The 72089-nt window shown below is 37.8% G+C and overlaps 4 long non-coding RNA genes across 6 annotated transcripts; all 4 read left to right on the top strand.

Moving 5' to 3' along the window:
* The first annotated feature begins 18934 nt into the window (after window positions 1-18934).
* LOC137484963 (uncharacterized) lies at window positions 18935-26816 on the top strand. Its single transcript, XR_011005120.1, has 3 exons — window positions 18935-19391; window positions 22374-22520; window positions 26639-26816. It is a non-coding gene; the product is annotated as an uncharacterized lncRNA (long non-coding RNA).
* Window positions 26817-37538: 10722 nt separating this feature from the next.
* LOC137484955 (uncharacterized) lies at window positions 37539-44062 on the top strand. 3 transcript variants are annotated; one of them, XR_011005119.1, is made up of 4 exons: window positions 37539-37582; window positions 39530-42603; window positions 42862-42954; window positions 43971-44062. It is a non-coding gene; the product is annotated as an uncharacterized lncRNA (long non-coding RNA). The 3 variants fall into 3 exon arrangements; XR_011005115.1 differs by having other exon boundaries at window positions 37546-37582; window positions 39526-42603; XR_011005113.1 differs by lacking the exon at window positions 37539-37582 and having other exon boundaries at window positions 37747-42603.
* Window positions 44063-48772: 4710 nt separating this feature from the next.
* Window positions 48773-63730, top strand: LOC137484951 (uncharacterized). The gene is made up of 4 exons (XR_011005110.1): window positions 48773-51263; window positions 53173-53358; window positions 57528-57655; window positions 60319-63730. It is a non-coding gene; the product is annotated as an uncharacterized lncRNA (long non-coding RNA).
* Window positions 63731-66345: 2615 nt separating this feature from the next.
* Window positions 66346-71566, top strand: LOC137484941 (uncharacterized). The gene is made up of 3 exons (XR_011005107.1): window positions 66346-66928; window positions 68789-68966; window positions 70097-71566. It is a non-coding gene; the product is annotated as an uncharacterized lncRNA (long non-coding RNA).
* Window positions 71567-72089: the final 523 nt, after the last annotated feature.

Raw genomic sequence — 72089 nt, 5'->3', positions numbered from 1 at the left:
CAAGTCGTAATGGCCCACCTAAGTGTGCTGGTGAGTGGAGAGTAGGCATTTGTTTTAACTATATTTTGCGTGTTCAGCTGGCTGGAGAACTTACTGATTTTAGAGACATTCTGGTTCATGTTCAAGAATATATAGATTCAAGCACAATGTCTGCTGGATATCTACTAAGGATAACTAATGTCTTTGCAGAATATATCACTTAGTCCTCCTTAAGACATCCTATTTTGATGCCAGATGACAACATTACAAAAGAAAATATTATTTTATCTTTAGGGTATTTTGTTTGCTACACCCAAGTGCTTACAGCAACCAAATGATATTTATTATCTCTGGTCATGAGTCAGCACATGTCTATGGGGATAAACTAGTGGAAAGCAAAGACTGTAATTTCTGTTATAAAATGGTGATGGATACTACAGACAAGTATTTTGAGGTATGTTGGTAGCTGGAAAGTATTTTGCCTTGTGCCAGCAAGTTAAAAACTGAATGGTGACAGGTCTTATTTATTGGAAGTCTATGTAGCAGTGGGGAGCTACTTGAGGAGTTCCTAGGGAGCTACAATGACAGGCCTTCTGTGAGCCCAGCCTTTTCTGAGGGTGCCATGCAATGGGTGTAACTGGAATATCTCTAAAGGGAACATGTAATCCATCATGATGCTGTGCTTGCATGAAGTCATTGCTTTTTGCTGTTCAGGGCTTGTTGCAGTGCAAACTTGTAACGCTCTTAATGGAAGGTTTATGCAGGGCACCATGGACCAACAGAGCTGATAAATGGACTTTGTTGGTGCCCTTATGGAAGAGCAGATTGTGGCTCAGTGTTAAAAATAACCTCCATTTTGTTTGTTTGAACAGAGATTCACCGGGGTCTTTTGCACTCCACAAGAATTAACACCACTTATTTTCTGAGGCTGGAGAGATAATCTGTAATGATGCAGATAGTTTGCCTTATCTTTTAATTAGTTAATGATGTAGCAGGCCTTTATAAGAAAAGCAATATTTGTCTTTCATTTCTGAGAAAGGGAAAATGCTTTTAAAATTGGATTAGCTTGAAGCAAAGACAATACCTTAATCATACAATAAATAATGGCACTGCATGGCAGACCTGGAGTTGCTTTGCTGCCCAGCCTTTTACAATTTAAATCTAAACAAGCCAACACTTCTAAGTGTCATCATAGATTTACTTTATTTATCCATACCTTTTTTTTTCATATGTATGCTTACTTTACCTCAGTTTAGTGTAATTTGTTTTTTTCACGTCAGGCAATATCTTAGTGCCCATCATGGCTCCAAATCTCGGCTTCTGTTTCTAAAATCTGATTTACTACATTTGCTTTGTTATCCTGCCCAGAAGAAAACCAGCCAGTTTTCAGAAGATGAAGATTTTGCTGACTAAGTGAGGTACAGACTTCATTGTTGTTCCTTGTCATTATTTGTAATCTTTCTTTAACCGATACCATCACTCCGGTCATGTGTAATATCAGTGATTTCCAGAAAGAGACAGAGGCCCCTGCTGGCAGAGATTAGCTTTGTTGAAGCAGTTTGTATTATTTGCAGTGTCAAATGGTTTAACACACAAACTTTTCTTCTCAGTGAGTTCTACTAGGATTTCAGTGTCATCGGTTTTCACTTTGCACATAATCAGACAAGAGCTATATAAGAGAAGGCACTCTTGACAAAGCAATCTATTGTAGGAGTTGCACTCCAAGAGGATTAAAGATATGCTTAAATTTCAAAGATAATCCTGGGGACCTTTCATAGGGACTGTAGGGTTTTTTTTTTAGGCTGATTTAGAGGTTGATGTGATAATCATCGGACCTGCAGACAGATGCCTTCTCAGGTATCGCTAGTTTTGCTTGAAAATGTTGGTAAGCTATTATCTTCTCTCTAAAGTCTAGTGACTGAGAGTGGTATCTCAGTTTGGCAAACAAAGTGGCAGAGTGTCTTAGGTTTACAGTTTGGCAGTCCTGGAAAAGTGGTTATGAAATTAAATCCTGTAAGTTTTTTCTTACCCCAAAACCTTTTATTTTTTTTTTTATGGATCCATTGTGAAATCATGAATAAGGCTGACAAAGTTTTACAGTGAAGTCAAAGAGAATTGGCTTCCAGTAATGTTTTGGTTGTACAGGTTTTTAGCACTTTATTAGATGCAACTAGATTAGACACATTATACCCTTATTTAAGAAGGTTCCCATCAATTTTTTTCAGGGCTTTTTTCAATAATTTTTTTTCAGTGGTATGAGACATAAAAAGAATGAAGGGGATATCTCATTGATACATGTAGGAAAAAATTAAGCAAAAGGTCCAACCTGCGGTCTCCAAGCTCTGGTCTTTCATCCCTTAGAATCTGCATCTGATTTTAAAAAATGAAATTTTGCAAATAATTTTAGATGTTTATATAAATTATTAGAATATAAACTACAAGAGATTTCTATCAATGTCTCAAACATAGTTTTCTGTGGGAGGAATTTCCTCAATACACACATTTCAAAATTTTAACAATTAGATCTCATCTAATTTTGGGGCGAGTCCTCATCTGGCCTCATTCCTCCTATGGTATTCTATGATCAGCTAATAACAGCATGCTTTAATTAGTCTGGGACAAATATTCCAAGAGTTAATTAAAGTTTGATGCAGATTTGTCATTAAGTGATTCATTGTCCTTTGGCCTTTCTGGTGCAAACAGTTGTGAAATTCTCATGTGCTCCTACAGCCCAGTGAACCTCCCTTCAAGTTCACTGGGTCTCTGTTCTGAGTTCAGTCAGAGCCCATCAGATTCCTGGTGGGATGCTTTGAAGCAACTCAATGTAAAGAATGTGTAACCAGACAGCTCTGGCAGACCTTCAGTATTTGGTAAAGGAAAAGAACGTTTCTTTCCACTTGCTCAAATACTGCAAGCAATAGCAAATGCTGAGGTGAAGATAATGTACCTTTAGGTGTCAGGAGAACATTATCTTAAAAACAGACAAAAAAAATGAAAGAGGGGAGGGATAGAAGGCTTGGTGCAATTAAAAGGAATTGAGGAACTTTGCTGAGAAGGTTGTTGAAGTTACTTTATGTTACTGTTACTTTATTGATATTTTGTCATCAGGTGCTGAATCAGTCCTATCCTGTAAGCTTCTAGGGGTTACGAACTTCTGATTGGAGTAGGTAGTAAACAGAGCTTGTCTGGGCTGGCAGGATACATCTGCTCCCTGGAGGTTTTCCAAATTACACAGAAGAAACCAGGGCCTTAGGGTAAACTAATGATATTATTTTAGTCTGTTGAGTTCACCACTTCAAGAATGTGTTTTGTTGTTCACAAGCTTGATAAAATCACAGGCAAAACAGTGGAATTTACACTAACAACTCCTATGGTTCCTGTGGTTTCCAGCTGTACCTCTTTTCTTTATTTTTGAAAACTGGGTGGTCAAAATATATTTTAGTGTCTTTTCCCTTATATGCTTCACAGAATTTTAGTAGTTTCTCCACTTTTTCCAAGGCAGCTGCTTCACATGTTACAAGGTTGTGGTTGGAGTTCTGGTGTTTATAGTTAGTGATTTAGTATAAATTTTTGTGTGTCATTGAACATGTATTGGTTTAGGGGTGTAAAGTTGAAGTGGGTGAACACAGGAAAAAATTTTGTTCTTGTTGCGTGTGAGTCCTTTAGTCACCTAAACTGTCCATATGCAAAGATTAGAAATGTAATTGAGTGAAATGCTTTTTCAGGTTTACAGACCTTGCAAGGCTGAGCCCTGTGTGAGCAAACAGCAAAGGAGGGAACATTTTCAGTTTCACTCTGTGTGGACAAGCAATATTTCTGAATCTCAGATGTGCTGAATAAGGATCTGATTGTAGCCAAATTTGGTGGATGCCAGCCCCCAAAAAGCCCTTCTGTTACCTTGGCCCAGGGCCAAACTACCATGGCATGTGTAGCTCAAGGCTTTCTCAGTCTCTGCTTTTCAGGGGAAGGTAGATGCTGTTCTGCTTTGAAAAAGGCAGTGTGCTCTTCAGTGTGTTCATGGTGTCTAACTTCTTGCGCTGTCCTTCCCTGGTCAAATGAGGTGCAGTGTAAGATGTAGACTTAAGTGGTCATTTCCTCCCTGCTGTTTCCAAGAAGGAAAATTTCTAAGCCTGTATTACAAGCCTGAAGATTTGCTTTGCTAGCTTTTGTGACAGCTTGATCATAACAGCCAGCATTGATCTTATTCTGTATTTCAAATGTGGTCACACTCAAATGCAACTGATGTGAGTTGGTTTCTTTCTGGAAACCCAAGCCAAAAAGCATTCCACGTGGTCCCACACCACGTCTCCCTCAGGGCAACAGTGCACACCTCAGTTTTGTTGGGGTTTTTTGCAGATAAGAAAGCATTCCTAAATAAATTCACTAACAACAACAACAACAATAAAATGTCTTTCAGAAAAAACAGAATTTTAAATGGATCTGATTCTTCAATGGAAGAATTTAAAATGGATCTGATTCTTCAATCTGATTCTTCCCACACGTTTTTTGGTATGGTAATGACTGTTCTTGATGGGAGCTTTCATGGCTGCAATATCCCTTTTTAGTACATTCATGGGGAGATTTCTTCAATCTTTACCACTAGATGATGTCAAAACTTCAGTGTCTGATATAGGGGAAAAAACTGCAAACTGCATTTCATTTTGGATGTTATACAGCAAATTAGTGATATGTAAATAAACTGAAAAAAGTAAGGAGAAGTCAGCAATGTGTTGCCACCACAAACATGCATTTCGCACTTTTTATGTATCAACATTTTAACAGAATATGAGTGATTGCCTCCTTTCCTTACAGGTAGATCTTGCCAGTTTGTACATCAAGATGGGTGCCAAGAACATGCCCACAGTATTTTTGCTGACAGATGCTCAAGTTCCAGATGAATGCTTTCTTGTGCTGATTAATGGCTTGTTCGCATCAGGTGATTAAACCAACAAATTTCTTGAAAGATCTTTTCCAATGACAAATGATCTGTGTTTTCATTGAACTTCAAAGAGATTATTTCTCTTTCAGGTATTTGTAGGGAGAGATTTTAGAGAGGCCATGTCAAGTCATCCAACCTGAGCATTGAGTCAAACTTGGTTAAGAAAGCATGGCCTGTTGAGGAGACAAATTGCTAAGGCTTATCATGCAAAAGTGCATTGATTTAGGGGGAAATGAGAATGTCCCTTTGACTTAATATTATTTTTGCTTTGGTGTGATTTCACTAATTTCAAGCACTGTCACCATGACTGCACAAGTGTAGCATGTAGCAATGAAGCTTCACCCATGTTTTGAAGATTAGAAAATCTGGACTCTGAATGTGGGGGGTGTGGGGATAAGATGGAAGAAAAAAAATGCACCTCTGGACAGCTGGAGTGCATCTTGAAAGATTTTTTGTAAAGTTGTATTTACTTTTGCAACCAGACTAGTAAACAATTTAAACAGCCTGTGAAAAAAAGAACCAGCATTCTGAGGGGAACATAATTTAGAAGTGAACTTCCTATCAGGGAAAATTCAAAACAAAGTTGTTTCCTACCCCTTAAAAAAATAAAAAAGAAAAAAAAGAATTGTCCTTTTAGGCAAAAAGACGTAGGAAGCAGGATGAGACTGTTTTGTTACTAGACATATGTAGCATCATACTGTAGCTCTGGTTACGTACTTAAACCTCGTTGGGCTAAATACCATGTAGAAGATTATTTGTCACATGCTACCTACCCCTTTGTCTTTTCACAGGAGAGGTTCCAGATCTGTTCAGTGATGAAGACATGAAGGTCATAATTGCAGGAGTTAGAAAAGAAGTCTAAGCCCTGGGCTTGATGGACATCAGTGAACACTCCTGGAGGTAATTCCTGAGGCTGTGGCTGCAGTAGAATGTACGGCATATTTCAGGGGCAAGAAACAGTGACGAGCTGATCAAAATAGCAACATATTTCAGTTATCTCATAACCCAGCATATGCTGGCATACTTTTTTTGAAAGCTTACTCATTGAAGTGTGGCACCGAATTTGCCTCTCCTGTGTTACCCCATAATAAACCTGCCTGTGTGGAGGTTGGTGTACACCAAGTTTTGCTCCTAGATCTGGCTGTTGACTTCCTGCCTGTTCATAGGAAAGTCACACAGCAGCTCTTTGTCTTAGTTTCATGTCTTGAACATAATGAGGCACTTCAGAGAGAAGGTGCTCATGAGGAGTCTGTGGTGCTGTTAATGCAATTGTAAATACCCTTCCTGCTTATACATGTAGTAATTCTGTATTTGTACTCAACTCTTAAACTTCTGCACAAATGATTTCACAGAATATGCTAATTCTTTCTACTTTTCCTATGCCATATAAAACTGGAAAAACAAAGTATACGTGTAGGTGTTTTCAGATTTAAAACTGTATAGCAATACACATAACATGATACCATAATTGCAACAAGTGTCTCTCCTAAACTCTGTTTTAGAGACACTGCTTTGGAGGGAAACTGTAGTTCTCTTCTGAGAGCTGGAAAGCAGTAGCTGGGAAAACTGGTTTTGCAGTGGCACCTTTAGGAACTTTCAGGTTAGGTAGGCTTCAATTCACTCATCATCTGAAATATCTGTGTAGCTGATAAGAAAATGAGAAGTCTGAAAACCATTAACCCTTAAGAATGAGAATGCTTTGAAAGGGATATATGCCTCATACTTACTGTATTAAAATTATCTGCTTGATTGGGGATTGGAAGCGCCTTCCTATACCAGATTATTCTATGGTGATCTCCTGTGCGGGCTCTGTTTCTCAATTTTCTGAGGTGTTTAACCACCACTGTTCTAAAGAGCATTCTGATTTGAGTATGAGTTTTTAGTGAGTTCTTATATTTTTAACATACCACTTTCTCTTCCCACCCCCTTCTTCTCTTTTTCCAATCCTACTTAAGTTTTGCTGAAGTTCCCTCCCAACACTAATTTTACTGCCATTATTTCTTCATTCCAAAAATTAATTTTGCAGCTTAAAGGCCAATGGAGACTTGTATACAACATAGTGTGACATATTCTGTATAGTTTTCCATTTTACAGACTTCAGTAACATGGTCAATAGTGGGCTTACCTTCTGCATTTTTTTTCTGACTGTGCTATTTGTCTCTGTTTCATTACTATTGCATGTGTATATTTTTTTAAGAAAGGATGGGGAAAAATTATTTCTAATATCTCTCTTCATTTTCTCCTTTCACATTTTTACCCTTTATGTTTTCCTTATTCCCAAAGTAATTTCTTCTTTTCTTTTCTTTCTTTTCCTCTTTTTTTTTCTTCTTTTCTTTTTACGGGCTTCTTGAAAGCCAGCTTTCAAACTCCTTTTACCTTGTAACAATTTCAACAGTCCCCTACTGTGCAAATTAGCACTTCTGGAGGCAAGAACAGGAGATACCTATTCATGTTGCTGGGAAGCAAAGTAGTGACATTATAGTACTGAAGGAGACATAAATTTCATGAGTTAACACACTGCTAGATATCTATAAGAAATTTTAGTTAGTGCAGGGTGACCCTATCACCTCCTCATTTCCCTAGATTTGAAGAATAAAAGACTAATATAATGTGAAAGAGAACAAAAGGGTGAATTCAGACAGTTTCATAATCTTAAAGCTCAGTGAAGTGATACAGTCTCATTTTTCCATTTCATTTCAGAAAAATCAACATCCTACATTAAGCCACATTTTCCCTTGAGCTCTCTTATAATCTTACATCCTGCAGTTATGTTTATGCTGAGGAATCAGTAGCTCAGGAACCAAAACTACACAGTGCTATTCTTTGAATCTCTTTGGTTTTGTGTTGGTTTTGTTTTGCTTGTTTTCAATCTGGACGCTGCAATCAATTCTGCTGTCAATGTACTGAGAACACACCATGGTGAAAATTTAAGTTGAAAATATGTCAGGTGAAGACAATGGGTTGTACCATTATAAAATATGGGTCCACAACTGAAGAGTATCTGAGAGGCACCTGAGAATTTCAAAAACTTCCATAGCAAATTATGAAATAAATTATAGAGGAAGAATGATGCTCAAGCAAACAAAATTGATGAACACTGTAGATGTTAATGTGCTGATGGCTCTAAGGCACACACAAGATGAGGCATTTCTGAAGCTCAGTGATTTACTTGGGTTCCAGAATTTTTTCAATATCCCAAATCTCTATGCAGTAATCACTCTTAAATACTCTGCACATCACTAAAATTTCTTGGAAAAGTAAAGGCCAGAAGAAGCCATTATTTCTCAAAAGCATAAATATTATGAGATCAGTCAGTCTTGCTGTCTCTGGAGCTCCATCGAATTTTACTTTGCTTTACTTTACTTTATTGATCATGGTAACCTTCAGCTTTTCCCCAAAGATGTGAACACCATGCCTAAATGCCTGGCAGCCCTCATGCCTGACACAAGCATAGCCTCAAATGAACTCTTTACAGTAAGTATACTCTTTGCAACATTTCATCTTTGCATGTTTTCCAGGTTCTCACTTCAGTCTCCTCAATGCTCTTAAACATTACTATATATTCCAAAGTGAGACATGTTAAATGATTTTTCTTTTGAACTGAATCTCTGTTATTCAGTCCATGTGCAGCCAGTTTTCTTCATGAGCTGCTGTTGGATACTTTAAATACTTGCTCCTCCATCCCTGAGCAAGTTTCTTCATATTGTGTTTTCCTCATGTAAAGTTTGCAGACCCTCAGTGGTTGTTGTGAAGTCCCAGAACTTAGAAGTAAATTTTCTAGTTTTCGGGGAATACCATTTCTCCAATTTTCTTCCAACTAGGCATGACTACTTCAGTCATCACATCCTTATAGTGGTCTCCTCCTCTATAGTCCTGTCAGGATTTAGCTGTCTCCCATTTTCTATGGAATTTAGTAGTACAGTAATTTCATGCTTCAACCAGAATTAAAGTCAAACATAAGCAGAGTGGGTGTCCTGCATTGCCACAGGCAATCTTCTCCATATTTTTATGATTACTTTTCTTTTAAATTACTGTCTTTCATTTCCAAATCCTCTTTCATTAGGACACATTAGCCTTTTCCTTGTGGTTTGTCTTGCTACTGACAGAACATCTATTTTTATCTGTGAATCTGAGAGGAACTTGTGAAGCCCCATCAGAGCTCAGTTTTGGCCAGCTGTCATAGTTTTTCCTTTGAGGGCATAAATACACATCTATCTGCTTGAGAGCTTAAATCACAGCCAACAAGAACTGTTTTTTAGGGTTTATGGTTCTATGTTAAACTAATACTGACCCCAGATTTGTTTTGGATTTAGGTTTTGGTTTATTATTTGTTGTTTGTTTTGTTTGATTCAGTGGGGAGCAGCTATCAAGGATTTCTAAGTTCTGTAGCACAGAAAACATCTGTTTCTTCTATTGGCAGGCTCTTACAGAGTTCCTGTTTCTGTATGAACAGCTCCAGGCTTTTCTGATTTGGATGTCAGCCATCTCTTCTTGAGCACTCAGAGAGCTGACTTTTAAGGATACATCTGTATTAGTAAAATTATGAAGGGCATTTTGTGGTCCTGAGGACTAGTAGGATGAAAAGGCTGGTATCCATATGGCTTAGCTTCTCCCATGCTCTGCTCACAAAATGACGGTGGTGGCATAGAGCTGGTCAGGACTAATTCCTGGTCTGTGCAGCTCTTGATTCCTGTCACAGCACTGCTTAGTTTCATATGGGAAAACCACGAGAGTGCACTAACAGTTAAATAGGATGGGCCCCATCAGACCAGTGGCCAAATATGTGCCAAGGTGCTGTTTACTTTTTTGTCTTGCTCTGTTCAAAGCACTTAGTGAACCCAGAGGGCCTGCATATTTGAGATGAGCAGGAGGAGGCTGAGCCAAAAAATACAGTGTAAGATGCACATCTGTAGTGAGAGTGACATGTGAGGTTCAAATGGACACTTGAGAAAACAGGGGGGTTTTGTTCTTGGGAGTGGTGAATGCTACATGGAAGTTGATACTGATTTCACAAGATAATGGTGCTTTTTTCCACAATGATAGTCTTCATTACTCCATTGTGTGTTTAAATCTCAAAAATCCTCAAAGAAAGGGATGTGTCTATCTACAAGAACTTGCTACATTTTTCTATTTCTAGACGAAATACCTTCATTGCAATATTTATATCCTGGTTGTCTTGCAAGACATTCTCAATTTTTTACATGGAGTGTTTCCTATTCTTTGGGTTTTTTCCCTCTGTCAAATTAAACTGTAATGTATAGCTTGGACAAAAGATAAATGTTTTCAAAATAAGACCTTCTTGCTTATGCAAAGATTGTGTAAAATGTAGTCAGTAATAATTACTCAATTTTCTTCACAGCTCTCTTGCTAGCAGATCACATGGCATCTTCATTATTCTGTGTGCAACGCAAGCAGTGCACAAGGTCCTTTGTAGTATAGGGAATTCACTGGGGAGAATGCAAATGAACCATGAAAACATGCCATATCAAATCTGTGCCTGGTGTGAATTTACCAAACTTCACTAAAGCTAAAGGAGAATGCTCTGGTCAGGATCTGGTTACATTCTTTTTGCGACTACCTTTTCAAATATATGCTGTATCCTATATTTTTGTTCACAAAAAGTAATTAACAAATAGATAGTTATCTAATCAGGGTATTATATTATATCCAGGGCTGTGCTGGAATTTCCTGTCTAACAATACAGTATAATAAAAATCTCTTAGCTATGTGTTTTAAGGAAACATAATGGAAATTTTGAATAGTATGTCACAGTTTGAGCTCTAGGGCAAGATATTCCAAGAAGTAATGATTGGAATAAATGATTGAGATATTGTTCTTCTACACTTCATCTTGTCACAATAAACCAGGAAGTTTTTGTGTAAGTAATTAATTTTACCTATTACTACATTTTTATTGGATTAGATAATTTCTCTTCATTCCCTGTAAGGTTTCTAGAATCCAGTTTTGCAGAATTCATCTACTTTCTCTCTTCTTAGCCTTTGTAACAGTTTAATTCAATTGTTACCTACTACTTTGTAAACCCGTACTTGTAAAATTGTATTTACTCATTTGAATAAATCTGCCAAAGGCAAGGAGAGAACAGAGGAGTTCTGGGTATCACTTCGTAAATCTAGAATTTAGATGCTAGGGTAAATTTTAAAGTAAACAATCCTCAAAGCCCAGTATTGCCTTCTCAGGGGTCTGCAGTACATATAAACTAATGCAGCTCCTTATATATACAAGTAATTCTTCTAAATCACTCCTAACAAATTACATTAGATAGGGAAAGCATCCTCTCCCCTAAAGTTCAGTGTAAGATTGATATAAACAGTAATCATTCAATACAAACAAGTTTTCAATATTTAGGGAGATTAAAGTATTACTTAGGATATAAGACTAAAGAAAATACTAAATTCTGATTTTTTTTTTTTTGGCAAACAACCCAAGGCTTTGATTTGAACTCTTCTTACAGTCCAGTACTTGCAGAGTTAAGTCCAAATATGAGCAGTGTGAGGAGCGTAGGAGGGTGTAGCAGATGAAACTTCAAGCAAGTCTGTGTATGGTTTGCAGCTTTGGAGGTGTGATAGATTCAGTTTGACACTACTGCTACAGCAAGGGCACTTGGAGCAGCACATCAAAGAATGGACAGATTTCTCCAGGCTCTCCATTGCTGCTGCTGCCATACCAGGGATAGTGTGCAGGTCTGAGAAGGTGGCCACTAGAGGAATAAAGAAGAGAAAATTAGATTCCCTGAGCTTCAACACTGCTCACCATGAGCCTTGGTACTACAACTGAGCATAGAATTTTTTCAGAAAATGAGGTGACATGGGGGAGAAACATCTAACTGAAGGATACATAATGTAACCAAGAGCCAAATTCAGAAAACTCAATGTTCAAGAGTCGTGAAACAGACCTAGCAGATTCTTCCCCTACATTTTCTCTTCTTCTCTGATTCAAAGTTTTGTGGTAGAGACCATTTATTCTTGAATCTTTTTGATTGTTTCTTCTGTGTGTGCTGATCTTTATCATCAGCAGTTGATTCCAAGATCTTTCCGTGTCTTTGTACAGTTTCAGTATAATTTTCACCACTTGGCTGGAATTCTACATGAACATTTCTGCCATTTGCCTCTTCAAACAGTCAAAGTAGATGATTTCTTCTGTAACTTAAGCCCATCTTTGTAACACTGCTGGACAACCTGGGTATTCTTTATTTGACTTGGTTCTACTATCTAGGTTATTTGCATAAATTCCTGTCTTGTGTTTTCTAGTGCAGATACGTATTTTTAGAAACTATGAAATAGTGGCAATTCTTTTCCATCTTCCATTTTATCTTCTTTCCAGATACCATTGAACCATTTTCCATTGTTACTATCTCCTCATCACTTTATAGCTTCTGACTGCTTTAAAACTCAGTGAAGTATTGAGCTAGGTCAACCTCTTCCTTTCATTGCTTCTTTTTTTACTTATTTTCTTTCAATTTTCTGCTCTTCTTCCTTATCCAGTTTTCTCTTATAGGAATGTCAGTTCCAAATTAGCCTAAAGGAAGAATAAACTTGTTTCCCTGGCATGCCCGACTGGGCTCTCCTGGCTCTTGGTGCTGTTGGACAAGTTATAAACCCTTCTGAAACCTTTTGGATGTTTTCTGTTGGAATTAACAACATTAGTGACATATGGTTTGAGAGGCCCTGTACAATAAAAATAGCTCTTTTAGTAAGAAACTCCACACCTGTCTTAACAGCCTGATGTCTGTGATTTTAGCAATTAACCAAGAGTATATACAATGGCCAAAGTGTGTGCTAACTGCAGTAAGTAGGTTCACAGAATCAGCTGAGGACTAGAATAACCCTTCTTCTCAAATGTGAGCTGCTTTGTGTAGACCTGGTGATATCAAGACCCAGTCACACTTTTATTTTCCCTATAATATTTTGGCCTACCTCTTTTGTACATCTCTTTCCACTTTTATTAAGAATGATCCCTTAAAAATTCCCATGCAAGCTAAGATCCAAATTTCCTTTTCTTCCTGCTCTTTTAGAGGGGTCGCACTGCATATAAAGAGGCTTGAATAGATTTAGAAACTCAATTACTCAATTACAGGGTTTCTGTCACCATGACCAGCTGAAGGTGCACCTTCTGGCTCTCTGCATGCCAGCCAGTCCCTGTGCTTGCCTTATCATCTATAGCTGTCAAACTGAGAAAATGATACCAACATGAAGAGAGCAGAAGGAAGCTGCAAAAGTGCCATGTTTGTACAAGAGAAAAGGAGCAAAACCTATTTGTTCAAGGTTGCTGACAAAGTTTATTGGCTGCCAAATTTGGCTTGGAGTGTCAGCTGTGTACTGGCTGGTGCTGGACCACGGTTCATTTCACGCCTCTCTTTGATGGCCTCAACTTGCCCTGTGATTCTTTTTTCTCCCTGTTCCCTCCCTCCTCTCTGCAGATTGTCCTGTGCTCCTGTCCCGTCAGTGCCATGCTGTGAGCATGAGCTGGGAACTTTCCAGCCACAGTTAACTGCCCTGCTATTGACTGGCTTCCTGAGTGGCCATGGGAAGCCCTTCCCTTCAGCAGCAGGAGGTTCATTGAGGAAGCTGAGGGGGTCGAGGTACAGTTTCAAGCTCATCAGTTTCCTAAGAAAGCAATGGAGATCACTGAAAGATCAATAACTGAATAAGCTGAAAACAAACAATGGTCTTTTTACTCCTTGCTGCATACTTATTGTTTTTGGTGTTTTTCAAGTTCACCCCTGGTAAAAGTTGAATTTTAATGGTATGTCACTGCCTGATTTCTTCAGGGGATTTCAGGGAGCGGTCTAGCACAGGCAGGGAAGTGAGGGAAAGAGAAGCACATAATTCATAACACTGTCTTTGCAGAATCCTTCCATTCAAGACTTTTTAGGATCTTATAGATACAGAGTTCATTTAACCATTTCCGATGAAGTTAAATATATTCACTAGAGCTGTCGCAAGTAAGGCTGAAATATTGCTGTGCCCAGTCCAGGTAGACTAAAGACTTCTCCATCTATTCAGAAAGTAGACAGGTAGAAGTTTCCCCTGGAAAGGGAATCCATGGCACCACATGGCAAATGCATTTAGCACTTTAATTTCTGGGCAATTATTCTGTTCTTGTTGCTGATTGATGCAGATTGTGACATGTTTGTTTTCAAAAACAAACAAACAAACAAACCACATGCATTAGTGAGTTTCTCTTCAGGGGAAAGGAATATTCTCAGATTCTTGTAAGAGTTTTAGCAAGCTGCCTCTGATATCCTTCCCGGCATGGGACAACATGCAGCAACTTCTATGCTGGCAGCGAGATTGCTGAAGTTATTCACGGAGACCTGGAAAATGCTTACTCTCCTTCAGAGACTGCCATTGCAGAACTTTCATTCTGGGAGTGCTGTTATATTTGAGACCATTTATTTGTATAGGGGGGTTTTAATCAGGTAAGAGTGAGGATTTCAGGAATTCCCAAGGAAGTGCCATCGGGTTTTAGGTGAGTGCTGCACCAGGCAAATCTGCGTTTGCAGTGTTTGCCCTCCATTCAGACCCATACAAAGTGCAGCAGTAGTCGTGAAATGAAGGTGAAGGAGAGGGCAAGGGATGTCTGGTGCTGCTTCCAGGGAGCCGGCGGGCGCTCCCCCTCCCCGGGGCCGTGCGGGGAACGGGGCTGCGGGATGCACCCGCTCCAGGCTCCCTGGCTGCCGCTCCTGTGGCGCTCCGGCGGCACACGGATGCCTCCTGTAGGACTGCAGGGGAGGGAGAGATGCTTGCAAACAAACCTGGCATTTGTGTGCTCCATCAGCTGCTCCTGCTTTAACAGACTTCTAGTGCCATCAGGATAGTTATTTGTTGTCTGGTGAGCTGGGAAGGGATATCCAATTGCATTAATTTTTAATGGGATGCCAACTTCTTCTTTGAAAGAAACAGATGTGATTGCAGGGAGAAAAGAGGTTTTTTTTTTTTAATTTAAAATAATTTAATTATATTCCTCAATAATTCTTTTCTTTTTAGGTAATTAATAAAGATTTGTCTGATCTTAGCAACTGTTAATGAGTTTCTTCTTTCACATTGGTGTTAACTGCTCCTGGTAAGTATCTTTCCTGTTTGATTCCCAGCAAGAGAAATAAATGTCAGCTAACAGAATAACATGACATTTTATTGACAGGGAATTAAGGGGATTGTGTCATCAATGTACATAAAGCAGTACTGGGTGCATGAGTCATGTGCAGCCGATAGGAAGACCAAAAAAGAGCAGAATGCAAAAAACAATAGGATGAGGCAGGGCAAAGGTTTTAAAGCGATGAGGAAAGGGTACTCAAAACAGAGGCATTGAGACAACAGAGAAACTATGTCAGTGTATGGGTGGGGAGAGAAGGGGAGACAGCAAGAAAAAACAAAATTGAACCAGTATGGTAGGAGAGGTGCAAAGCAAAGGGTCTGAGGAGGAGCAAAAGGAAAGTCAAGGGAGAACAACCAAGTTAGTAAAGGGAGGGGCAATGGGGCAATAGAACAATTGCAGAGATGTATTAGGATATCAAAAGAATGAGAGGGGCTGAGTGGAAAAGGACCACCCTGAAGAAGAGGGAGTCTTAGAGTCTGCCATTCTGTCTGCATTGAAGATTTATAGGAGGTGGTGTCCCTTCCTTCTCTCTGGTGCTGGTGTGTTAATGTGTCATTTTACTTGCTCCATTTTAGATACTTCACGAAAGTCCCTTGTTTGTCCTTAGCACAGAAATCTTGTTAGCTAGTGCTCACCTGTGTCTGGCTCGTGTTGTTCCTTATCATTGATCAGGAGTGTGAGGTCTGTTACTGAGTGATTATTTTGGCATAATTGACACTTAGCTCCTAATTGTCTTTTTCACACTTTCAAAAAAATTGAGTGATAGTAGTTGATAAAGGATTTTTGTTTAATGCTGTATAACAATATTACAGATTAATTTTAGTTAGGGTATCTTGAAGTTAAGCTAATGGGTTTTTTTCTCTTAAAAGTTCAATACAAATATGGCATCATATTTATATTGCTTTAATTAAAAATGGACAATTTCTAGTTTAAATGGTGAAGGAAAACCATAAAAAACTCCCAGTGATTATGGGAACTGAGAAGGAAGTTTCAGGAGATATAGTTTGTGGGGTTTTTTTCCCCTCTGTTTTCAAAAAACAATCACCCTTCTGGAAGAAACAGTTTATCCAGGGAAAGAAGTGGTTTGGTTGAGCTTAGCAGGGAGATGGTGAGCTGCACGGTCAGTATGTTCTGTGAAGAACATGCTTGAACATGCTGCTATGAACATCCTTTTTACCCTGTGTGAAAGTGTCTGAACAGAAAGAACAGCGATCCCCCCTAATCGTGGTGCCTGTTGAAAGCGGGCATTGCAAGACCCTTTTCACCTGGAAGGGCATGGGCCAGTGTGTGGGTTAAGGAAAAGAAACAGTGAGTTCAGAGGTATTCGAGGGGAAATGGAAAGTATCAGAAATTTAACCATTTCTGATGTCTTTGATTTCTTGGGGGAGAGGAGAGGAAAAGAGCCCTCTTCTGTTTCAGTACTGAAATTGCTAAGCTTCATTTTAAAAGAGCACAAGAAAAGAACAGGGTGTAGCAATTCTGAAATCCATGTACTGAGCTTCATGAACTTACAAAGGTGTTTTTATACCTCATTTGATATAAGACATGACCTACAGTATTTTAAAATTTTGTGTCCAAATTCAGCATGACAGGCACCCCCCTTTCTTACTTTCATCTGGTGTCACATATCACTCAGTGCAGAATAAAAGGATCAGGATTCTTTAATTCACCTCTTTGAAAATAACAACCGTGTACACCTCTATGATCTTTGAGTATTTTATTGTTGCTGTCTTTTATGCTGCTTTTCTGCTGCTTAGCACCAAACAACACTCACTATTAACCATACCAAGGATAAATTCATTATGCTGTTAGTTCTTCATACTCCAAAGTACTTTACAATGTTCAGTGTGGCAAAGAAGCCGCTTGGAGTAGTATTTTGCTTTCTCTCCTTGCCTCTGAAACTCCACCCTCTCCACCCACGCTTCCCAGTTACCTTTTCCTAGCAAATATTGACTTGGCTTTTTTTTCTCAGTTCTGATAATTGCCTGCAACATGTGTTAATTTTCAGTGATATTGGTCTTTTTTGTTCTTTACTTGGCATGTTTCAGCTAGCTCAACCTAACTGCAAAGAGTTAAGATTTATATGTTTGATAGTAATGACTATTTTACATCCTGAGAAAAGGTAGAGGGAGGATGCAGGCAAAATTCCTGTATAAACTACTCATAACTTGTCTTGGGGTTCTTTTTTTATGTTTAAAGTCAATCAGCCAAGGCCTAGAGTAGAGAGATTCTATAAGAATGAACCTACTTCACCCTCATATTTTCTTTCAAAATGTATATAGGTTTAATGCTCAGTTGTCTTTAGCACTGATGAATAGTTTTGATTTGTACCAGCCTAATCTTCATTTTTGGCTTCAAGCTACTTTATGTTTTCTAGTGAACTGCTGTTAAATCAGATTTTGTTACTGTATCAACTCTTTTTTGTTTGCTTTTTTTTTTCCCCATAAAGAAGGCTAAATTAGCAATAATAATTTCCTTTGGCTACAACCCTGAATGGGCATATATTGAAAAATACAATGTAGTATTAAAAAAAAAATCCTGGAGATAAATGAATGGCAGAATAAATAATTTATGCTAATGAAATTACTGCAATTAGTAGTTCCACAATGACCCTTTTAAAAGCCACAGCTGTTAATGTCAGGAAGTGCTGTCACCGCTGACCTTATCATAAGAGAAAGTGACAAATTGAAAATGCAGGGAAGACCAATCCTCAAAGAGGTCTGTTCGGGAACGATTAGTGTTTTCTGAAAACCAGTGTGAATTACAACCAGCTGCTCTCTGGCTCGGCGTGTCTCCCATGCTGTGCCATTTTGTTAAGCTCGATAACAATAGTTATTTTACCCCATTGAGACAAGTTGTCTCGGGCCACTTCCAGCTCTACCGGAACCCACTCCGTCCCTCACTGATTTACAAATGAAACTGTTGTTAGAGGGCTTTTCAGGGCTGCTGAGTAGAGACCTCTCATAAGGATCATGTGTAAGGAGGTTGTCTTTCACTGGGAAGAGCTCTACTGCGGGGTGCGTATGTGTCGCAAACAATGAAAAAAGGAGAAAAGGGTGAAACACTTTTCAGTTGAAAGCTAAATGCTGCTCAAATCTGCATAAAATATCTATTCCTGCTGACTAGCCCTGCTTTTACAAACAATTTTTTAACAGATGAATTTGTGCTACTTTGCTTCAGCTAATGATGTTCTGGTTTTTCCTATTTGTAAAGCAATTTGCCTCTGCCTTCCCTAAATGCAAATCATTCTTTATTTAGTTCTTGCTTTAATTTCTGTTTTTCTGCTTATAGGTGAAATAAGTATTCTTCTAAACTAGCTCTGAAAAGGCACAAGAAAATAATGAGTTTTCTTACTGAGAAAAATGGCAAGCCTTTCTGCATCAACCTGATTGTAATATTAATGATGTAGGCTTAAAACATTTGACTGCATCAACAGCCACTCATGAGCAATTTTCCCAAAGTTCCCTAAGCATTATTGACAATGCTTTGGTAAATTATGTGTGACTTTCCTAAGAATTGGTGTAGCTCATTTAATTCATATTAATTGATTTTTAGGCTTCCCTTGATTAATTGAACTGGGTTTGTCTTGTAGAGAATGCAATAAATAATCATTAAAATGAGGGAGATGTGACTCCACAAATGATAAAGTTTAAGTGTGCTAGAAGTCATAGAGGACAAAATGAAAGTCAGTTACAGTGATGGAGTTAAATGGGTTTTCTTAGTATTTCCCTTTTAATTTTGCATACAGTACTCTTGCTTAGACATGTATATTAATTTGTTCTATTAGTATATGTGGATAGGGTCCTTTGAAATTAACAAAAATTAATTCTGGAGATTTCCTATTTCTTGTTTACCCTCGGAAAGTATACTCTAATTCAAAGGACTGGGGTGATATCTTGTATTTGCTAGTTCAGTTTAGAAAATGGACCTTTGAACTTTGATCCTGAACCCCTCTTCTTGCTGTCAGAGATTAATAAAGACAAGCATTTTATCTCTTCATTTTCCTCAGAAACAGATGACTTAATGACCATCTGGAGCTGTTTTAAATATGCCTGGCCTGTTTTGATTTTTATGTAGTATGTGAAGAGAAGTTTCTGGCCTCCAGCTGGATTTTGGTCTCTGCGATGAGAGAGAAACCCCACGTGGTGCTGTGTGGGACACACCACAGGGCCACAATAGTGCTCTGGGGTCCCTTCTGCAGTGTGCTGAGATTTCCTTGCAGCTGGAGTTGTAGTTGGTGGTTGGATGCCTGGCTGGCACATAGGGAAGAGCCTCCACTGTCACAGCTGGGAGTGAATCTGAACTCCATGAAGTCATAGCTACCTTTCTGCTTAATACCCCTTTAAGGTGATAAAAGGTAATTTTAGCACAGAAATGTTGCTGATTTTCTGACATGTTATGGTATCTAGAGGCTCTGCTTTAGGGGGAGAACTCCACAGTGGTCTAAATCCTGCCCTCGTTACAGTTTGTTAGTCTATCTTTCAGAAGCACAGGTAAGCAGGGGTGGTACAACTTTATAAATATAAATTGTGGTGTCCAGTTCTGTTCAAACTGAAGTCGATGGCAAAAATGCACTTCACTCCAAACAGGAATTTGATGATATATGAAGTGTGTAAGGACCAGTGTGATTAGCCACTCTACTGTATTTCTTTAACCTATGGAGGATTTCTCTTCAACAGGAGTTCCAGAGGTGAAGTAGAAAATCCATACTATATTAACTCTGCATGTAGCAGTATAGTGAACTGGTTTAATCTCTTTTCCTAGTTTTTAGGAGTGTTTATTAAAAAATAATAAAGTATGTTGAAGTACTGAGCTTCTGTGGTGATGAAGACTTGAATGCCAGTGCAAAATTAATTAATTGATATGCAAAACAGTTGGGGAAGGCTCATTTTGCTTTAATGTTTTTTACATGCTGACAGCATTATAAATAGGGTAGATTGGAGAAGAGTTTTGTGAATAAGCCATCCTTAGAAATGTACATGGACATACTTAGCTTATATAGATATACTTAATTTTGGAAGTATGTCTTTGTTCCTGTGTTTCCATTTGTTCTTTTTCATTGGGTATGTGCAGCCACTCATCCAGAACTCCATGGTTAATGGGGATTTTATGGCTTCTGCCCACACCAGTGTGAGTGTCCTGAGTGTCAAGTAGAATCACAACAAGAGGCAGTACAATTACACCACTCCAAATAGTTTTCTGGAGCAAATCGTGCTTTATAATGTCCTCCTAGACAAAAAATAAACAAGAGGCTGTCATGACATATGGAACACTTGGTAAATGGCATGCAGAAGCTTTGTTCAGAAAGAAGGAAGGCAGCAGCTTTCCAGGTAAACTGTGAAAGTCACAACCTTTTCTTTCATTCTTTATAAATAATCTTTGTTTTATTGCAAATCCTCATTACCTTTTCATTAGACTGATTACTTGTGGAGTGGCATTTTTTTGTTTCGGTGACACCACTTGATTTTTGAAACTGGGATTTATATATTTTTTTAAATTGTTATTTTATTTTTTAAATTTTTTAATAGAATCTCTTTGAGCTCTTTAGCTGCCTTTGGAGAGAGGGGACAATCCATTTAAGCAAGGACAAAGTCTGGAGGGAGGGGTGTGTAGTGGGGCTACTGTAAAATGGTGGGAAGGAAGCAAGTGCCACAGTAAAAGCTGAACCCAGGGAGAAAGAAGAGGCAGCTCCATACATGTGGATTTTGTGCATGGCCAGTGACCAGCTGAGGGGTAATGAGAGCAGGAGGAACATGTGTGAAGCCTTTCCATGAGGTGTCGTCACTTCATGACAGCTTGTGAGGCTAGTGCCACTTAGCCCCAGTCAGTGCTTCTGTTTACAGTTCATTGGTGGTTGACCAGCCCATGAAGACAGAAAGGAGGGGAAACTGCTTGGAAACCTTTACCCCATCTCACCCCCACACATTCCCTAATCCCCTTTGCAAATTCTGAAGACAAACCGTAATCCAGTGATTCCTTTATTAAAAACTAATATTCTGTGTGCTTTTATGCAAATGAAATGCTCAGCTGCAGCCTTTGCATAACATTGCATCTTGATGCTGCTGCATGAGGTTAATAATGGGAGCTGGCGGGCTTATTCCCATTTTGTCAGCTGAAGACCTTCCAAAAAACAGTCAACAGAAAAGCGTGGTCGAGTTTTAAAAGTCTGTTTTTAATAAAGTAGCCACTGCTAGTAAATTATTAAAATGCTCTTGTTTCTCTGATTTTTAATTTGATGAGGACCAAATGGTAATTGGACAATTTCATATGCTGCATGCTGTGCTGGCTGACAGACCCACAGCTCCAGGCACTATCTAGCCAGGCACTTGAACATAGAGCCATTCTTGCCCTGCACTCTGGAGCTTTACAGAAGAATATCAAATGAAACACTGTGTAGTACTTTGCTTAAAGAAAAAGACATAAAGTCAGCTCAAACAAATTGAAAGATAAAATGAGTGGAGAGATTTGGGATCTCCACGGTCATCTGTTAAAACTCAGTATTGCAGCTTTGTCAAATCAAATGGTCAAATTTTGAAAAGGTAAATTCGGTCCATTTTGTAAGATTTCAGGAGCCCACCAAATCAGGAGAGCTGTCAAGTCCTTCCATGTGATTAAAGTTTAAACCCTCTAATATTTGTCTTCCACTTTGTCTTATCAACCCTATCCAGATCAGATTACCAAGAACTCTCTGGTTAAAATATACCTTGATTAGCTCTCAGGCAAAATGATTGGTAGCTTAGCAGAAAAAAAAAAAAAAAAACCCAAACCATGCTGAACTCACAGTCATTTGAAAAAACCTTCTTTATATGTGCAAATATATTGTTGCTGGATATTTTTATATGAGTTTATATGAGTTTCTCAACTGGCAGGCAATGAATTGTTATTTCAGCACAATAACAGGTAGTTTTTGTTCAGCAGTGTCTGAGTGTGTCTCAACCTTTCAGCAAAGCTCTGCTGGAATTATCTGCTCAGAGTGAATACCAAGCATTTTTCATGGCACCCTTCTGCCTTTATGTTGACACCTTTGCTGCGTGCAGCAGCTGCGCCTCTTTTGCACCCCTGAGACACCTGACTGCAGCCCCAACCTCAGCAGCAGGACAGACATCTGCGCATCTCAGGCAAGCTGTGGGGTCTGTGGTGGGTGCACTTAGGCTGCCATTATTAAATTACCTATGTCCACAAAATTCTGTCAGGTACAAACAGAAAAAAAGAGATAAAAAAATGAAAAGACTGCTGCTTGTTAGAGACCCACCAAACAGAAATTTTGTTTTCAGTTCAGCTTTTGGATCTCAGAACCATGCCGAATGTTCTGAATAATGCATTACCTTTTGCCCTGTAGGTAGAAGATCTAAAATCCAAACTTGCTACTCAAGAGGCAGAACTGCAATTGAAAAATCAAGATACTGAAGCTTTGATTGCTAAGATAGGGTTTCAGACTGGGAAACTGAGACAAGAAAAGGCCATAGCGGATGCAGAGGAGCTAAAGGTCAGTCTAAGTCTCCTATTTACTGATGTTGAGCTATATTTAATACAAAATAAACCTTTTTAGGTGAACAGTTTTGAACAACTTCCTCTCCAGGGAGCATAAAGTCTAAAGAATTATTATACTTACATGTGTAACAGCATTTCACACCATGATTACCACTTGACCTTTCTTTACATTATGCCTTTTCCTAACCTTTTAGCTGTTCTAATGCGATGAAAGAACAATAAATACTGAACTCATTCAAGCGTTTAATGGATGTGGATCTCGAGATGTATTTGTAATACAGTAAAGGTCAAAGAGTCATATCTTAACACTTCAGATTTCTAAAGGCTTTGAGGCTCTAGGTAAATTGAACAACTCAATTGATACAATTCATTCCACCATTTTACAAGGGATAAACCTTGAATCTTAAGATTATAATAGCATTCCTGACAATATATGTCTTCAGTGTTGACTCTCCTTCTTTTTGCTCTCAGTTCAGCTTGTTAGCATTAGTTATCAACATCTTTGTTGGAAATGCAGAGGATCACATGCTTTACTGTTCCCCACAGAATGAATAGAAATGCATAATTTCATCAGGAGTCTAAAATTTCCTTCTACAGTTGCAAGCATGGCTTTTGAAATAAAGTACCAGCAGTATGGAGTACCACCAGTAAAGGAAGTTCCTCTGCCTTTAGAGTCTGGAAGGCTCATTCAAGTCTGGCATTTTGCTACAAAATCTTATGTATGCTGTGTCATTGACCAGTAGTGCAGAAAGGAGTTCTTAATTGACTTGTAATACTTGTTACTGCCTGATTTTGAGATATGGAAACTTGAGGTTTCCAAGGATTTTGTAGTTTCCAGATATTGACCATCAGGGAAGACTGTCCTGTCTAAACATTCAAAATGTCCTCTCATTTTCTCCTATTTTGTTTCTTAAATACTTACCACAGACGATATTTTATACCTTTTCAAAAACCTTGTGTCTAATCCTAATTTTACGGAGAGAAAAGTAATTTTTGATACTGAGATAAATAAAGACATGATGAGGACCTTTATATTTCTTTGGATTATGCTAACTTCAGACTTCAGCCTTTTGCTGACCCATATCTCACATAGATCTTAAAAATGGCTGTGAAGTTTCAAGTCCAAATCATACAATTAATTAAACTTGTACAAATGGGATCCAACAACTCAACATCCTACCAAACACTTTTCATATGATGCTTTTCCTTTATTGGTTTCATATGCTTCTGATAAATTTGGATGTTCAAAATACACCCTTAACACAATTTTAACTACTTCATTAAGCAGCTAGGTGAAACACATAGAGTGATTATTGTAAGATAATCACATCTTTGGGCCACTTTGTTTCAGGGATGAAGTTCAGCGCCTGACACTAACGATTACTGTACTCCACTGTTCATTGCTTTATTGCACTTCTGAAATGTTTTCATTGGAAATGAAAGTGTCATTTTGTGCTACATTAATCTAAAACTGTTTCATAAGGCTAACGATAGTTTCTAAACACTAATCTTCTCTCATTTTTTGTTACCAAAAAAAGCCCAGCAAATGAGAATACATCTTCAGCTAAGTAATTTTGAAGACTCTTCCTAATTGATTAAAATATGTCACCCTTTAAAAAATTATTTTTGCTTTCCTGGTCTATAGATTTTAAATTGGAGTTTACAAGAGCTTTTTGAGGTTTACAACCTTAAACAAATAAATACCTTGGAGGTATTGACTTGTAGTGAAGTATTACTTAAGAAAGAATAGGTGAAGAATGGAAATCACTTTAGATCTGACTTATTAGGAAAAGTGAGTTCAGTCTGCATTCCACATAACTGTGGCAGGGCTGCGCACCTGTATAGTAATAAACAAGGGTTTTACCATGAGCATGACAATGGAAAGGTTTTTAAATAGTGAGTAAAACACTGCTGTCGTTTTGCTGGCCATTATTGTGCTCTGAATGTTGTCAGCCAGAGCAGCTTACACGTGAAGTGCATATGCCATTGCCTTTTAAAACAGGACCTACCCCTTTAAAGACAGAAAATGTACAAATCATGGTGTAGATATATGTGTGACAGTGACACTAGCTGAGGATTAGGAACAAATCATAAAATCTGCATCACAGGAGATGAGGGACATATTTAACTTGATTAGCAACTTGTCATTTATAATGTAATCCATATTGATTTTTAATATTTGTTATTTACACAGACAGTAGCTGTGTATGTCCTATCTAATAAATGTGTACATGGAAAACGTCCCAAACAATTGTAGAAACAGGTTTTATAAGGGTATTAAATTCTTACAGAGGCTTGTTACTGCCAATGTTTGATCCAAATATTAACATCTTGATTACTGTAATATCTTCTTTCTCTGTAATTAAACTAGGTTTAAACAAGACCTGACAGGAAATGAGTCTGTGAGATGAGTATAAGGTACAAGGATAAGGATGAACCAAGTATAACTGACTTCAGCCTCAGGCAATGTATCTTTAAAAGAGTGCATGGTAATCTTCCAAATACACAATTGCTGATGATACAGAATGCCCCCAGGTTTACTCTCCCACATAAATTTGCACCAATGAAATCATAATCCGCTTTTAAACAGATAATTAAATTGTTGCAAAAAGTTGTGGAGGCACTCAGATTTCATGTAAGACTGATGCTAACTGATGTAAAGTCACTGATCTAAGCCACTATTAAGCCAAAATAAGTGTCTTGACAAAGCTGCTTGGACTGATGATTATTCAATTTCCAAACATGAAATTAAGTAGTGTTTCCATATAGGATATTTCCATTTTTCCCATTTCCTCCCTTGTTGTGGCCTATGGTTTCAGATGTGAGGAATAAAAAGAAGGCAAATTTGGCAAAAGATGGAGGCTGGTATGACAAATTTTACATGTTTTCCTATACCTCAAGACTGGAGTGAATATTTTGCTATTTAGGGAAAGCTCCAGTGCAGCACTGAACCAGTCATTGCCTTCTTGGTATTTCTTCTAATTATCTATAAGAAAACCATTTGAAGGGGAAGAAGAGGCAATGAGGGAAAAAAAGTTCATGGGTCTCAAAATCTTAGCAAAAAGTCTTCACTCTCTTGTTTAGCTCCAGCTTTTGCATTCGAACCTAGATCAGGAAAGGCTTGCAGCTTACTACTGCAATGGCACAGGCTGCTGAGTTCCCCTCTGTGTTCAGTAACTCCCCAGGAGTAATAGACTGCCCTAATATGCCCCAGCTTTTTTGTATAGATACCTTACCTGATCTCCTGCCCTGCATTACGGGGTAACACCCCATCCCTCAGGCTTGGCAGTCACACCACTCACTTTGGTATCATCTGCAAATTTGCTGAGGGTGAACTTGATCCTACCGTCTGTGTCACTGATTAAGATATGAAACTCTTCTGTGTCTCCTCCCAGCCTCTCATGCACCCCAGTCCCCACGCCAGCATGGCAGTACAAAAAGCAGAAAAGGCCTTGGCTCTGTGTAAGCTCTGCTCAGCAGTAACAAAAACATCTCTATACCATCAAGCCTGTGTTCAGCACAAATCCAAAACACAGCTCCAAACCAGTCACTCTGAAGAAAATTAACTCTACCCCAGCCAAAACCAACATCCTGCCACATTAAGGGAAAGGGCCTAAGGACACAAAACACTTTATAGGAAATATAAAATGGACATCAGATACTATCTGAGATGAAAGAAGTAAAAAATAGTTCAAAAAGATAGTCAGAGAAAAAGAAAATAGATCACATCTTCAATTTCTTGCAGCTTGGATTTAGAGAGAGAAGATATGACCCTGCATTGCTATTTCTGTGTACCTTTGGTGACAAACTCAAGCCAGCTTGAGCAGCATTGGGAATTATTGAATGCCAAACCAGGAGAAAATGAAAGGGAGAACATTTCATTATATTTATCTGATTTCCCCCTAATTTCTCAAGCAAGACATAAATCACAGATTGTATTTGTGACAGTGAATGCTTTCGTGCTTTGGGGGAAATATTTTTGCCTTGTACTGAACAACATTTCTAAATCAATTAGCCTAGTGTAGGATTCTAGTTTTATCTTTGAGATCAAAGTAGGATTTAGCTTCTGCTTTAAAAAAAAATGAACATTATATGCACTGGAACTTCTCACAGGTTGATGACTCTTTGCAAGATTTAATCAACTATGATAAGGAGCATATTTCTCAGCAATGTCCGAAGGTTGCCAAGGAACATTACTTGAAGGATCCAGATTTCAACTCAAATTATGTTCATACAAAATCCTTTTCAGCACCTGGTCTCTGTGCCTGGGCCATCAATATAGCAAAATTCAGTGAGGCATGTATATATCAGCTCTTGAACTAGCCCTGGTGGGGGAATTTTGGTTAATGAATTTTTTATTATTTTAGTTATTTATTTCAGCTTAGTGTTCTGGGGAGCATGTAACAACCACCAGAGATCAAGTGGGAAGTGTTCAGTTCTTGGCAGTACGTATGTGTGTATTTCCTTTTAGTAGGAAGTGGTAAAAAGATGTAGCTTTCAACTGTCATTTATGATGCAACAGTTGGGAAATATTCTCCAGATGTACATGTTTCACTTGAAACATCCATCCTGGGTCTGGCTGGCGTATGAGACAGGGCTTATCCCTTGTAATTCCCAGGAGCACCTGGCAGCAGGATTTCTCCATTCATCCTAGCATTTCAGCATGCTCATTTAATTACTGAACAGTAAAAATCTTATCAATTGTAGATGAAATTTACTCAAGTGTAATGCCTGTCTGATTTCCACCTGTATTCTAAAATCATTGAAGTGATACTTAAAAATTAATTCTAGTTGGAGAGTAGACCCACTAAGGTTGCATTCAGTTCTGCTTAAAATGTCCTTCTATAGATTATCATAAAATCTGCTGTAGTCAGTAATGAAAGAAATCTTTGCCTGACTCACTGTTATGTAGAAAAATGGGTCTAAAGCAAAGATATGTAATGAAAGACTGCTGGGATTATCTTAAAGTCTTTCATCGGGAGTAGTTTGTAATTTTTGTTATAAAGTGAGGCCAATTTCTTCTCTAATGTACCAATGTGGTATGTCTTTTTCAAGGTGTATTGTGAGAGAGAACCAAAATATTGTGCACTGGCTCAGGCTAACACTGAATTAGCAGCAGCTACAGCAAAACTAGAAGTCATCAGGATAAAGCTTCTTGTAAGTAAGGCTTGATTTAAACTTCATTCTCTAACACCTTGAGCCCCCTTAATTTCATTAACTTTTATTTATTTATTTATTTTAATGTGTTTCATTTTTATTGATTTTATTACTGCCTAGTTCAAATATTAAAGGCATGCTCTCATTAGGGATTATCACTATTTTCCCCACAAATGTACTGAAGACCAATCTGCAGTTTGGGTGGCAGCACATGAAGCTGTTTACCCAAATGACTGAATTTCCTCAAAGCCATCTAGGCATATCACAACCAATAGACTAATAATTGGAATGGTGGTTGATAGAAGTAACGGGCTGTGAGTTTCACAAGGAATATATGCCAATCTTTTATACCAGTAATGACCTACTGCAGTATAGCAATAACATCCAGAAAGGGCCATAGAAGCTCACGCTCATTTGTGTTCACTTTTGTCATTAAACATACGATAAAAACAGCTTCAGATCTCCTCTGATTCTTTGAAAGACCCAATAACACGTGTACACGTATGTGCTCACATGCACATAGAAGAGGAAACTTTGATTAGTCTTTTGCTGACAAATGTCTTTTGAGTTAATGATGTAATTGAAGACCACACTTGTCCTCAAGTATCTATTGAATTTTTGAGAGGGATTATTTGTTGTGTAAGTATGCATTTAATGGAACAACTGCAGCACAAAGCACTCTTGATACAAAGACAACTCATGGTATCTTGGGAGATGGTGGGTGGAAGGAGTTTCTGCTACAAGCTAATCAACCTTACTAAGCAAAGAAATCTTCCAATGCTTTGAAAGCTGTGACATTAATTAGGTTTAAAAGACTTTGACTTTGCCTCAGACCTTTTTGTTGGTAATATTTAGATCTGTAACCTCACAATTTAAGATATCAAGCAATAAACAAAGGCTGAACAAATCTCTAATGTGGTGTTTATTCTCATTGCTTTCTCTTAAGTTAGCATTTTAAAAGAATGACAAGCATTCACTTTTATGGAAACTCTTGCAAGACTGTGAGTTGTGGTATTTTAGAATTTAATTCTTTATTTCAAGAATTTCCTGGTTTTCTTCCTGCTATTTTAATATTTTTCTTGTTCTGAAGGAGATACAGTTTTAATGGCTAAATAAAGACAGATTGTAGCATCTGACTTTGTCTTCTGGTCCCTCTGACTCCCACCCCAAAAATCTCATCAGCTGTTACAGCAGGTATGTTTCTTCCATGTGAAACTGCCTTAGCCTTATGACCTTGGAGTTGCCTATTTGGATCAAAATCTACCCAAATGAAGCTTTTTTCTGCACTAAAATACAGCTTTATGGAAGGACCATGTTTTTTATTTCACACATCTATATTGATATATGTCTATTAAATACAAACACTTTTGGACAAAAATAGCCTTCTGGTGTTGTTTTGGAGAGATTTTATATTTTTTGCTTTTTTTTTAATACACAGCAGTCACCCCTGAAACTCATGGAACCTTTTATTTTTTTAATGTGTTCCTCTGAAAAAAACACTAGTACATCTCTGTTCCTTGCCTGACAGTATCTCAAATAACCTTTTCCTGGTTTAGATTACCTCTCATTCAATCAGCCTCCAAATCCAAATATTTTTTTTGCATTTGTTTACTTCCAATTTTTTAACATTTGTTTACTTTACCTTTTTTTACATTTGCTTACTTCCCCTTTCCTTGCCTCATGCATTTTCCTGAGGGTTATTAGAAGCAGTATTTCTCTCAACTGTGCTTAGTTCCTAATAGGAAGAATTCTGCACTGCAGGTGAAATTGCAATTCCTTTGCATTTGTTTGTTTCCTGTGTTAGGTCAACACTTGTCATACTGTCATTTACTATGAATATTTTTACCAACCACTTTTTAAAATACCTACTACATATTCAACCAGGATTCCCTTTAAATGGTGGGAGGATCCCATTAAAACTATTATTTTTATAAATGATTCATACCCTTGCGGATCCACTTGATGAACTTTTCCAAGGAATTGGAGCTTTAGTTTTTAATTCTCTAGCAGGTATTACTCATAATAATAATAAGCTCCAGAGCTCATGGGGTTGTTGAATGGATAACTCTACAGTTGACCAAATTCATTGTTGATAAATGCAAAATAACGTATTTGAACTTTTTATGAGTACTTCTTGATTCCTGTTCATTGATTCATAGCTTAGGAAAGAAGACATGGGGGCTGATCATGAAGAATTCAAAGATAACTTTGAAGTTATTCCTCTTTTGAGTTGAGAGTAGGAGTGGATTACCTGCAAAGATCCTTCTAAACTATATCATTTTATGATTCCAAAAATAAAATTGAAATTTAGTTCATGCAGTAATATTTTATAAGATTAACTTCAGCAGAATAATGAATAGGAAATACCTGTCTAGGCAATGTGTCTACTATATATGCTAAGACCTATTTCTAACATTTAAGTAAGTATTATATGGTAATAACTCCTGCACACATCATTCAGGAAAACTTGGTTTTGACTTGTTTCTCATAATTGACTTGTGTTTAGTCCAAAAATTTGAAGATGTCGAAAAAAGATTCAGTTTTATGAAAAACCTTAAAAAATGTACCCTTACATAATTAATGTCTTAATCTACCAATCTACCACTTCTGTACTGCAGATTATTTGCTTTTTTTTTTTAAGGCAAATTGTTCTTCTTGGGCATTTCTGTATTTCCTTCTTTTGGTCCACATGTTGCATTCATCTCTCAGGAAGAATGTCCAGTCACCCTTTTTAGATGCTCTACTATTCAGCCTGCAATCACTCCACAAGCTTCAGTTACAGTGCAATTCTTTGCACAGGCCAGTGCAAAATATTGTGCATTCTAATGTCTTGCAAATTCCAGATAGGAATGGGATTCTCATCTAATGTATCATCCTTTTTTCCATTTGTGAGGTGATTGAAGTTACTGAATTCCACAAACTTCTTAACTATATATATGCTATAGCCCAAAGTCTTCCATACACTTGCACTAGCAATAATTTCTCTATCAAACTGAAACCATATAATTTCTTGTTAAAGGAGAGAAGATGTTAAAATGTTATTTAAAGAAAATATTTGAAAGTGATTGAAGTAACCTAGTTTTAATTACATGTCTGATTTTATCTAATAGCTATGTGGCAGGCTGGAAGTTATCACAATGTCTATAAGTAGTGCATAATATTAAGACACATATAAATGACATTGATGACTTCCCGAGGACTGGCAACTAGAAGGAAAAAAATAAATTGCAAGTTAGCACGCACCAGAACTTCAAACAATCTATGAAGCTTAGAAGGAATTTTTTCCAGAGTTATAACAAGTTGGGATTGTGATGCCCACTTTATAAAATGTTAATTCAAAAAGTTTCACCTATAGGAAATTATATGGCTGAGAAATGCATTTTCTCTGATGGTTTCCTACCTATAAAATGTTACAGGATGATGAGAGACTGAGTTCATTAGAAAAGTTCAGCAGATGGAATGAAGTCTACAGACTGGTGAGTACAGTGAGTACATCACAGTAGCAGCACTAGTGGAAGTTTTAGTACTGCCAGTACTCACATTATTGATTGTGAAATCTAGATCATCTCATTAGAACTTCATTATAATCAGTGCAAGGACATCAGCACGAGAGATTGTGTAATTTCATGGCAAATGAGGCACAGTGGGTGACAAGAAAAATTATTTTGATTTACTGATGAAAGAAATATGAAGTTTCCTTTAAATGTGCTCACGTGATAAGCTTTTCTGTGGAGGAGCCTTGTAAGCCACTCCCAGGATGCTGAGAGATGAGCTTTCTGTATCACTCTAGTCTTAAACATACTCTGCTCAAGACAATTATTCCTTTCCATCTCTAATAATTTTTGAGGGAGATGTAAAATTATCTTTGCACTTTGCTCTCTGGGCTCATCCTTTTTCTCCATGTAAACATGTACAACATGGTCAACAGTGAATAAATTTCTCAACAGCGAATAAATTTCTCTGCATCCCTATTCAATGATCCTGAACTGCACTGTTAAATGTTACATTTAAAATCAGCTTGACTTCCTCAGCTGGAAACTTGAATTAATCCATATGCTAAAGCTGACATGGTGTGCAACGTGCTGTTCATGGGGATGACTGTTATGTACAGCAATAGCATTAACCAGAGTTAGCTGATGAAAAGACACAAATTCAGCATGAAACATTGATATTTTACTGTCATCCATCTTTAGAGTTCAAATAAAATGCTGTAGATATATCAGGCAGTTTTCTTTGTCTTTTCTAGAGTGTTTAACATCTAGCAAAGTTTCAACAGTTCCATTTTTCCAACCATGGTACTTCTTGATCTGCTTGATTTCATTCTTCATTCAGTATTTTGTAATATGGACCCTTGGCCTATGCAACCTGTTCCATCTGGTTCATGTCAGGCTTTTTAATGGTAAAATTCACTGAGTAAGGAAGTCTGTGAAATTAGTATTAAGGGAAGGCAAACTTGTATTTTTCTGGGAAAAGAAAAATGAACCATGCAGGCACTTCTTAGCAACAGGTACTTAGATTTTATTTACCTTAGCAGCTGATAAACCTGTGTAGCCCATCAGCCTGTAGAAAGCTCTTAGCGCTTAACTGAGTTGTCTGAGTAAACAACTCAGAGTTGTGTCCATAAAAACAAGAATACTTCTAATGTTAAAGGAAGGTCACTCTATATGTATGGACATTTTTCTGTGCCTGTCTCTCTGGGCTATCAGTCAACTGTATCCAGTCAGCAGGATTGCCTCCATTCTTCAGTTCATTTCTTGCCCTTTTCCCTTTCAGTCATTTATTTGCCTGTCTCTTTTCCATTTTCCTCTATCAATTTTCTGAAGAATAAACTTGAAGGCAGAGCATCAGTTGCTAGTGATCTCTGCTTCTGCACTCATGGATATCCTGTGCTCCCTGACTCATAATTCAGCTTCTTTCTGTTGGCAAAGAGAGAGGCAAGGAGAGTTGTACACATTTTTCATATGGAAGTTTTGGTGGCCAGCAGTTTTCAATGATGATAACCAGTGCAGCTGTTAGTAATCAATAACACACCTTCAGTCTAGGCAGCACAGTTACTGACGTCCTTTCACTTTTCATGGGCTCCAGAATACATCTTTAAAGGAGAAATGATGAGGGGATCGACTGCCCCCACAGTCAGTTCACAGACAACACCAAGTTGGGCAGGAGTGTTGATCTGCTGGAGGGTAGGGAGGCTCTGCAGAGGGAACTGGACAGGCTCTCCTCCCAGGCAAAAAGAACAAGAGAAAATGGCCTCAGGTTGTGTCAGAGAATGATTAGATTACATATTAGGAAAAATTTCTTCACCAAAAGGGTTGCCCAGTAGAGTCATCATCCCTGAAGGTATTTCAAAGATTTGTAGGTGTGGCATTTGGGGACATGGGTTTAGTGGTGGGCTTGGCAGTGCTGGGTTAACAGTTGGACTCAATGATCTTAAAGGTAATTGCTGACCAAAATTATTTTATGGTCCATAGGCAACATTGTAATAAATATAGTTACAGTAATCTTTTTTGATGGTAAATATATTAGTAATAGTATTAGTAATTAGTAATTATTAATAATTAGTAATAGAAATACACTGTGTAATTCAAACATTTTAAATGGTCTGAAGATGATTTAAAAACATTGTGTGGAGGATGATGACTATGAATCCCTTCTTGTATGTTAAAATTTTAATATTCCATCAAGTCCAATAATTGCTATATTGTAAATTGATTACAGTAAATGGAATGAAAAGGTAGTTAGGAAATATCAAAAAGGATTGTTTCTTCACAAGCAAAATTATTTTATAAGTATTTTGAGTAGAAATAAATCAAATGTACATCCTTCATGAGACTAGTAATCTAAATATTAAATATTTATATTTATAATATTTATAAACATATTTGTGAAAATTATTTTTACATTCATATATATTTCACATTAAGTATGCCTCTACTATGCTAGGAAAAAAAGATAAGTAAAGTTTAGCAGTGCTAAGGCTAAAAAGTTGGGTCAAGCTGATCCATTTTGCAGAAGTGGTGCAATTTTTATTATTTATCATTACAATCATTGCTATTAATATATGAGAGCACTTAAAATATACTCTGTGCCTGACATGATTATACAAGGGCACAGTCCAGCAGGCTTGCTATGGAGAGTAATGGCCCTTTGCTGTGATTTGTGGAACAGAGTCTCCTGGTACTAGCTTCCTTGAAAACAAGTGTATTTAAAATACATGGTTTATCCCATAGGGTGTTGAATTTAGGATGCTGGAGTATAAAATGCAATATGTATTTCTGCTGTTGCTAGGCTTTATTTATGTTGCATGCTATGAAAAGATGACAAAAGGGAACGGTGTGTTTTGTAGGGACAACTTTCCTATTCAGAAATCATAGGATAAGAACTGCTGTGATAAAGGAGACTATTATGTATCAAAAACAAAAAATCAAATCCCACAGATATTGAGGCATTGCTTACTGTTTGTCTCACTCTCTCATCCTTACTACCTGAGCCTTTGATGGATGAGTGTACTTGAACTATAGTCAGCTCTGTGTTCTCATGCAGGCAAACTTGAGGTGTCTAGAAATAAGTCTCTCCTAAAAAAGAGTAGAGATCTGGATGGTGCTCCTTCTTCTTATGCCTTGAATGCTAGAATGATGAAGTTTTACTTATAGCCCATCTTTGTTAGATGCCCTTATTGAGGGCAAGTCCTCATACTTATTAAGTCCTCATTAGTCTCTCAGTTTAAGATTAATCACCATAAAAAGTGTATTGGCTGCCTCATTATCCCTAAAGAAATCTAGTCAACCTTTATTAATCTATAAGATGCATATTTCCCCCTTTGCCAATAAATTTCTTATTTTAAATTTATAAATAATTTCTAAATTTCCTGGTTGCACACCACCAATTCAAGCATCAAACCTGACAGAAGAGAGCAAAATCTCTGATCCTGCAAAAATGGTAAAAAGAGTTTTTGTGGAGGTATGCACAACTTGCACCTGCTGCTGTTCATTCATTAAACCCCACACAGGAAAATTTTGCCTTCAAGTGGAACTCACTCTTGTTAGCTCTGTATGTAACTCTAGATAAACAAATTGTTTGAGGTAACTTATTTTGAGGCACATGCAGTATGAAACCCCTGAAAGCAAAGTCAGGGACGTTGCTGCCTTCTGAGCAGAATGCAGAGAAGTGTGGTTGAAGGTGCAGATCAGCGTGCAGAAAATCTGCCCATGAGCAGATTACTGAATGTTTTTGTGTCTCCAGGCTCATATGCAAAATTAAAATAATAATTCTGTCTTGCATTTTTTTAATTTAAATTGTTATTAGTTAATATACTTATGGTGGTCCAGGAGCTGCAGGAAAAAGACCGCAGAATTTAGCAAAACATTTCCTCTGAAGTTTGTGTCCCTCAAAGTTAATGGTACTGCCTAAAATTATTGTGATTAAAATATATTATTTGAAATAAAAATAATAATAATTTTTAAAAGCAAACAAAACCCCCAAACAACAAACCTTAGCTACACTATTTACCCATCCCTTTTCTGCATAAGCTCACATCTTCACTTGAGAAAGAAGTTGAAGGAACAGTCCTATGTCAAGATGATTAAAGAGAATAAACAAAATTACTGGGTCAACCAAGAGGATGGTTAAGTGACCCGAGGGAAGAAGATTTTGCCTGACTATTCATCTTAGTGAGAGTTTTTAAATAGCTGAAATTTTTTGTTGAACAGGAGGCTAAGCCTAAATTTTTGAAGATTGTGTGGGGAAAATAGGGGGTGCAGTGGGGGCAGAAAGGTGACAAGATGACCGTTTTTAGGAATCCTTTAAATTAAAAAAAAGACCCAACCAAACAACCCAAAAGCACAAATAAACTCTCAATAAAATTGTGCAAAGTAAAATGTGCTGCATCATAATTTTATTTCCTAAAAATCAAGTATTGCTGAGAAACTGATATTGGCATGATTGCTAGAGAGAAATCTCAATAACGAAGTCACCACATTTATACACAACTGTGAACACATTGTGACAGCCTAGGCAGCCTCTGGTTAATGAGCAGAAAGACTGAATAATCCTCTAGGTCAGGATGGAGCCGCCCTGCATCTGCCCCTGTTGCACTTTAGATTGCAAATAAGCGGAAGGCACCCATCAGATATTTGCTATTTGCTTTTGGTTTTTTACAGAAACTAATAATTTTTAAATAAGAATGAAATGTATTTATGTTAAAATTATATATATTTCAGTGTGATTATTAGCTTTATTTGCAGACAAACATTATTAAAGCTGCCACATGCTTATTTAACAGAACCATTGGAGTCAGCCACAGCATTGCTGAGCAATCTCTCCTTGGTCTATACAGAAATTGTTCTGTCTCAATTCATCATCTAGAATTTTAACAATTCCTTTTCTTGACAAATATGTGTATATGACAGGAAATAGAAGGTACAAGGAATATTTACACTATGACATGAGTTCCCAAGGTAATCTGAATAAATATTTTAAGTTGGCTTTCTTAAAATCCCTGTGACCTTGCTTTCTAAGATCAGAGTGGATAGTTTTGTTTCTGCAAATATCTCAGCAGAGGCTAGCAATCATTATTAAATCAGTTTGGAAATAAAATATTGTAAGAGCATACAACTAATCAAAAAACCCCAGCAATTAAAACAGAATATTTTTTTTCTGATTCTGAAGTTACTATGCTAGAAATGTAAAATATGTAAATAGTCTTTCCTTTGGTAGAAAACCAGTGAAGTTGATGTTACTATCTGCATATGAAAACTTTTGTTTCTCCCGAGACACCTGAGATGGTCCCTATTGTCCTGACCTTGCAGCCCTCCAAAGCCTTTGGAAGGTGCAAGTCAATGGCCTTAGCCCATAGTTAGGCTCCAGGTCTTGAAGATTTACACATAGTTAAAAGAAGTTTATCTCCAAAATTTGAGGCTTTATTAGTGATCTTATTGTGTAAGTTAACATGGAAAATATTGGAAAGGATTAATTGAGAATGTCAAGCCTTTTCCTCTGAGAATAAATTCTTTTTGACTAGAACAGGAGACAGTTAACTTCTGAAAAGCATCAAGACTGATGATTTTGTCTATATAGCATTGACCTGGAAGCTCAGCCATTCAGACTAATAAATCAGGCAATTTATATTTAATCATTAACTAACTCCCGAGCTGAACAGCTGTTCAAAATTAGAAATGGGTCACCCCGGCCAGGATGACATTACAGGCAATCTATAATGCATTAGAATAAAATTATAGTGATTTTTAACTGTCTGGAAATTTATTACACTGCATGTTCCAACTCTTAAACCCTTGTTAGCCAATGTCACTAGTGATTTATGGTGCTTGGCTGGTATGGTAAAATTACTGAAGATTTAAATAGACAATCATTCTATGTTTAGCAAATCTTCAAATTTCAAAGCTATTTTGTAGAATGAGATGGGTACTCTTTATTGTTTATGACTTACCCATCAGTGCCAACAAGAAGAGAGAATGGATAAATCAAAAAGCCTTCTTGTAAATTAATGGATTTATTGTCTTGTTTCCCTCAGTTAATGATTTAAAGAAAAATCCAATGACTTCTGTAGGCAAAAATGGATGTCTAAAATACTTCAAAGCAAAACTGCTATATTGCAGAAATTGCTGTTAGAACCTTTATCAGGAATGGTCCTTTACTTGTCACTCATTGGGCATCTCTTATGGATGAAACTGGGGTTTAGGAGGCCTTGACACACCAAATTCCTGTGTTTATACTGTGAAGCACATACATGCTAGCTCTTTTAAGCAGCATACTTTGATTAAAGATATTTCTATTTTCTTAGTGGACCTTCTATATTCCTCTTTTATAACAAAAGGCTTTGAGACTTCTGTTATCATTAAATTCTGTGTCTGCCTTCCCAAGATTGAATGTTTAACCATTTCAGTAAGTATTTCTGATTTTTCTGAAAAACATAAGTGGAAAATACATCACAAATATAAAATTTAACAATTATTTTATTACTTTGGTTTTGTGCACATAGAAAATTGTGTTTTAGATGAGAATGAGTTGTTATTTAAGATTGATTTTATAATCTGTACACCTTCAGAAACGAGCACGTGTAAAAGTTTTCTTTTAAGCCCTGAGCAGATGACACCAGCAAAAAACAAGCATTTAGTATCAAATTACATGATGTATAGAGGATACTTTCCATTCAGATATTTTCATTGATTTAGATTTCTTCATATAAAGGACCGAAAAATATTATTTGATTACTATTATTGCTCTGAAAAACAAATGTCCATACAGGCAGAGTGTAAATGGTTGTACTTATAAGTACTTCTGAGATGCTTTCCTTCTTTCATGCTGGCCCTTTCTCTGCTTCAGTCACTGGAGAATGATTTCCTGAGGTTTCCCTAAAGCAAGTGAACAAACTATGAGACAAATTTATTTTATCTGCAGTATTTCAAACAGGACAAACAAAGAAGAAAGGTTATGACAGTTAGTTCCTATTTTACATCAAGAATTTTATCCATTTGAAGATTAATGGGTGGTCTTTTTTTACCTTCCTCTCCATGTGGAAGTTATTTGAGCATGCATTCATGCATAGGTTTGTTCCTTTGCTGGGAACTGTACACACAGAACAATCAAAGCATAATGTGCCAAAACTGCTAGTTTGGGGTTTATGCCATGTCACAAATCCTGACTGAAAAAGAGAGGTATCTTAATGTCAATTTTCTTAATGTCAATATCTTAAATGTCAATTTTCTTTAAACAAGATGCTTTCATTTTCTGGAATTCTTTAATAACCAGCTTAAATTTCAAATAGGTGGTGGGTTGCCTTTATCACATAACTGGAATAAAATAACAGCTTTCCACATAGTTGCTTATAATAAATCATCAAGATCTGAGACCATCCCTGATTATTCACCCTAAATATCCCACGGTTAGCATGGTTAAAATGAACTCTGCAAAAGAACAAGGGAAACCCGGGATCTCTGCAGGAAAGAAAAAAGATATTAAGAAAATTATTCTAGAGTTAAACTTTGACAGAATCATTGCAGCTGGAGGGAACCTTCTGAGATTTTCTAATCCATCCTCATTGATCAAACAGGATTGGTTAGACCAGATTGTCCAGGACCATGGAAATTCCACAACTTCTCTGGGCAGCCTGTGTGTTTGGCCACCCTCATCTTTTCTCCTGTCAAAATTCCATCATTGCAGCCTTAGCTGAGTAAGATGTCTGTAGTTAGTGGGTAAAAGAAGAAAAATAAATAAGAGCAAAAACCCCTGCAGGTCTTTACAGAATCATAGAACAGTTTGGGTTTGAAAGGACCTTAAAGACCATCTAAGCTCTAAACCCCCTGCCATGGGCAGGGATACCTACTCTGCTGCCTTTCTCCTCCCCTTGGAAAAAAGAGTGCAAAAAAAAGTAGAAGTGACATCTTTATTGCGGTTGAAACAGCTTTTTCTTCCTCTTTTTTGTCTTCTTATGTTCTTGTTTCCTTACCTTTTCTGAATGTTGCTGGAAGTGCCTGCCCTGCCAGCAGGACACCAGATGCTGCCAATATTGAAATGTGTCCACCATGCTTTATCTGATCTAGACAAAAGTACCAATTACTGAAAAAAATCAGTAGAGAGAATATTTGACAAAGAGTTCTATCCCATTGTTTTCAGTCTCAAAGGTTTCAAGTCACCAGCAGAAATTCTGTATTGTTTCCAGCCTTTGCAGTCTTTGGAAGTGTATCTCTTGCTGATGGAGTACTTCTCCTGTTGTACTTTTTTGTGCTTCTGGTTAATAACACAGAGATTAAACAATCTGTCATTTCCAAGGTGCTCAGGAGATAACATTTTCTAATTTTGCTTTGCAATCCATAAACGTGTTGGAGTCAGTCCATTGAAAACTTCAAAGCCCAGAAGAAAATTTTCATGTGGTGACATCTTATTGACAGCAGTATTTCTGTCTTACTATGGACCCTTCATGAAACAATATCACCAGGAACCATAGGGACATTTCTGGATCCCTTCTCTAAAGGCACAAAAAGTAAAATTTGAAGTACAGATCTGTATATACAAGTGCCTCATTGAAGGTATTTGTTTCCCCGGATATGTACATATGTACATATATATATGTATGTATACATATGTACATATGTATAAGTCCTCCAATGAGGATTTACATATATATATATATATGCACATATATATATATATACACACTGTGTGCACACAGGCATACTTTCCTCAGATTACACGTATCTTTTGAGGGAAATGAAAGAGAGAGGTTCTCTGCCAGAAGAATATCCCTTCCCTTTTCAATTCTCAATGCTGAAGTCTGTTCTTTGTGGCACCTTTGTAACAGCAAATGCTGTAAAAATTATAGAGCTGTACAGAGAGACCTATTCCGCTTAGCTTCTCTGCTCATGGAAGAGCATGTAGTTATGATAATCCCCATTTTTCTGCACATGAAGGAAATCATGATAGTACTCAGTAAATGCATAGTAGTTCAAATCCTTGCAGTTGTCTCTGCAAAGTTTTGTCTCTTCTTACTTTTGAAGCTTTGTACCATTCTTTTCTTCCTTAGTGCAAATGCTCCTCACCCCTTTCTACTTGTTTCCTATTTCTTATGTGCATTATATCATGATTAATGTCATTTATTCTTAGAAATATGTGAAATGGGCAGCACTTACCTCATTTTCAATCACAGATCTATGACACAGCAGGTGAGCTGAGTTATGAGGACCCTCTGGAAATAGAGTTAAATCCAAATCCGAGTTTCCAAGGTCAGCACTCGGAACTGTGGGAACATCTCTTTGTAGATATTTGCTTTGTGCTAGAGTTTAACAGTTGCTAATTTGTCTAGAGCTTTGCTTTACCTGGAGCCTCTCCCTGTCCTTCTCCTCCAAAAATTTGCTTGCAGATAAAATCCTTTCTCAGAAACCTTCTTCTTTGCAGCCTAGGTAGAAAAAATTACCTCATATATTTTTAATAATAGGACTCTGGAAATAAATGTCATTCTTAACTCTTTTAAGACTCTTCTGAAATGGATTGAACATTTTTATGAATAAAAATAAACCATACTGTGATGTTTTACTTTTGAAGATACTTTCACTAAACAGCAGTGAGACAAAATACCTTGTTTCACTTTTGATTCCACTCTTCCTGCAAGTGAAGAAGAGTGGGAAATAAGAGACAAATACACTTGAAAAGTTATGTTAAAATACATGTTTATTAATAGTTCTCTAAAGAAGGAACAGCAAGTAGTTCTATGTCATTAAGTATCAGCTTTGTGCAGATATGGTGACAATAGGTGTACCTATATATTCAGATATTTTTTGTGTGAAAATTAATATTAGGAACCCTGATAATACCCCAGTGCTATTGTTTTTCACAAGGAAGCATTTCAGGTTGTAGAAATTATTATATTGGTTGTCTTACAGTCCAGAGATAAAACAAATCGTGTATTCAGTCTTTTGATATATTTAGATGAATGTGTTACTCATGGGAGATAGATATATTGCATGCTTGCAGAAGGGAGTGTATGCCTGCTGGGACCTCTTGTATTTTCAGCACATTCATCAAAAGTTAGGTTTATTTTGGGCTCAGCGATTGGAAGCAAGCGTTAGACAATTTAAGGTGGTATGTGTTCTGTAATACTATGGTAAATATGACACTGTGCCACAGAAGCTGCACTAGAGGTATGATGCCACTCTTATTACTAATAATTGTGCAAATTTGGCTCAACTATGTAATTTTTTTCATTGTAAATAACTGTGAGATATACATGGGGGTTGTTTTTTGTTTCAGTGTGCACTTTTAAAAGAAGCTTCAGTCTAAAAGCCAGCAATGAGGACTAGACATGTCCAGGGAGAAGGAAAATTTTGATGGAAGACTTTTTAAGATACTTCTGAATGGGGAGAGAAGATAGTTCAGGTTTAATACTGATGATGCAGTGCTTTCCTTTATTTATGGCTTTTGAATTCAATCCAAAAATCACTAATACAGAAACCTGGAATAACACCATGAAGGAATTGATGGGGGTTTGCCCTTTGCTTCCATAAGGCAAAAAAATAATTCCAGGCATCTGGTATAGCTCTTCTATTATGCTTCCACCAGCCTCTCTTGTTTGTTCCAAACAACTTATTTATTCACTCTCTCTTATTCTGTTGTGCTGCATTAGGCATTTCTCTTCCCACCCATGCCTGTTTGGTAAGCAGGGATTTCAGACGTTCCATTTCTATTTTATTTCATCTCCTTCCAAGTGCCTGTGAGGGGTTGGCACCCAGCAGGCGTGGCTGTGCGATGGCTGCTCTGTGACAGCCCCTCCTTAGTGAAGGGGCACTCACACGAGAGCTTTGCTGCAGCTGCTGCCCCACTGGGAGATCCGTGGCTGCCTCTGCCTCCGGAGATGGCCTCATTCTCTGGCTTTAGAGGGTAGCTGAACTATATTAATATAAGATACCATGGGAATCCTGCTTTAATAATTTTGTTTTGTGGATAAATACTGATTTATGTTTCAGAAATAGGTGCTCAGAGCACACAGAAGCATTGAATTTGCAATATCAGAATACACTGACTTTTATAATATGTGATGCATTTTTAACTTTATTGAACTATAAATATTTTTATGAAGTAAATGTCTTAAGAGAAAACACTTTTTAAAAATCTGTTATAAAAATGATAAACTGCTTCTTGTCACTTTCCTTTCATCCGAAACTCCACAGGGATCCTCCTTACTTTTCTGTCTTACTTTAATTTATATCCCCCCAGTTATCTTGTGCATTGCACTGAGTCATGTCTTGCTACTTGGTAGCCTTCCTGGATGATTATATTCCACTCTGATTCTAAGGTTCCTTTTCCTGTGACAGAAGGCCTGGACCCAATTGCCACATTGAGGGGTGATGCTGTGGCATGGAGTAAGGAGGGTGATAGGATGTCAGCAGAAAATGCCACTGTTCTAACAAACTGTGAGTGCTGACCTCTGATGATAGAACCCCTGCAACAGGGAATTAAATGGGTAAAGAATAAATGTGGAGCTGACCTTATAGTCATTTGTCTAAGACAGAAAGGATATGTGCATACTGAAGAATTGGCTTTTGTGTTTACTGCCCTAATTTTCATAAGGGGTTTTTGTTGAAATGCACTTACCTAAAGAATTGAAATATTACAGCAATTCTGCTCATTTATTCATAGCATCCTTTTCCTTTTTAAAGGGTGCTTGAAAGGTGCCCTTCTTATGCTGTTTTCAGGTGATGAGGAGGAAACGAAGTGGAGGTTGATGTGTACTTCTTGCGAAGGTCAAACCACTTTTTCAACAGGTAAGGTGTAAAGCCTGATGGTAAGACCTTACTTATACTCTACAGTTTGGTCAGCGGACCACAGCATGTGCACCTCACATGCATGTGCAGAATTCAAGGCAAAAGCCAGAATTGGGTCATTTCCTGGTAAACAAACATATTTTTAATTCTTATAGTTATGACTGAACTATATGTTAGCTGATAGCACTGGCATGTAACTGATCTCTTAATGTATTTTCTTATCTTTACTTAGATTTAGGGAGAGAATGCTCCATTTCAAAGGGTGTTCAGATTTTTTCTACTAAATTCCAGATATAGCACATAATTACACAACACACTAAATGGTCATAGTAATGCCTGATTTTTATAAGAGGTGTTAATCATCTAGCATGTCTGTACATTTGAATCAGCTCTTTTCCCTCATCTGTCCTGGATTGTTTTTCATTCTTTTTCCAACCCTCACAAATAATCATGATTTTTCATTCATATTCACCCTGCTCTGTGAAGTTATATTGTCTGATTACTTCTCTTTCCATTATTATTTACTCCTTCTTCCATGCCCATTGAAACAGATTTCTCCTAAGTCATTCAGATTCTAATTGTTCTTGAAGTCCTTCAAGGAAGTGTTTATAATTTAAATGAGGATATACCAAAAGCTGTAACACAAGAATATATATAGATAGATAGATAAGGATACAGATATAAATATAAATAGATATAGATATATGCTCCCCCAACATTTCTATGTCAATTCCAGTGTCTTCCATGTGGGGCTGTAGCCTCATATTTGCTTATAAGAAAAGCCACAGCAATATATATATATATATATTTTTTTTTTTTTTTTTTTTTAATATGAGGAACAGCAAGAGCATAGGTGGAAAGATGTTGAACTCAAAACTATCAACTGGGCAATTCTTTGGGAACAGTTTTCCATGGTTTTCCATTGTGCTTTTAGAAAAACTTCGTTATTTATATCATTTAAAGGAAATCTTTACATAACCAGTATTTAGGTGAATTATGGAAATTATGTTTTTCAGGTAAAGTTTTCTGAAGACCATTGAAAGAGCTTTAGCTTTTGATGGGACTGTAATCATTGAAAGCATGTGTGACTCTATTGATCCCATGCTTGTAAGACATACAGTTAAAAAGGGAAGGTGCATATGCTTGAGTAATCAGAATTTTTCCATGACAACTGGATCTATATTGCTTTGATTGCCACATTTTGCTTGGTGCTTCAACTCCTCATGTAACAAATGATTTCTTTTTAAAATGTAATGGCTAAAATCTGTAGATGAGTGGATATTAAAATGTTAGTATCTGCATCTGATTAGATAGCAAAATTAAGTTCTCCATTTCCAAATTGGACTTAAAATACTATATAGATGTGTGTTTCTCAAACTTGAGTGGTGAGCAGCATATATTATAATTTGGCTCAAAAGAAAGGAAAGTATTTCCTTTCCAGGGAAAGCAAGGGGGAAAGTGTGGGAAATGACAGGCTAGATTTGGATTTAACAATAAAGGGTTTTCCAGCTGCAATATCAGCTTAAGAAAACTGTGCCTTCCCTATGCCATAATTGTTTTTTCAACCACCTCATGAAATAATGAAGCAGTTTAAAAAGGGGAAAAAAAATATAGCAAAACCAAACAAAAACCCTGGAAAAAAGACAAATGAGGAAAAACTGATGTGGTAGGACACAGGGCAGAAATAAGTAAGCCAGAGGTGGGGACTGTTTGTGTTGTTATTGCTGCCAGCCTCTCATGCATCAAAGCAGTGCAGCTGATGCTGGTCACGAATTCATCGTGGCAGATGTCACAGAGGTGTTCATGCCTGCTCAGTTTTCCCCCTAAACCTGGTCTGCTGGCACCAAAACTCACACGCCCCATTTTTCAATACTCAAATTCAGAGCCTGTTCTCCCCAGGAAAGGTCTGCAGCTGGGCATTCCAGTAGGAGACTCAAACTGGGTGCCCCAAGGCTGAGTTAATGAGTTTCCTTTGTTCTGACACAGCAGCAGCAGGAGTGGTAGATGGTACAAGGGAAAGTAACCTTATGTTCTGACCTTTTTGGGGTGATGTCTTTGAATCTTATCTTTCATTCCCATGCCCCCTTTCTCCTCTATATTTTGAAAAATTGTCAAACTTAAAAAATACCACTAAAAAATTTTCTTAGGATCTTATTTAGATACCTTTTAGATACACATTATCAGGGTGATAATAGGGAAAATAAAGGAGTTTATACTAGTTGCAAGGGAATTTCAGTCTGTAATGTCTTCCACAACTTTTCACAAAAACTTCAGATGAAATTGTTGAGTCCTCAATGCAAATGTCAGCCTAAAGAATAATGTTGATTTGTGGTTACTTGAAAGTAAGCTTATTAAACCCCATTAAATATTTCATCTGATGAATTGAAATGCCATGTTTCTGCTCAAATGTGAATTTAAGTCTGAAAGTGTTCCTCTCTTCTATTCTTGTTTGCAAGCAACTCATCAACAAGCTAGATTTTTCATGCTGGAGAATATGATGTTTATTCTGATATAAAGCCAGACATACTCCTGTGGCATTTCTGGATGGATCTCACATGTTAGTCAACGAGTAATTAGAGTGCTTCATGTTGTTGAAAGTGAAATACAAAAAAAAAAAAAATATAAATAAAGAAGTTATCTTATTTTGCACAGATTACCCAAGATTTTTTGCCCTCCTTCCCACCCTATATTTCAGGCATTGTTACCTGCACAGTAAATCTAAGCAGTAAAAACCAGCTCAAATCTCCTTGTATACATGAAGGTCCTGGAAGATGCACTCTTGCCCTACACTGTGAGACCTTGAAATGATCCCCCTTTGCTGCATTTTTCTATAGCCGTATTTGAAGTACTACAGAGTAAGAGCATACAGCTTGCTTTTCAGAATCCATAGTGAAGAAACTTCACTGAAAATTAGTATTATACTGGTCTAAAAGAGAGATCAGAATTTTCACAAGGTAACAGACTTTTAAGGAATGGGAGGATGTGAAGGGATGTGAAACAGAAAGAAGTTGGATTGAAAAGGACAAGGGTCACAGCAATATAGCTTTGCATTTATTTAGCAAAGGCTTCCACATAGCACAATGAAGCTGTGTATGTGGACATAAAAACAAATATATGAAGCTATTCAAAAATAGGTTTTTCTGCCAAATATTTACATGACCTGGCATTCTGTGCCTGATTGAAGATGCACAAGTCACCTTTGAGGGGCACATGTGCCTGTGTGTGTATAATTATAGATATATATATATGTATGTATATACACACCACAATATATATGTACCCACATATACCCCATTTATTTCCATATAAGCAGAGTTTGCCTCGTTCTTGATTAATTTCTGTTATTTTTTTATTTTAGTAGTTCTGTCAGGTACTTTGAATTTTTTTCTTCCTAATAAAGAAAGACTAGAAAGGTATTTGTGATAGATATGGTGCAGTCCAGCAGTTGAAGTTCATTAATAATTGGAATGTTGCAGAGTATGAAGTAATGAATACTAATTACTCCTTTCATGTCTGACAGCACCCCATGGACCGATACATCAGCCCAGACTTTAATTTGGTTCTAGTAATGGTTTCATCAATAGTACATTAATTCTGTGTTTGAAAAGATGTACAGTTGAACCTGACCCACACAGTAGATACCACTGTCATAAAATGGCCACATACTGACAACAACTGGATAATTACAAATAATTAAATCCACTGAGCTTCAGACAATCCTAATTTTAAGTAAAATATATCTTATCATATCAATCGACAGAAAGCATAGCAAGGGAGATTTATCAACTTGTACTCCTTGCAAAGCAAATTTACTAGCTTGTTTATTAGAGAACTTGCTGATCTGTGAACCACATCATAGAAGTACCTCTCCCCTTCCTTTTTTGAAAGATAGTTCTTATGTTGCACTCCTGGATATTCTACAACACCAGCTCTTGGTTTCTGAATGAAGCCTGCAAAAGAAATTGGAGAACTTCAAATGAATAAATTTATATTTTCCTCAAAACCAGCTCACAACAGAGTGAACTAAAGGTACTTGTTATCTCTGAAAAGCAGACTTCATGCTTAAGTGCCTTAGTACATATTTAGAAGCCTAACAAATTTTGGTTGTTCAAATTTGGATACATTTTTATTTTTAATTTTGGAACAGCAAAACTGCTCAGTTGCTTCTAGTGCACTTTAGACTGTGGCCATATGTTCAAAATGGCTTTAAAATGCTCAGATTTTTGTTAAAATATTTCAAGATATTTGCTTTGAAAAGGAGGAGAAAAAAAATTAAGAAACTATCAATTGTAGTACAAAGCTTTATGTAAGCATGGAAGCCACAAGACAAAAAAAAAAAAAGTAAAATTTGGGTGCAACGTATTAGCAATGTATGCAAAAATTATTCAGGATGCAAATACTTAGATTTTTTTGGAGCAGATAAACCAAGGTATAAAAGTAAACAGGTACCAATTCTATATGGTCTTGGGTTTTGGCCTTCACCTGCTATAAAAGAAATTGTGCCATTGAATAGGTTTGGTATGCATGGTCCTTAACATTTGAATTTTTACCTGTGTGTGTCCTATCCTGTTTCACCAGCACCTCTCTTTTGGAAATCACTGGCTAGGAGCATTAACTATAAGAGATCAATGTTATTTTGGTCATGGGAGAGAAGATAGAGGAATAAATTCATTGTTCATATGGCTCTTATTTGCATTTGCACGAGGCGTTGCACTCACTGAACTCCTTTGCACAGTCACAAAAAGGTAGTCATGTCTCTTCAGCTGCAAGATTAGGTTATTAAGGGTTTTTTAAACTGTCTTGAAATTTGATTTATGTGCAAATGTAGCTTGTATGAACAAGTTTCCATTCTTATGAGGCACGACTATTATTCATGAAACAGCAAGAAAATTTGCTCAGTTTCTCCACAGGGAGAAGCTTTCCTTGCCTTGAACATCTTGTCAGCTGTGCAGCTTCAAGGCAGTGCTTTTCCCACTGAACTAGTTTGACCAACTTGCACAGTTTGCCTACTGAGATTGCCTAGTAACAGCTCCATTCTGCACGTGTTTTCACCTGATTTATTCTGCTTTGTTCTCTACATTACTTATTGAGGTTTGCAAGTCAGTTCCGGAAGCTTTTAATTTTAAGCAGCAGGAACTGAATGAACACTCCTCTGGAAAATGTGTTTACCCTCTTTCTTCCCACTGAAAAATATTGTTTCCCTGTACTTTTCTGTCTAAAATTTATCACTTATTTCATTCTTGCTGAGCTGATCCAAAACATCTCGCTACAGGAAGCCATCCTACCATTCTACCATTTAGAGTTATGGTCTGTTTTGGAGGACATCTTCCCTGAAAGATATGCTTTAATTTTGTGTTGCATGAAAGTGTCCCATAAGAAAAGATGTTGCATAAACTCTCGAGCCATTTCGTTATATGAAGTCTTGTTCCTATATTCAAAATTTCTCACCTTCATGAGTTCCTGTCTTTGAAAGACCAAGGCATTGTTACCTTAGGCAGAAAATACACAAGGGAATAGCAGGTCTTTGTGTCAATCAATCAAGTTTGACAGATCAGACATGATGTTACACATGTCCTAGTCTTCTCATAGCTGAGTGCTCATGTTACCTCCTGGAATTTATTTGGTTTTATATTTGCTTTGGCTAAATTTAATTTGTACTCAAGGCACATACAGGTTTTTTTAAAGCTTTTAAAATCCTTTTTTAATCCCCTAATCTACTTTATTTCAAAATCTATGAGAATTTCAACAGAGAAAAAAAAAAAAAAAAAAAAAAACCCTAGTGGGGAACAATATCTTTTTAATTTACTTTCTTTGTTCTTAAATACCAGGGAGCTGCGACTCACATGAAAGGTGCTATGTCTATTCCTGGGTAGAGTGGTGTTTTAGTTCCATCCGTTCTATCTGCATCAGCTGAGGGAATAGGACATTATGAAGAAAACATTGCCAAAAGTAGAACCTGTCTTTAGAAATTTCTTTGGTGACTATTTTTTTATATTCCTTCTATCCTGGACTTCCATTATTCATGCCTATTTTGCTGCATTTCTTCATCATCCAGAATTAACCTCTAAAAAGATATATTTTACTGAAAAAAATTAAGTCATCCTACTGGGTTCCCCACCTCTCTGTTTATCATTGTTGCTTATACTCTTGAACAGTGCGAGAGCAATAACAAAACATTTCTTTTTCCCAAATCTGTAATTAACAGAAAACCTACAACAGCTGCAGTAATAAAACCCACCAAGTCATTATGTAGGTTTTGCCTTTCATAGGTGATAATCACAGAAATTGGTTATTTATTGCTTCTGTGAATTGAGAACTCCTAAAGGAAATATTTTCATCCAGAACTCTAAAACTTGTTACATTGCCTCATAGATGTTCTGAAACATAGCATGGCTCCCTTAGCAAAGGTTTTTCTTCTGACAAAACAAACTGAAGAACATCTCTTTTGTCAGATCTCTTGTTTCATCAGTGTGTGTGTATCTTGGAAAGCAAAGCAAAATTGTGTTCTCCATGTCAAGCTCTACAGTTTTGTTCCCTCCAGCTGCAGTCAGTTTTGAAGGCTGTGGAGAGACCATGTTGCATAACTGGACAGTGAATTCATGTCCACCTGAGAGAGGCTGTATAATCTGAAGGACATGACCATATAGCTAAATTATTGCAGTATTATACAAGCATAAGCCTGGAAAACCCATCTCCAGTAGTTTGCATGGCAGTATTATACAATATACATGTCTGATGTTGAGTTCTGTAGAATCATGTGTTTCCCAGCGCTAGACATAGTAGGTTTCCTTAAGGAAATCACTTAAAGGATACCATAAGCAGCTCTCTTTTCTTCCTTCTCCCTGGTGAAATGCAGAGGGGTCTCAGCACACCGTTTCATTTAGCTTATGTCTTACAGCTAAGGGCATGTCAGAAGCAGGCAAGGGTCTTAAGAGCTGAAACCTGTGTTCCTGGCTCTGGCAATGCCCTGTGATAGTCTAGAAAGAAAGCAATGTTAACATTTCTACAGAAAGTAGTAGTTTTATCCATGTTCTGATGTGACTTTCATAATTTGCATTTTAAGTGTTTAGTATCTATGCTAATGCAATCACTTTGAAAATTCAGTTAACAAATGACAAATTGAATTTCATGAAGAGTTCAGGTTATAAATGCTCCATGTTATAAATGTTCTATTAGCCCTTTTTTAAACAGACTTTTATTACTAATATTTGAATCTCCTTTATTGGCAGAGAACATTCAAAACCACTGCTGTACAGAAAATACTGGTTTTGGGCTCATGTATGGCAAGTGAATCCTGAAAACTGACACACTGTTCGCTGAGCAAGTCAATGACAAAAAGTTGTGTCACTGGGTCACACCAGACCAGACACATGGCACCCACTGTAGTCCACAAGTAATCTTTCAACTTTTTTTGGTGCTATGTCACAGAAGTAGGAAAGTGAACTTCATGTTCACATGAACTTCATGTGGCCTCAAAATGGCATAGAGTGGCTGTATAGGACAGGCTTCCCTCACTGAAGATAAGGGATCAGGAAATGACAGCTCTTCAGTAAGGGATTTCAGTAAATAAAAGATGAACCTAGGATAACTCATTCTTTCATCCAACAAATCATTATTTTGGAATTAAACATTTAGTAAATTAAATTTTAAAACATTATTTTTGTTGTTTCAGTTGTCAGCCATTCCCTCTCCTCTAGTCTATCCATTTGTTATAAATACATGTACCTGCTTAGTTTTTTAGGCTATATATTTAAGGAAATGATAGTAAAAACTAACAGCTATCTCACTGGCATTTGTTTGAAAAGTTTCCTAAGTTTCTGGTAAGCTATGATGATAGACATTCATCCCTGAGACAGAGAGTCTTCAGTACAGCAGTGAATAATCTCCCTGTGTCTGCTCTACATACAAATGAAACTACAACAATTAAGAAATATTCTGTGTATTCTTCTTACACTTTTGGTGTGCTCAATCATCCTCATTTTGTTTCTTAAGTTGCAGGCACTTGCTATGCTGCTATGATCATACAGTACCCATTGTTTGCAATCTGAGATACCTATGAGGTTTTAATTTAGTGAGATTCCTGTTCTTGTGCATTTTATTCCTTCCCAGATGCACCACGATTGAAGACAAAAAATGTGAATTCAACAAGAATTTTCATCTCATCCTTCACACTAAACTGGCTAACCCTCCCTTATAAGCCAGAACTGCAGGCCCAGACTACCTTCATTAATTTCACTGTCAGCAGGGACAGGCTGGAAGACCAGCTGTTGGCTGAGGTTGTTAATGCAAGACTCACAAAAAAACATAAGGTAAGGACTGTATTTTGATTTGTCTGTTGCCTGCCCTGAAATTTTAAGTCTAGAATTAACATGCCTGAGTCCACTGCACTGTAATTGTTAGTAGCCCATATTAGAAAGATTTTAAGAGTCTGGAAAGTGTAGAAAGTTACTTTACTGATTTGTTCAAATCTATGCTCCCAAAGGGCTTGTCTTGACCTAAAGCTCTGCTAGAAATTAAATTTATTGTGATATTATTCCCACACTTCTCTCTACCGCTTGGTTTGCTCTGTGCATTGCATTTAATTTACAGATCAGGATTAAAGCCCCCTGCAGTGCTTTGTACTTCAGCGATCCTGAGCCAGTAAGTGTAAATAAAATTCCATGCCACTCTGTACAAGGATATAATGGCACTGTTAGGAGCTAGGGCATTTGGTTAATAAATCATAACTGATTCCTGCAAGGATGCAGTTCAGTGGCTGCTGCAATCATACCAATATACAGTATGGGGAGAAATGCTTTTATAACTGGTTATAGGAAAGACTTTGTGCAGACTGTAATCTGTGAGATAAAACATGAAAAGAAATTACTTAGGTGTGTGAAATGAATAACAATACCTCCTGTTTCTCTAGTGTGTCTTTCAAGTTATCTCATGTAATTAACTAACTTCATCCACAAAGATTTGTTCCACCTGTTTGAGGTGGAGCTTCATACAAGGGCAGACTGGGTCAGGGAGTTTAATTACCCCTTGAAGAATGAAAGCCATATACTTGGGAATGAGATCTGAACACAGCTGTCCATTTACTCTGCTCAATGTTCCACCTGGGACTGCATGCTTACAAGGTCTGTATCATCCAGGGTTTTGGTGTGAGTCAGAGTCTGACTGAGAGCTCCCCATAAGACTAGTCAAGCTCTTGCACTGTCAGAAGGTCAGTCCAACAGAACAGACTATGACAATGTTTTCCCACCCTGTTTGCTGCCAAAGTGAGGTTCTTCAGCCTTGTGCTATTCTCTGGTTTTCTCAGCTGCCACATAGATTACAAGTTGCCATCCCTGACAAGATCACAGTCCTTTTGTGTAGTCTCAGGAGGAAGGGCACTAGGAGAGAGTTAAAGTTCTAGTCCATGACAACCCAAACCTTCTCCCTTTGGGTGTCCAGAACCTCAGATCTAGTATAGTAGGACAGAAAATAAACTGGCTGTTCAGAAATTAAATCAAATCAACTGATGTAATTAAGCAGAAAATATAGCTCACAACTGCTATAAAACATTATTTCTTGCTGTGGTTGTTTAAACACAGTGTTTTTGTTCCCTCTGCTAGTCAGTCCTCACCAAGAAGCCAGAGCAGTTTCATGACTGAGCTCAGGCAGCTGGAGGATGACAGGCTGCTCAGCCTGTCAGCTGCCCAGGGCAGTGTCCTAGACCACAGTGAACTTGTAAAGAAAATCAAATCAGCAAAGTCAACAGCAGTAGAAATATAACACAAGGCAGCAAGAATTGAATTGTTTCTAACATCTTAAAGTCACCTGTAAAATGTCTATTCTTATTATTCTATTATTATTATTTTAAGTGTAACATTTCTATGAACTAGAATAGGAACAGTCAAATTACTGCCTTTCTAGAAAGGGCTGTCCTCCCCATATTCAAATTTTCGTATCTATAATATGTAGTTGTCACATGTTTGATTTTTTTTTTAGGTGATTGAATTAGTACTCCTAAAATTAATAAATACCAACATGAAATTTGAACAAATATATTAATATATGATTGTCATGTTTTCCCAGGTAAACAGGCAATTCTGCAGAGGACAGTTATAATGGTTGTCTAAGATAAGAAGCTTACTTACTTCAAATATTTGCTACTGCCTGAAATAAAGTCAGTTTTTCTAGAGTATATCCGTATTCTTTTCCGTATGGATGGGAATATTTTGGTAACTGTGCGAGATAATCATGGCACATTAAAAAATAAACAGGACAACTGTCATCATTCAGGTAGCTGAAGCCAAAGAAAATGAAGCTCAGGATGACACAAGAGAGCATTACAGACTGACAGCTGGAAGAGCATCCCTTCCTTACTCTGGGATTATCAGCCTGGGCAGCGTCAACCCCATCTACCAGCTTTCACTGAAGGTAAAAATGTCTCTTGCCGACTTTTTTTTCCAAAGTGCAAGAAACAGAATTCTGCCTCCAGCAGTGATGCCTGATACATCAGTTATTGCTTGTACCAGATGTTTACATTGGCAGGGCTGTGTGTGAGAGGAAAGAGAACACGATGTGATCTCCTGCTGGTCTGTACCACAGTACATCCCCACGGGTCTCTTTGTTGGCTGCCTCCATTGTGACAGTGCTCTTGACTGTGCTTGCAGAAGTTTATCTTCCTTCTGTTAAGCCATCCCACAGGGCCAAGAAGGAAGACTTAGGAGGAATTCTGTGTAAACAGTTTCCCATCGTAAACCTACCAAGTGATCAAATGCAGTGAGTAAGGGAGATCACCCACTCTAAAATTACCGGCTTGTTCAAGTGAGACAGTCTCCATGCTGAGTTAGCAGAAGAGTATTGCTGTTTGCAGCCTTCACCTCTGGTTTGCTGAAAATTTCCTTTAAAAGCCTCTTTTCAGCCTCTTGCATTTTTCACTGCTTAGGTCAGCTCTTTATGGGAGCCTACAGTAGGAAACCAATTATCTTATGAGTAGTAAAGCAAAAAAAGCAAAATTCAAATAAATAAAAATAATTGTACTAACTCTAAGGCCTTCAATGCATCTTTCACAAAGCAATTAAACAGGCTGAAAAATCTGGAGATATTCAGTGTTGCATCTCTAACCTAAAAGAAGCTGTCACATATTTGACCTTTCTTTTCACAAGCCAAGGATTGATTTTTGAAAATTATAAGCTCATTTTCCTGGCCCAAATGGCTTTTCAGGTGAGGAAAATTTTTCATATGGGTGATGATGACATTTACTGGATTTACTATTTCTCCTCTGGAAGCACATGCCTGTGCCCAAACCCTGTGGTTGTGTATTTTCTCACACAGGGTGACTGCTACTTCAGTATCAACAATAATTGCAGAAATTCCAGAGATGCTATCATGTAATTCTTTTCATTTAAAATGCTGCTATGTCTTCATAAAGCTAGGTTCAGGATAAACAGCATGACTTAGCTGCTTGCAGGGTTGAAATTGATCTGCTATATAAGTAAGAAGTAAATAATACATATCCAAATAACATTCAGGCTGTTACTTTTCCTTTTAATTTTAGTAACTGTATGCCCTAGAAAAAGTCAGGGCTCAGGTGTACAGGAAGTCAGATGTGTCTCTGAAGCAACTCTGATGACCTTTTTCAATTTTGTGTGCTGTCATGGCTCTTCTAAGTATTAAAGAGATAGGACTCCTTGAATTGGATTTCCTTTTTCAGTTAAGAGTTGAACACAAAGAAATCCTGTTGACATTTTAACTACACAGCCATGGAGTATCATTAGAGTAGTTTGGGAAAATTGCTTTTCAGTTCTATATCTTTTTTGTTATTATTTCTGGACATGTGCCTCACCTAGACACTTTCAGATAAAGTCATGCATTCTACCATAATTTTTTAGTTGAAATTGTGATATTTTCAAAGTGGAGTTTTCTTCACTATTTGAGTGCCTTTTTCCTTAAACATCACATACTGTATCTTGTGAGGAAATCCTCTTGTCCACTCCCCTAAAAGTAGAATTTTAACTCCCTGCCACTCCTTACTTTAGTAAATGTCCCATAGAGGGTTTCCAGTTTGTCATATCTAGATGTTTAACAGTAAGCAGATAATGGCAATACCAACCAAAGTAAACTCTTACCAATAATACTGTTTTTATGTATGCATGCTTGTGTGTATATATTTAGTATTTTATTTATGTAATTTTGTATTGTTTATGCAATTTAGTATTTTAAGGCAAGTTCTGAGTCCCTTGGTTATACTAGGGATTTTTACATACCTCAAAAATTATCAGTGTCATCCTGTTTCAGTCATCATGCAAAAGGCACAACATCTGTATTTGGCATGCTTCCAGGCTATGGCAGTAACAGATGTGTCCAGAGGGGTAGATGAAGATATTTAAAGATCCACCAAGAAATGGTAGAAGTGGGTGGACTCAACATATCCAGAAAAGGAGAAAAAAAGCTCTTTTCAGAAACTAGTAATACTGTCCAGGACAGAATATCATATGCTCTGAGGTAGGAAATCTGAGGGTTCATTTTTCAGGGCAAGTGTGTGTGAGAGTAGTGCCTTGCATGACAAAGTCAGGTCTTAAGAAGCAAGCAAATAACTTGTAGAACTGGGTGGTCAACCAGAATTTGAGATCAATTACTGTAGTCCTTCACAGGCTGTTCTCCTGATGAAAAGTTTATGAAAAGGTTGTGTGGTAAAACATGAGTCACATGAGGATATTTGGAGAGTTGTGATTGTGATTTCTTTTAGATTGAATATAGGTACCTGAGGAGAACAGTCATTGATAAATAGACATACAGTAAGCTATCCTCTTAACAACTATAAATGTATTTTTCAGTGTTAGTTCTCATTATGGTATTAGAGCTGGTAGGTAACCCCACAGGATGAAAATTTTTCAGGTCTCCCTTTTGAAAGTTCTGTGATACCAAGAAAGGTTCTGTATGTCTTCAGCTGTGGGTACTGACACATTTGTTTTCCAGCTGTACTGTTTTTGTCTTTCGGTCCCAAGTGATGGTCTTATGGACCTGTTGCTCCACATCCCACAGTCACCATTTTGATGTGACTTCTGAGAATGCAAGCTTGGTCCTAGGTATTTATTTTGCCCAACTGCCCCATCTTTATGTGACAGTATTGCCTGCATGTAATGAGGCCCTTTTTATTCAGAAGTTGCTCTTTTCTGTCATATGCCCACTATCCTGCAGGGAAATGGGAAAGATCATCTTCTCTCTTGCTTCCCTACCTGCTTTCCTCCTTGCCTTCAATTCACTCTCCTGATGATTTCTCTGATGAAATGACCATCACTGTCAGATACTCAAGTCTGAGAATGGTGCAAACCTGAAGCAGTTATCAAGGCACATCATCTGTGTTTAGCAGATGTTTTGTCATGTATAGAAATTGTGTGGAGAAAAATCTCGGCTGAAGGTACTCGAAAAGCACAACGATGGATTTAGCAAAATGCTAAGAGAGCAGTCCAGCCAGTCCTGTGTTTTTCATCCTGTCTTCAGGACTAGACCCACTTGAAGATCATGAGACCACACTTGACCATAACCCTCTTGCTTGCTTCTGGTTCAAGGACCACTTAACTGTCTCCCATTAAAGAAAGAACAATTGAGCTTGAAAGTGAAATGGGGTATGTGGGGCTAGAAATGTGGATAAACTGATGTATGGTTATATGCTTGTGTGTATGTGCTCCTAGAAGTGTATGTGTAGTTATATTTTCTTCACTTAACAGAACAAAGACTTCTGGATTCATCTGTCACTGGGATGGAATATGCATTACTGTAGGGAAATTGGGCACAGTTTATTTTTGGCAGAAGATTCAAATTCCAAAGTTTCTTCCACCCCCACCATATTCATGGCAATGGGGTGGATGAAAAGTATAAGGCCATAAGCACTACAGTATGAAGAAATTTTCAGAGCATTCCTCTGTTTGGCATAATGCAGGTTTCCTTTGTACTGTTTCCTACCTTTTGACTAGATGAGGGCCAGAGGGCAATTTTCTCCATGCTCATGTAATCTTGTGCCCCCTGTGACTAAATAATGGTCATTATACAAACTATATTCAATTGTATAGGGCTCTGTGGCTTTATATGTAGGATTACTATTCCCCACAGACAATAGTGAGAATACCAGGTTAATACAGCTGTGACCTCACTGTGCTCAATTTAAGCTCAGGCCCCACAAGGTGAGAGGCTTGTGCATTTACCCACTGAACCAATCAGTTAAAAAACTGATGTGATATCTACCACATGTTGCTCTCTTTTTCATGAGGGAATTGCTCTGTACCCCCCATAAGAATTTCTAAAGTTCAGTAACAATGCTGAGCATCTATCAAAATGTCAGAAGGTTCATTATCTTAAAACCAAGGGAACAGATTTCTGCAGGCTTTTTCTAATACCAGCAATAAGGCCACTGTTGAGAGCTCGCAATTTTGCTTGTTGAAATTGTAAGGGTTTAGTGAAGTGCTTCAGAGGAAGTAATATGCATTGCACAAGTGATAGTGAAATTAATGGGGGCATTATCATTCTTTTTCCTTTCTGCTCTGCTAATTTTCCTATCTCCTCCCCCTCCATCACTCACCCTTCCCCAGTTATTTCTATTGCAGGCAAAAAGCTTGAGTTCACTATAGATTCTGGAAGATTTCATAACATCACTCTAGGACAAAAGCAGGAGATGGTTGCAAAAGAGGCACGCAAGAAAGCTGCCCCACATGGCCATTGGGTTCTTTTCCAAGTGAGTGTCAAACTGCCTTTCTGATGGGGAATACCCCCTCAGCTGGAGGGATGTTTCCAGAACACAAAATATGCAGTGGATTACATCACAAGTACTAAACAATAACAGTTCTAAGCTAATAATCTTGTTCCACTTGCTTTTGGTTGTAACAGGATAAACATCGTATTAATAGGGTTTATGTCACTTTTTTGCTGAACAGTGCATTCTCCCAGGAGGAACAAGAGAGATAAAACAGAAAACCCCTGGTTTGTGGGTAGGACTGCCCTCAGGCACACCCTTCCCCTGCCTAATTAAGAGCTCCTATTCCATTCAGCAGGCCATAATGGAGACTTTAATGAAATGGGTCTGACTGTCCCTGGGGAAGCTGTATAATTAGTCCTGGAGTGCTGCTTTTCTGAGATAGCAGCCACGGCTTTGGCCAGCTTTGTATGGACCAAGAACCTGCTCTGCAGTGGACAAAGAGATCCGTGGGATGCCCTGGCAAGCCGTGGTTTCCCAGCACACTAACAGAGTGAACAGGAGCACGGCAACCGTAAATGCCACTGAAAAAAGATGCTCCCTTCCCAGTGTTTTATGCTCAATAGCCAATGTTTATATGTGACAACCTGTCAGCCCTGAAGCCAAACAAAAGTGCATGTTCCAGGCCTTGACATTAAGGCGGTTATGGGAATGGGATGGTTCTCTCCTCTCCTGGTTTTAACCTCAACAGCCTGCTTTGTCCGCCAACCAGTTGCCTGCAAAAAATGAAGAGATGGGTTAGAGTCAGTGTTTTCTGCCAGATGAAACAAAACCACCATGGGATTAATGAGGAGCCCTGATGTGCTAGGCACTGTGGGAACATGCACAAACTGCCCCCTTCGTCAGCAATGAAACTGGAAATGTGCTTAACCGTATTTCATGTGAGTGAGCTAATCATGCCAGTCTGAAAACAACCCTGCATAGAAATGTTGTGAAGGGAAGAGTCAAGTCGGTATTCAGGGGAATTTCAGGGTTCTCAGCTGCTCTGGGGGGCAGAATGAAAAAATGGGAGACAGCAGAGGCAGTGTTGTATCTGAAGCCACAGGGGTGGATGGGGAACATGTGAGAAGCTTCTGGTGTTACAGACCTGTTCCATTTTCCAGCCTGTTATGCCTGGCTTTTGAGGGATGAGAGAGGCAACAGTTTTGCTGTAAAGGTTTTTGATAGTGAAGGATTGTGGGAAGTCTGAAAGGAAACTTCATGAAGATGTTGGACCAAATCCCAAATGGCACTAAGCTAGCTAGAACTATTGGGAATGGATGCGCTCAGTGCTTCTCAAGCTTTAGTCTTCTGCATTTGGGCCCCAAAACCCTGTAAGCTTATATTTCAAAAAAATGTTGGAGCAAAAAGATGAGGTATTTTACTATGGATTTTATTGGAGGCTAGAGAGTATATAATTAAATATTAAAAAGAAAAAAACAAACCAACCTACATGTGTAAACCAACCTTCTGACTGACCTGGGAAATATTTTAAAAATTACTTTGGCTTCAGATCTTGCAAAAGCAGTTGGCACAGTGGTTGGCAAACTGGCAGATGAAAGACTGACTTCAATTTTTTTGGTGTCAGGTTGCACTCTTCTGTCACTCATTATTAATATCTCAAATTCAGATATCCGATATATTTAATGTTTATTTTGTTATTATATTAAGACTTTAATCACTTCCACTTTGCATTCAATGGATGCAGCCTATATGAAAATTCAGGTGCTGCCAAGCTGCAATCCTATAATGCGATATGAAAGTCTCCCTCTCTTTCCATTCCTCTGTTCCTTTTTCCACATGGCAAGGGACAGTTTGGGAATTTCCCCCCAGGAGACCTCATAATAAAGTGATGCAGCAGCCAGGGCATGAGTGACATGTTATATTCTTTGGCTGTAATTCCTCCTACATGGAGATTGCCAGTGCAATCAGGAGGTTCTGGCACATCAGTGAAGGACCAAAGAAAAGCTTGTGGATAAGCTGCAATTCAAGTTGAAATGTTGGCTGAGCTAAAGATGTTTTAACCACGCCACTAGCCCACACTCCACATTTTAAACTTTTCCTGTTTTTCACCAGGAGGTGCTTTGGAGGCAGATACTTTTCCATTATAACGCTCTTCTCTGATCTATCAGGGTCTTTCCACTGTCTTCATGTATTTTTAACTTCAAAGACAGTTACACTCTGAAGTAGTCTGAGACATATTTCCTAAGCAGCAGGATAGCTGGAACCATTTTTCTGTCTAGCACTTCTGTCTTCTTCCTGGTATGTCTTGGGCATGTTTTGTCCTAGGTCCCAGTTCTACAGGGAATTAAAGAGAGTCCAGGTGTCTTCTGAGCTATGCTTGTTTTTGTATGTGATAACACCCACAACCACAGATTACTTAACCCTGAGTTTATAAAATTTTCATTAGCTTCAGAATCAAGGCTTTAAATTTTAGAAGATAACAGTGAAACCTCAATACATACCAAGAAATGACAATGACTTAACTGTTACCTCCTTAAAAAGTCACAATGGCAATGCCTTAAGGACAACAAATTTATTTGGTTTTGCACAATAACCATGTTGGCTATTTTTCAATGCAATATTCATCTAAGTAGCTGAGTGGTTCAGAACCTTGGACAAACTCCTTGAGCAATACGTCATCCTGATTTCTGTGTCTTCATCAGTGCTTTGCCAGCTCCAACCACAGAAGAGCACATCAGTCCCCCAGGAATACTAGAAAATTCAATTAAAATTACTGGTGAGCCTCCTGCAAGGATTCTGGCTAATTTCCATGCTGCTCTCCATGGTTTTGACCAGGTAAAAGTAAGATATTTTTTCCCTTTTGTTTTCTTTAATTACTCCTTCCCCTGTGGAGACAAGTGGTAGCATTAATGACCATTCTGTGGGAGACCAAGACTTGGGACTGTTGTGATTCCAAACTAACCCGACAGCTGCAGGGTGCCAGCCCTCTGTGCCCTGCATTACCTCTGTGTTTCCCATCAGTGTTGGGCAGGAGAAAAGGTGTGGCAATAACACAAACATTTGTACTATTCAATACAGACATGCACAGGTATGCATACAAAGACAGAAAGAGCATTTATTGCACCAGCTTCAGCCAGTGGTGCACTTATGAAAAAAACCTGTACATGCTCTAAAGCCAGAGCACTTTCATTCAATGGTACTCACATATTTTGCTCTGCTCTAAATTTGCCTAAATGCATGTTCATGACCGTTCTCCCACAGAGTGGATTTACATACCTGGGTGTTCAGGCAATATGGGAACCCAGGACATCCCTCTGCCTGCCTGGTTGTCTCGAGACCCTGGCACGAAGTCAAAAACAACTGTCGCTTTGATTTTAGCCCGTGGAAAAACCTGCCAACTTTGTATGAGGAATTACAAGCCACAAGGGTTTAAGTAGTGTGGTAGTTGAATTAACACAGGGTGAAAAAGTAGAATTTTAGGATTTTAAAATAAGGGATTCAAGGGGAAAAGATGGACGGATTTGGGCGTGTCCTGACCTTCTCCTTCTTCTTGTCCTCCATGTCTTGGTGTGATGGTGACACTTTTCTATTGGTTTAAGGCAGAGATACACTCTCCAACATAAATGATAGATATTGGCACATTATTGTAAACATAGTACATGTAGTTTTTAGTATAAAATGTAAACACCACCCTAGAGGGCAAACAGAATGCCATGACCAACTTGCTAGACAGAGCTTAGCAGGTCAGAGAAAGAATGTTATAGATAAGAGAAAATAAACAACCTTGACAAGCTGATCCTACACATTCAGACTTCTTTGGCTGTGCAGGCTGGGAAGCAAGGATTTTGCATTTTTTTGCATTCTCAGGGTCACCTCGATCACTAGACCCCCAAGAAGGCAATGGCTCAGTACCCTGTGTATGGGTTCCTGCAGCCAGGCATAAAGAACGGAATTAAAAAGTAAGGGTTATATGTTGTTTGTTTTGTCTTTTGCTCTTTCCCTGTGTAAGGTTCTGCTTGGTGGGTGGAAAGCAGGAGGAGAAAGAAGACACGAGAATGTGGAGAACAGGCTCATCACGGGTTGTGCGTAACCTCCTTCCCTCCAGATTATCCCTGGACAGGGATAACCAGGGATAACCTTCCCTGGTTATCCCTGTCTGCTACTCCAGGAACTTGTAGAAAGATCTTCAAGCCCAGTGTGTCAGCTTCCCTGCAGCAGTGGCTGGAGCAGTCAGCTTGTTCTCATCAGCAAAGCAGACCATGATGAAGGCAGCTGTAACTGCACACTTTTGCCTTCCAGCAAGGTATTCACATGTAGCTGCTTGAGCACAGCACACATGAGGGCAGAGCTGGGATGTGAAAAGGGTAAGAGTTCCTTTAGAAAGTAATACTAGCCAATGCCGGGGGGAAAATAAAATGAAGGAAAAAAAAAAAAAAGAAAGAAAAAAAAAGCTGTGTCAGAGCTACAAATGGTTTGATTTTGATGATATGGGATGATTTGGAAAGATATTTGTGAGAAAGGAAGAACAACGGCTGTTTTTTAGCTGAGCAGCTGACTATTAATACAACATTTTGTTATTTTTCAATTTTTTTATAACTTACTATTATAATACTTTTAATAGAATGCTGAAATATTTAGACAAAGTTTTTAAGAAAGGTGGTTCGTATACATTGCTGTCCTGCTTCAGTGTGTGTTTAGTGAAAGAATATATATGTATATATTTGAATTAACTAATTTCTAAACTTCACACTTTAGAGAACTCTCTTTTCTCACCCACTATTCTGAGCCATGAGTGTTTGTAGCTTACCACAAATTCCTGTGCAGACACTTTAATATATTTCCGGTTAAGGTTGTTTTTTTTTTTTAATTACAATAAGAAAATCAAAGTATGCCTAATCTAGATGGAATACATTTCATGGCTTTGTGGTTTTATTCAGGATAGAAACTTGTGTTGTGTTTTTTCATGGTTGAACTCAGCATTCTGATTTAAGGAGGTTTTTTTGTCAGACATAAAATCCTTCACCTTTGCCCAGACTCTGCTATATGTTGTTCAGCTCAGGATGATCTATTTCCTTTTGAGAGACAAGAGCTGATCCCTCTAATGTTCCCTCCACAAATCATTATTTTCAAGGGTAACAAAATTAATTTTGTTATGTTTATTACTTCTTAAACTAAAGGATAAAATATAGAAAAGTATCAGAGACATAAGGATTAATTTCTGCAGGTTTTACAGGCAAATGCCAAATAATTTAAAAACCAGCTGAATATCATCTTGCTGAAATTCCCTATTAACCCTATAAATAATGGAGGCAAAAAGAAAAATATTAAACTTCAATTTCAGATATGACTCTTCAGAAAATGGTGTAAAAGTTCATGGAGTTTGAAGGCTTTTTAATAAATGTTAAACTAGTAAATTTTCTACTTGGGATAAAGTCTATGGATTATTTAGCTAAGAAACTATAGTGGTTATCTGAGTAATATTTATAGACTTCTAGGTCAAGACTCTGTTTTTGTTAGTTCCAGTAGCACAACAGTTCATTCCTACAGGACATTTGGGAATTAAAATGTCACTATCAACAATTTTGCATCTAGGAATTACTGAAAAAAATACTTCCCAATAGCCTCTGATTTTTTAGAAACTTGTTTCTCACTCTCCTTCCATCTCCAGCCTTGTGAGCTCTCCCTTTGGCAGCTGAGGCTGGCACAGCTCTCAGCAACACTCCCTGTTGCTAGTGTGTAAGTTACTCCTTTTTTTTTTTTTTTTTTGACAGGGGACCCTTGAACTGCATGCCAGAGAAGGGGAATTTAAAAGCATCCTTTTCCCTCTGTGCAATTTTCACACTTGCATTCCTGGGAGACTGAAGTTTGGCCCTTGGAGCTGGAATGGAAGGTACCAGATCAGCACCTGAGATCTCCATCTGCATCGCTGTCCTCAGCTACTGCTCAGAGGCCCACCAGAAGGTAGGAAGTGGTCAGGTAACCACACATCAAGGTCATTTCCACTCAATCACATGTTTATACTGAATAAGGGGGACACAGTTCTTTCCCTGAAGCTGTTCTTTTAGTAGCTGGCATGATGTGATGCTGTTGGTGAGTATGAAAATAAACCAGATCAAAGGGGGCGGGGGGTTGTGGTTTTTTTTGGGCAGTGGATGCCTGAACTTTGTAATATAGGTAAAACCGGTTCCACATCAGTAGCTCAGGGGGAAAAAAATGCCCTTCATTATGTTAACAAAAACAGGGGTTTACATGTGCATATATGCCAAATTCATTAGGCAGGTAATGAAGCATTTGCACAAATGTAATTACAAACAGCAATTCTGACAGTTCATAACACTGCATTAATAATCACTACAATTAGTTCTGATGATGGAAGCAATTTACAGCACGTCACATGTATAAATAATGGTGCATTTCCTGAATGTGTCATTATTATGTATTAAGGATGCCACCTTGTTGTGACTTTCTCAGTGATGTTCCCCTTGAGTCAAAGTTAAGGGTACGAGAGTGATTTTTTTTTTGAGCTGCAGCATATTTCATACTTGTATAGTTTAAATACTGAGCTGAGGTCATTTGTGTAAGTTCTGCATGTGAAAATGTGAAATGTCTAAATAAAAGGCAGTAATTATTTGTTACTGAATGATATAGGATATTATTGAATAGATCCTCCCATTTTAGTAATTTAAATAAATTTCAGAGATATTTATAAAGAAATAAAAGAGACAGAAGTGTCACCCCTTGATGATATGGTTTTCTCCGTATATCCCAGCTTGTATTTACTCTGAGAAATTAATTTTATTTTTGTCTTCATAGCCCTACTAGCCTTTATTTAGTTAGTAGGACATCAAGCTGTTTTCCCTTTTTGTGGTACTTGGTGTCATAGTGAAATAATTGCTTAATTTTATTATGATGATTTAATAATGCTTCCCATTTAGAAAACAAGTCTATGAAATCAGCTTATTCCAACCCTTAATTTTCTTTGCTAATAAATCTTGCTGCTTTAAGCTGTTCTTTTCAAACCACAATTCATAAGCTGGATAATTCATTTTGCTAATTAATGAGAGGGAGTATTCTGATGGCAGGGAATACCAGAAAGGTCTGTAAGAGCAAGAATTATTTTTTCTCTCCTCTTGGTAATATTGCTTATTGGTCTTTCTCATTGTACTGCTTAGTGATTCATTACCCTGTGGTTTCATAAGGATTTTTTTAAACATAGATATTGGAGAGAGAAATAAGACAACAGTTTTCTTTAAATGTCAGTTCCTATGAATATATGCATGTCTATGACTTTGTGCACATATATATATATATATGTATATATATATATATATATATAAAATCATACGTATATAATTTATTGTCATTTGGGAAGAACTTCCTGAAGACAATTAAGCATTGACCAGAAAGCACAAACTAGGCAACTTGAACTAGCTCATCAGCTAGTGGAAATTGACATGACTTTGTTATAACTTCCACCAGTTCATAGTGTTTTCCTCAGAATATTTAATCTTGTATCTCTGTTTTTCCTTCTTCTAAGACAAAGTCCAGCACACCAACCTGCAATAGTTGAGGTCTCTTCATGTAATGTACAGGATGCCTGGTCCTGCCTCATTGTCCCATTCTTACCCTCCACCTTCTGATCCCCACACATGTGTTCAAGGAATTGTCACTGGATTTTTGTGGGGGGAGGTAGATTCTGTCCTCTCCATTATCCACCCACCCAGCAACGGCTCTGTGGGTTTTTTGGGTACAACAGACCAGTTTTGCATAGAGTACAATGGCAATTATGTGAACCTGTCAGCCCGAAATATTTCTAATGCAAACTCCACAGCTTTCTCACACTCGCAAAAATGTCCCTTTTATATCACCAGCTTTGATTATCCCAGTATAATAAATGTCCCAGAAGTGTGCAGCTGAATGAGCTTGTACTGCATTAGAATATTGATATACTCTTCTAAAATACAAAGGGAAAAGCAATTTCTTGAGATAAATATATATGAAATTAGAAAAACATTAAATGAGATTTTGTTGCCGACAAAGAGAAAAGCAGGTTTATTCTGACTGCAAGAACGTTCCATTCTAAATACAAGTTGCTGGCATATTTCACAGGGATTCTCTGTTCAGCCTTCTCATCACAAGCATGCAACCCTGCATATTATAGTCCAGTGGCTTTTTTAAATTCTTTTAAACCAGTTTAAAATAAAGATGGATTAGCATTTCACATAATCAAATTGTTGCATACAAGTGTATGTAGCAAGCAGGCTGGAATAGGTGCAGCTATTTTACTTTAACTGTTCTGTCACATCATGTAATATTTAAAGCCTATAATTAAGTTTTTACTCAAACTGTTGGGAGGCAAATACTGCCCCCAAGGGCGTAAAGGTTCCTGTCTGCAAAGGTTTCATCACAAACTGACATATTTTGCAAACCAAAGGGGAGCAAAAAGAAGCTTCAAATGCTGTGAAGCCAAATAAAAGAGAAAGACAGTGGTTCCTTGAATAAAATGTTTTGCCACCCTTAACCACATGTTTTCTCTGTGGCATTATGACTAGAATTCTACAATAAACTTAATGCTTATATGATGGTGCAGCAATGAGATTAATATTAATTCAATTTTTACCAAAGTTCTTGAATACTTCCCAATTTCAAATAATGTAGAATTTCAGTAACTAAACGTTCCCTGGTGAGGAGATATAAAAGACTGCAATCAGATACAAGTTTTTTATTTCTCCTCCAAGAAAGGCACAGTAGGTTACCTTCCTGTCACTCATGAGGATTATGTTTTTAAAGATCTGTATGGGAAAATACATGCATTTGTTCACAAAGTTATGTTCTCTCATAAAATGTGCTCTTTTGAAAATGTGGCTTTCTCTGAAGTTTTTTTATAAGAGCTAAGGTAGGAAACATAAAGCTTGGATAATGCATTTTACACCATTACTGAATTTTAGTCACAAATTTGCTATTTTTGCTCATATACCTCTCACTGGATTGAAATAAAAGAAATCTGGTTTTAATGTTATTTGCTGAAAAATACCAAACCCAGCAATGCAAATGTATAACCATGAAGCTTTCTGAAAGGAAGTAGTTGGATTTCTTTTCTGTCTCTTAACAATGTTTATTCAGAACAGCTTTGGTTTTTCCTTTAAGCAGCTGACTTGTTTTATTCCATGATGCATTCTTTTCCTTAGGTGGGTTCCACAGGAGGACTCACATAACCTCCTTGGTGAGATCGTGTAAGGTGGCCACATCACAGGTGCCTGGGACTGCAGGCTCTGCTGAATCTGTCTGCAAGAATTCCTCAGCCCAGTCCTGGTGAGAGCTTTCATATGTGCCTAAAGCTCTGGAACACAGTATGTTTCATCTAAGGGAAAGAGAAGACTACACACTTTCTCATCCGTCCTGTAGCAAGATCTTATCTGGCTGTGGGGGAAAAAAATTGCTGATGATTTATCATGAGCGGATTTTGGCTGAAAGGGTTTGTGAGTTGGCATACTGCTTGTCTACTTTTGCAAGTACCATTAATTAGTAACTTGAATTCTGTACTTCGTAACACTGATTGTATAGTGAGCTTAATGATATCAGATACACTTAGGTCTCCATTTTCCTAGGAAAACTGTTTTTAGATGTTTCCATTTAGAAAGTTTTGGGTAGGCATGGGAAAGTATCTCTTATGGAACTGCACTTTAATCGATGTAACTGAGAGACTCACCAGTTTCAGCAGTCCAGAATGACACCATCCTCATAACTTACACTTACTCTTTGCACATTTTCTTCTTCAAAAAATAATGGAAATGTTATACATTTCCTTGCGTCTCACTCTTTTTAAAATAGAGAAAATAGCTTGTAAGACTGTTTTCAATTTTCCACTACCTTCTCGCACATCTGTTTCTGTAGCTTTGTCGGGTTATCACCAGCTGACATATACTGAATTATTCAAATTTCATTATTGAGTTTTCATCCTAGACAGCAGTGTTTGTGGAACATCCATGACTCCAAAGGGCCAGATTGCCAAAGTTGCTTCTAATCAGCAGCAAATGCTAAAATTTTTTAGGCTACAAAAAGAAAATGTTGCTTTAACTTTAGTTCTGAGAAGTTTTGCATGGAAACTGCTTTAATCTCATATATGCAGTTCGAACAAATGTGGATGTTTATACAGGGGCATGTGTATATATTTACACACATATATAATATAGATATATACTATATGTATTATATATATGTACTTTTTAATATGTATATAAATATTAAAAAACTCTGTCTGCTTCTCCTTAGCTGCTGAAGAAGCCACTTTAGAGAACTGATTCTACACAATTTGTTAAAAACAGTCACGAAATCTTTCAAGCGCTCTTTCCAGACTTGTTAGTTTTCATTTTCCAAAGGTAAAAAAGCTAATTTATGAGGAAAAAAAAAATATATCATGTTAGGTGTGAGCAGGCCATTTGTGGAGCCAGGCTAAGCTGGGAAAAGTGCCCCTTTCACCCCTGGCAGTGGGTTGAAGCTTGCCTTTCAGCTGTGAACGAGAGGAGCTGGCCGGTGTCTCCTTGGTCCTGAAGAAGTGGGATTTCATATGTCAAAGAGCCACACTCAGATGAAGGCAATTGGAAGTAACTGCTCAGAAGAAGATGCCCAAGAGTAAGTTGCTATGGAGATGGAAAGGCTAAACACCACTGTACTCCTGACCTCGAAAGAGGCTGATTTCTCCACATGACAGCTGAGGTCGTGGGGGCATGGTGGGAAGCTCATCCTGCCAGCTCCAGTCTGCCTCCAGCCTATGGATAAGTAAAGAATTACTGCTTTACTACTTTAGGTAGTCCATTAACCTTCACAAGCCTGAACTTTCATTCAAATAATTGCAAAATAAGTATAGGTGGTGAAACCTGAACAGAATCACTGCTATTTGTATGGCCTTTGGAAAGTTTAGGGACCCAACCCTTAGCGTGGATCCACTGGTATTTTAAACAGTGAGGTATCTTTCTTAGTTCTTTGCTGTAACTGGAAAAAGTTAAAGCCCAGAATTACCAGAAAAACCAGAAAATCATTCTGTGACTGGCAGCCAAATGAATGGATGGTCCTTCATTGGTAGTGGGGCTTTGTGTTCACTGGGGAGGTTACCTTCTCTTTTTAACGTCTTGCTTTATGATGAGTCATTTTAGCTACAAATTCATTCCACAGGGTCCATTAGAATAACCCACTATGTGTCAGCTTTGATAGACCTCATCTGGGAACAATCGTAAAGACAGAAGGGCGGCAAGCTCCTGCTTCATACCCCAGTAACCCACAGCCTCCCTCTGTGCACATGACTCCCACAGATGCAGTAAAACCTGATTTAAGTGCCAGCAGAGAGAGACTGGTAAGTACAGATTGTCTTGACAGAATTGATCTTCCACTCGAGGTAAATAACAGGGCTTTTTTCAAAACCTCAGCACTACTTCAAAGTGGCTGTATCTTAAGATACAGCTTATTGTGGGTGAGGTTAGTGGTGCAAGTTCAGGCACAGGTAAATGGCTGGTTGCAGAACCAAAATTACTTCAGAAATAAGTGCTTACTGGTGTTATTTTGAGCAGTAGCTTGTTGTAGACTGTTCTAAATGCCAGAAGCTGTTAAATGTTATTGTGATTTTGTGAAGTGGACGCTGCCTTAGGAAGAAATAGCTTTTGTGAAAAGTACCACTTAGAGCTAGAAATATTTTTCAGCGAAAACAACTTCAAGCCTTTTCTAAATTGCAGACACCTCTATGACAATAAGTTCAGAGAAATTCTTTGAATTCAGTGAAGTTCTTACAGCACAGGAGATGGGGAAGTCTAGAAAAATAAATGTGATGGCTACAGCTTTTATTCTTATTTTATTTATTACTTTTTATTTTATTTAGGAGGTCAGCCCACTGAGAGTACATCTCATCAAAGTCCTGTTTACATAAATCTTGATCTGCTCCAAAGTCCCAAGTCTTATCTTAAATATCCTGACAGAGTTAGGGTCTTCCTGCTCTATAGGAGCAGTGCAGTTAATAGTACTTGGCTCAATACTGAGCTGATTGAGACCTTAATTTTTAATCCTGTTAAAACTATCAGCACTGTCTATCTCACTGAGGTCAAAGCAGCAGTACAAAAACCCATGCAATACTCCTGTACTTGGAGAGATGCAGTGGAGTAGCAAAATGGCATAAGAATCCTTGCTTGGCTGCTGAGGTGATGCAGACTTGCGGTACTTTAATTACACTTGCCTCAGTAGTGACATTCCTTAAAATAAATGCAAAGCATTTACTTCATGAAGTAAGAAGCAACCCCACAGAAAATGGAAGTGTCCAGAAATTATGTAAATAGTAACTATGCTGGGAATACTTTGATAACCCTGTTCCATTGTATCAGAACATGCAGCTGTCATGTCTACAGAATTCAAATAAATTTCTGAAACTTTGTAGCTACAGGAGAATGTTTCCTGGTGTCAGCATTACCAATAACATTATTAATTCTTTTCCTACAGCTTGAAGGGGAATTTGGCACCATGTTTCTTGGCCTCTCCAAATCTGGATTACAATGGATACCATAAATACATAGATGAAATGCTTTCATCTGAAAGCCCTGTGCTATATGGACTGCACCATATGCTGAGATGGGGTTCTTGACAACATCAGGTAATCTCTTCAAAACTCCTTTGGAAAAGCAACCCATGTATATATTGGAGAGGGATCAGGCCAGTCTGCAGTGAAATAGGTGAAGTTCTTCATCCATTGTGTTCTTAATGACAGGTGGAATACACATCTTACTCTGTTATTTCAGCAATAGACTTAATTTTGGGGGCTGGGGGTGGGGGGAAGGCATCAAATTAGAAAAGATCAGATGAGAGTTAATGGTTATGATAATGCACCAGCCTGGCCAAGAGGTAATGCACTAGGAAGACATTTGGACCTATTTCTTTTTCACATTGAATTTATTGTGGGGAGGGAAACAAGGTATGGATCTATATCACTTTTTTTTTTTTGGTATACTTTTTATAAACAAGTACAGCAAAAATAACTTACTAGAAAAAAGGTGTGGTTGGTTAAATTAGTTGGTCTAGCCTTGACCTCTGTCTTTTGTTCCCATCTCCTGCATGATAAAACTCCTTAGGGTAGCTTTCCTATGCCTTCCCACTTGTGCCAAGCATAGGAAGTCCCTCTTAGCCTGCAGTCCTGACTTTTTCTGCTGCATTCACAGCACAGCCTAGCAGTGGTATGCAGGCTTTCCATGCCCAGAAGAGCAGCCCAAGCACAGGCTCTCCCACTGCTTCCCTTCCTGGGAACTTGATCTGAGCAGGAGCCTTGTGGCTGCTCCAAGACTTCCCTTGCAAGCAGTAAAGGAAGAGAAGGTTTTCAGGGAGTTTTAGTTTTTGGGTAGTCTGAAGAGGTGAATCCTGGCCAAGGAGGATATCTGACCATCTCTTAGCCTCAGCACCTCACCACAGAATCTGGAGTCTAGCAGAACAACATTAATACTGAAAAACTATCAGATTCTGGGTTAAACAGACCAACTCTAATACCAGGATAAGCTTTGTCACTTAATATGGAGTTGACTGGGACATTGCAGTTCTGTTCATAGCCAAGATATGTCAGACACACAGATACATTAGCCAAACCCCTTCTAGAAAAATTTAAAAGGATGGGGTTTAAGTATGGAACATCACTGGTGCTTAAGAGATTAAATGAATAAAGGAGCAGGGAAGGCAAATGTAATCACAAATCTCAGCTAGCTCTGTTTTCAGATTTTGCCATCTTCTGCATCTTCCTTTCTGAGTGTAGATCTGAGAAACTATATCCAGATGCCCCAAAGCCTGGTATATGATGAGACTGAGCCTTATTTGGTTCCTTATCCTTACCAGAGTTAATTAAAATCCCCTGTGACTGCCACTCTGGTTCTGCATTTCTCCATCCCTTTCTTTACTCCCTCCTTTTTCTCTGAGCACTTTTTTTTTTCCTTCCTCCTATCACTATCAGATTATGGAGGTTTTGCAGGAGGAAATGTGACAGCTCTGCATCAAGTAGCCAAACACTGCTTCATCTCCTGGGGGGAGCTTGTGCTTTTCATACTCAGTCCCCATCCACTTTAGGGAGTCTGGACTATAACATATGGCATTCATCATTAAGTCTGCCAAAGCCAGGGCTGAAACAGAGGCTGAGCTGCATTACTGCTGTGATTTCAATTCCTGCTCATTAGCACTGTTATGAATTGTTCTTCATTTATGTTCTGTCTTAGTTCCAGAGCAAGCCTGCAGGGAGAGAGGCTCTTTTTGGGGGTGAGGCATGTCTGTGCCTATGCTATGTTTTGCCTAATGCCTGAGACAGCAAGGACTGTGGGTGGTGAAGGGGGTGATGGAAGCTATTAGGTACCAGAGAAATACAAACTACTGATCACACTTAACTGAAAATCGAGACAGTTCCAGGGTGTATCCTAGTAACAGCAGTCATCCCAAGTCCAGGACAATGCATTAGTAAGCTTCA

The sequence above is a fragment of the Anomalospiza imberbis genome, chromosome 1 (genome assembly GCF_031753505.1).
Source record: "Anomalospiza imberbis isolate Cuckoo-Finch-1a 21T00152 chromosome 1, ASM3175350v1, whole genome shotgun sequence".
NCBI lineage: Eukaryota > Metazoa > Chordata > Aves > Passeriformes > Viduidae > Anomalospiza > Anomalospiza imberbis.
The sequence above is the reverse complement of the archived record's forward strand: the minus strand, read 5'-3'. Positions and strand labels throughout refer to the sequence as shown.